Source organism: Mauremys reevesii, linkage group 5 (assembly GCF_016161935.1).
Source record: "Mauremys reevesii isolate NIE-2019 linkage group 5, ASM1616193v1, whole genome shotgun sequence".
Taxonomy (NCBI): Eukaryota; Metazoa; Chordata; order Testudines; family Geoemydidae; genus Mauremys; species Mauremys reevesii.
In genome coordinates, this window is record NC_052627.1 from 88,704,304 (window position 1) to 88,776,392 (window position 72,089).

Sequence of the window (72,089 nt, forward strand, 5' to 3'; positions counted from 1 at the left end):
GAGATTGAACTACAGCACTTGTAACGGGGGAATTTAAAAATACTATTTCTTTTTTTATAGTGCAAATATTTGTAATAAAAAATAAATTGAGCACTGTACATTGTTCTGTGTTGTAATTAAAATCAATAGATTTGAAAATGTAGAAAACATCAAAAAATATTTAAATAAATGGTATTCTATTATTAACAGCATGATTAATTGTGATTAAATTTTTTAATCACTTGACTGCCCTAATAATTACTGAAGGAAAAGTCTATGGTACCTATATGATCAACAATCAAATCATAATGCTTATGAGTGTCTGAAGTTGATTTATGCTGCAAAGTATGGTCTGATTTTAAGCTTTAATTTTATGGGCAAGTGGCAATAGATGTGTGTACTGTGCTTATTAAATCTAGAGCAAATAGTCTTATGCTTATTTCTTTTTGGCAGATGAGATGATTTTACTCTGATTAAGCATCAGTTTATACTAAATAAAAAAATATATAAATAATGATTGGAGATATACCTATCTCCTAGAAGTGGAAGGGACCTTGAAAGGTCATTGAGTCCAGCCCCCTGCCTTCACTAGCAGGACCAAGTACTGATTTTTGCCCCAGATCCCTAAGTGGCCCCATCAAGGATTGAACTCAGAAGCCTGGGTTTAGCAGGCTAATGCTCAAACCACTGAGCTATCCCTCCCCTCATTTTAATTTTAAAGCATAAAATTTATGCTTTAAATTTACTCTTTAAAGCATAAATCCCTACTACAAACCGAGGGCCTGACCGTGCAAAGCTTTACTCAAGTGAGTCATGAAACTCACATAAGAAAGTATTCAGACTATAGTGCAGATCCCTTTCTGCCAACCAACTTACTGTGCAGTTCTAGCCAACTTTTACTGAAGATCATGAGGGAAGAAAATTCTGGTTTTTAATGTGTATTTGCTGAATTTCCAGAAAGGTGAAAATAGAACTGGAAGGGGTAGCAGCAAAGGCATAAATTGCAGGATGAATACATAGTGAACCCATCTTCCTCATAGTTTGGCCCAAGCAGCATTCTGTTTAAGACAAGCCCCCTTGTGGCAAGAGCAAAGTAAGGGAGGCCCATTGCTGCTGCTTGTATCATGAATTTAGGCCCTAGGGGATGCCTGAAACATTTCTGGGGATGTCTATGCGCTGTTTGTAGCTAAATAAAGTGTTCTCTTGCGCTTTGTGACTTTAATTCAATAGACAGTTGATATGGTACTCGGAGTCCATCTAATATGGGCAGAAGCAACAAACAGGAGGTTGCTAGTCTGAATTCCTGTAACTGATATTTTTGCACACCTGGGCCCTAGCTAGCTTCCATTGAAATCTATGGTAAACTGCAACAGACTTCACTGGGAGAAGGAGCGAATCTGACAGCTGTAATGCTGGAGTCTGGGGATTCCTCTCAAGAAGTGCACACAATTATATCAGTTCATCAAAAATAGGGCAGCCAAAGAGCCCTGAGAGCGCTGAGCGCCTTCGCGCCGCCCCCGGGTCCCCGCCGTCCTCGGTTCCGCTCCTCGGTTGATGCCCTGGGCAGGTCCACCGGAGCCCACCCCGGGACCCTGACCAGTCATGCGCGCGGTCCTGCAGGAGCGAGCCCGGGCGTGGGGCGGGACCCCGCGGTCATGCATGCGCGTGCGTCCGCGCCGGTCCGCTCGTGGACCTGCCGCAGGCATGCCGGCGCGAGCGGCTCCACGGGCCATGCCGCGCCGAAACGCGGCCGCCCCAAGCGCCTGCTTGGCGCGCTGGTGCCTAGAGCCGCCCCTGAGTTCATCTTTAGTGACTCTGTTGGCTTGTCACAAATAATCAGATATTACTTTATTGCTGACACGCTTTACAAGTGTGTGAGGTATAATGAAAACTTCTTTCCCTGTTTTCTCTCTCCTCTCACTCTCACCCTCCCATCCCCCGCCCCAGTCAACACAGATGATGCATTTTGAATAGCAATTTTCATGACACCCTCTGGTTTCGTTACCAGCTTGATGGGTAGGCAGTGGAAATAATTTGTGTCATAAATGCCGTTACAACAAGATTTAAGATTGAAAGATCTTGGAGTACAATATGCTTGTCACACAGTGAAAAAGATGGCATTTGCAACATCTTAACTTACTTTTGTGGAGTAGCACATCAATAACTGTGTGAAGAGAAAAAAAATGGCTTTGTGGCACAAATTATCATTTTACTTACCCCACAGTGAGGTGAGCCTCAGGAGGGGAGAGTTGTTAGTAATGTGATTTGTTTAGCATAATGCCACTAACCATATCCATCAAGAGAATAAATAGGTGTGTAGAAGACCTGGCTGTTTGGTTGTAATTAACAAGAATTTCCTCTGCTATGCACAGTGAAAGCCTTCTTGCTGCAACTGCAAATTAGAGCTGCCATGATATGAAGAGAGCTGGTTCCCAGCAGTTTGTGGGATGAGGGTACGACTGATTTTTTAACTAAACAACAATACTAAAAAAACTCACTAGAAATAAGGCAAAATAGCAGGAGCTGAACACATTCCTGACAAAGTCCTGGTTTACCAGATAATGTTTACCAGTTAGTGTTTGTTTGCCAGACCTTTGACAACAGTGTGCCCTTGTTGCCAAGACGGCTAATGGCATTTTGGGTTGTATAAGTAGGGGCATTTCCAGCAGATCAAGAGATGTGATCATTCCCCTCTACTCAGCACTGGTGAGGCCTCATTTGGAGTACTGTGTCCAGTTTTGGGCCCCACACTACAAGAAGGATGTGGATAAATTGGAGAGAGTCCAGGGGAGGGCAACAAAAATGATTAGGGGACTGGAGCACATGACTTATGAGGAGAGGCTGAGGGAACTGGGATTGTTTAGTCTGCAACTAAAGAGAAGAGAAGAATGAGGGGGGATTTGATAGCTGCTTTCAACTACCTGAAAGGGGGTTCCAAAGAGGATGGATCTAGACTGTTCTCAGTGGTAGAAGATGACAGAACAAGGAGTAATGGTCTCAAGTTGCAGAGGGGGAGGTTTAGGTTGGATATTAGGAAAAACTTTTTCACTAGTAGGGTGGTGAAGAACTGGAATGGGTTACCTAGGGAGGCGGTGGAATCTCCTTCCTTAGAGGTTTTTAAGGTCAGGCTGGGATGATTTAGTTGGGTTTGGTCCTGCTTTGAGCAGGGGGTTGGACTAGATGACCTCCTGAGGTCCCTTCCAACCCTGAGATTCTATGATTCTATGATCAGTCGTACTAAGTTACATTGTGTGGGACTATAGGCCCATGCGAGGCATTTGTTTGGTTTTAAATGAAACTGAACTTGGGACAAGCTCAAAAAGTTAGCGGTCATCAGAGAAAGTGCCACTACAGCCTTCTAAACATAGTATCAGCTAAAACCCCATATTCATCAAGAATGCTAGTGGGAAACCTTCACCTTGCAGTTTTCAGGCCTATATTTGGTTTTATATGTTATATGTTGGTTTTTAAACATGAGGTAAAATCTTTTCCTGTGTTGTGCAGCTGCCCTTGTGGAGAGAAGAGGGGAGCACTGGAAGCATCTTACATTCTTCAGCAGCACACTCACAGATGAGCAGCCCAGGATCCCAATCTAGCATTCACTTGGGACCTAAACTGGATGAACAGCTACCATACTGGCAAGTGCTCCAAAGCACCACTTGGTGGAGATGTTCTGCCATCTTGGAAGAACAGCTTGGCCTCCACCTTTTTGTCTGTATTCTGTAGTTGGCAGGCAAGTGCTGGAATAGAGCACCTGGTACATTTTAAAGGGGAAGCACAGCGTACTTCAAATGTCATGTGACACTCAAGTCCCTTGCCCTACACTCACCTGTGGGGCTTAAAATACTTTTTGTCCCTGCTGGTTCATGGCATGCAGAAAACTCAATTAAGGAAATGTCATGGACAAACTCAGCAAGTCTGATTCATTATCAAGTGATCACCTTTAAATAAGTGAGTATAGACCCCTACATAGCCTTAAATTATATATAATTTATTGAAATATAGAGATCTTAATTTACAGGATTTAAGACAAAATATGAACAGGGGCATATGTAATACATGTTGTACCTTCGGTCACGCATATCAGTTAGCCCTTCTTCAAACACTTCACACCACCACCACTTTGGAAACACTTACTTTTTTTTTATTATTCTAAAATATAATTTTTGGACATTCAAAAGTGCAACAGTTAACGTGCCTGTGGATTATATCACAGTTAAAAAAATATAAAGAAAGGCAGTGATACAGCTTATCATAAATGTTTTGGCAGTATCCTAGAAGTCTATATAAAAATACATATATACATACTGATGTATAACATCATATCTTACATCCTTCATCATATAATAGGACCATTTTTTACAAGTTGCAGCCCAAATTTTAAGGATTTGATTGACCATTCAAAATAAGAAGTTGTGTTTCATAGGAATGTTTTGATTGTCATTATACAGAAGGAACTGGGAATTTCTCTTCTGGTGGCTTCTCAAAATTAAGCCATAAAAGAAAAAAAAATCTGCAAACATAAAACAAAACAACTCCCCATTATACTACAATCTAAATAATTTTTTTCCAGGCGAGTATCTCTGGCCCCAATCCTGCAATGAGCTGTGGTTGGACAGACCCCTTCACCGGCACTGAGCTCTGCTTTCTTCAATGGGGTTCTGCACAACAGGCTTCCATCTGCATGCAACTCATTGCAGGACTGAGGGGCTTAGGATTGCAATGGGACTGGATAGCCAGTAAATGTTTTGGTGCCGATCTAAAGCATAGGTCTAGTCCCAAGATGTGGTGTGAGATTCAGCATGAAACCAACAAGAGGAAGGGAGACAATATAAGAATGTTACGTGACCTATCTTTTGATATCACTGAACCTACATGGCCTGATTTTCAAACACGATGAAACACGGATCATATACAAAAATGCTTGCCTAATTTGAACACAAAGTTATGTGACTGTACACACAAATTTGTGGTCTCAGTTGGCCAGTCCTTAATTTGTAATGAAAGAGGTGCTAGGTCTCCAGCAATTAGGTACCAGGGACTCAAGCATTTTTTTTAACTTTCATAACTGACATAGCAAGCACACAAACTAAGTGCAAATGACCCTTCAGCTATCTAATAGGCCATTTGTGTTTCACAGATTCATAGAGTTTAAGGCTAGATGGGAAAATTAGGTCATCTAGTTTGACTTCTGGTATGTCCCAGGCTCTTAAATTTCATCCTGTTACCCCTGTGTTGAGCCCACTCACTTGTGTTTGACTAAAGCATATCTTCCAGAAAGACATCCAGTCTTGATCTGAAGCCATCAAGAGCTTGAGAATCTATCACTTCCCTTCGTAGTTTTTTCCAGTGGTTAATCACCCTCCTTGGTAAAAATTTGTGCCTTACTTCCAATTTGAATTTGTCTGGCTTTTGTTTGCAAATGCCTCATTTGCATCCATAACTGCATGCATGCATACTTTTGCATGTAGCCTTAGCCATGTGACATTCTGAAATTCAAACTTACACTGATTTATCTGTAATAATGGCAGTACTACATTTGGGACCAAATTTTGCTCTCCTCTGCTCACCCACAACTCTCCGTAATAAGTAAAGTCAAGAGGAGGTGCACAGCATTTCTGAGGGCTTAACTGGTCCTTCAAGTTTAGTTTTAATTTGTTGTTCAGAATCCAGTCACTTTGTTCTGTTTAGTCACTCACTGGTGGTCCCATTTCCACATGTAATAGGAAAAAAATTCCCACACAAGCTTGAGTTCGAATCTCATTTGTGTTGATTGTGTCACTTTCTGTGAGGTGCTCAGTGCACTCAACTCCTACTGAGTTTAAAAGCTGAGCACCAAACAAGATTTGGCCCATAACTGGCATGTATCTTATTTTCATCTGTAAGAGTTCCAAAGCATCGTGCATCAATAACACATCATATAGTGACAGCAGCAATCATAGCACATTCTACATACATACGATGTCAACAAACAAGTATTGCAGAACCGAGAGTGGATTAAATTTTGTACTCCCTCTTTTCTAAGTGAAGGAGTCAGACCAAAATAACCAACACACTTGAAAGCAATTACTTGTCTTAGTTAGGGTTGGTAAAGATAACAGAGCCAGCTTCCTCTGCATCTATGGAAACCTGAAAACTAAGATAAGAACATGTGTTACAAAATGATGATTGCACGTTTAATCTGGAGTCTCGAGGCTGTGGCTACACTTAGCACTTCAAAGCGCTGCCGCGGTAGCGCTGCCATGGCAGCGCTTTGAAGCGCTAAGGGCTAGTCTACACTTACCAGCCGGGTCGACGCGGTGAGTTCGACTTCTCGGAGTTCAAACTATCGCGTCTAATCTGGATGCGATAGTTCAAACTCCGGAAGCGCTGCGGTCGACTCTGGTACTCCACCACTGCAAACGGTGGTGGCGGAGTCGACCTTGGAGCCGCGGACTTCGATTCCGCGGCGTCTGGACGGGTGAGTAGTTCGAACTAGGGTACTTCGAATTCAGCTACGCTATTCACGTAGCTGAACTTGCGTACCCTAGTTCGACCCCGCTTCTTAGTGTGGACCAGCCCTAAGTGTAGTCAAAGCGCCAGCGCTGGGAGAGAGCTCTCCCAGCGCTGTCCGTACTCCACCTCCCTGTGGGGAATAACGGACAGCGCTGGGAGCCACGCTCCCAGCGCTGGGGCTTTGACCACACTGGCGCTTTGCAGCGCCGCAATTTGCAGCGCTGGAGAGGGTGTGTTTTCACACCCTGCTGCAGCGCTGCAAATTTGTAAGTGTAGCCAAGCCCTCAGGCTAAGAAACAAGGCTTCCTTGTTTGCTTCCAGAACAGTTCAAATATCAAATCAGTTATTCACATTTGACCCCAAAATAAGCTCTCTTTTGAATAGATGGGCAAAATATTATTATATAATATAACTAACAATGATGTTGCTATTGATTAGTCATACGTCCCTTTCACAGTAACTTGGGAAACATGGTGTAAATTAATGAAACGTTTAAAAATAACTTTAAATTTAAAAAACCTCAGTAAATCAAAGGGTGATTAATTGCTTTTAGATCATCGTATTAGGAAAGCCACTCATCCGATGCTAGAAAACTAACTTGTCATGTTTTAGAAGACACAAAGTTCTTTTCTACATGTGAAACTAGTTTTAGCTCACCAGCACCATTATCATATTGTAAAAGGACAAACGGATATAAATTGTCAGTCAGGAAATTTAGGCTTGAAATTAGACGAGGGTTTCTAACCATCAGAGGAGTGCAATTCTGGAACAGCCTACCGAAGGAAACAGTGGGGGCGAAGGACCTCCATGACTTTAAGATTAAGCTAGATAAGTTTATGGAGGAGATGGTATGATAGGATAACGAGCTTAGTCAATAGGTCAATTAAGTGCCACACTGGTAATTAGTACAATGGGTCAATGATAGGATATTGTTAGCCTTTTTCCAGAGGGTATGGCTGGAGAGTCTTGCCCGCATGCTCGGGGTTCAGCTAACCGCCATATTTGGGGTCGGGAAGGAATTTTCCTCCAGGGTAGATTGGCAGTGGCCCTGGAGGTTTTTCGCCTTCCTCCGAAGCATGGGGCAGGGGTCGCTTGCTTAAGGAGTGGGTGGATCGGCTTATGTGGCCTGCATCTTGCAGGAGGTCAGACTAGATGATCATAATGGTCCCTTCTGATCTTGAATTCTATGATTCTATGTATACAGTCAAATACAACAATTGTTTCATATATACATTTTGAATCTTAAATCTCTTTACCTACTTAAAGTTTTTAAAAACTGTGCTTTTGCTGAAGGACAATGAGTTATAAACTATACAGTTAGTGTTACTGACAGTACTAGTAGTATTATGAAAACAGCTATCTTCTATAGAGACTCACTAGGCTTCTAACACCTATTATAGAAGGCTTTTTAATTAATTATTATTCTTCCCTTTTATTTGCATTACTGTAAAAAGTAAAATGTTATGTAGTTCCAGTACCTTTAAGTTTCAAAAGTGGTTTTTGCATGTACTTCATTCACATGATAGTTCAGCAGCAGCTGATACTGAGATTAAGTGGCAAAGTACACAGAAATCTTGAGTGATTTCTTCTAAGTCCACAGAATATATTCAATGCACACCTCAAAAGATCCTTGAGCACACAGTTATTTACATAATTACAATGATGACGTTTTGCTTCAGTGGAAATTCTATCCATCAGAGTCACGAATGCCCTTGAAACACAAAACTGGTCAGTTTATGGCCTTTGTCCTTCTACCTATTCAAACTGCAAATACCACTGAGATGCTACTGAAGTACTACAAAAAGCAACACTGAAAAGCTGACTTCAGCATGTCTCACTCTTTCATATCCAGGATGACCTCTGTGCACTGGAAACAAATCTCTACTTTCCTTACATCCTTTGCATTGAAATAAAGTGGTTTTCTCTACAGAGTAAAAAGTCCTTAGATCACATGGCGAGCTTCTCTTGTGACATAGCTCAAAGTTGTCCATTAATTCCATGTGAATTACAGGAAGCTGTCTTCAACCAGGTCTGAGGAATCTATTCCAATGTCATCCATCATGTCAATGTCCTCAATGGTCTCATCCTCTCGCTTGATAAAGGTAGAGCTGCTTGAACCAGTCTCAATGGCACTTTCTTCAGATGTCTGGGAACTGTAAGAGGCAGAGAAACTAGGAGCTATAATACATAGTGAAATAAACAAGATACTTAAATTTCTACAGTTGACCTATTGACATGGAAGTGGATCTATGCGCCGACCTTCTGGCACCTTGGGTTATCTTAGGTGATCTGTAACTACCTTTTTCTTAGAGTGATTGACATCTGGTAGGAGGAAGTCACCAGAGGCTAATGAATAATTTTGGAATTCAAGAGAATTCAATTCATGTTGACCACACTTTTCTGGTAATGCCTCCTGCCAACTCATCCTACAGTATTCATGAGTGAAACATTAGACTTGAAGGAAATCCCCACCAACCAATATCAGATACTGCTGTGGCAAATTGCTAATTAGAAAAATCTGAGAAAGAGAGAGAGTGAGATGCTTAAGGAAAAGATGGTACAACAGAGACCATAGGTGCTTAGATCAAGCTTGGAAACTCCTGCCCCGTGGTAATAAATGACCTCATTCTAGTTTCTCTTGATAATAGTCCAAAGATACAAAAACTTGGCTCCTAGCATCTTAACTTTATAATAAACAGAGTATAAAATGAATGTAGCTGAAAATACTGCTAGCCACATTGTGCTAGATTCAGCTACCTTCATTTACATTAGGTATTTTATTTATGTATCTATTTATATTGATGAGAATCCATTGATAAGAATCCCATCCAAAGGTTCTGTCACCAATTTAAAAAAATCACAAAAAACCCTCCGAAATAGCTAACCCCATTACAAGAACCAGCAGTTCTGAAATAAAATAAATCAATCTCTCACATACCTCAAACCCTGTTCCAACTCGCTCATTCTCGGAAAAACAAATGGGGCTTACTATGTGCCCCAAAGGCCAGTCAATTTTGTTACGTTGGACCAAGTTGGAAAGTTAATTCCAAAGGTGAGGGGCCTCATGGGTAACATCCTGCCAGTCCCCGTCTCTATGGCAGTACAGTACAAGAAAAGAGGAGGTCTCTTGAGTAGGTAGGTCCCAGGCCTTAATGAGTACTGGGCTTCATGGACTGCCCCATTGAAATCATTGGGGCTAGTCACAGAGAGCTGCACTCTATACCCTGACTCATAAGGAATAGTACCTAACTCTACAAGTAGCCCCACTGAAGTCAGTGGGCTAGCTTTCTAGTAAGGTGCTACTCAAGAAGAGTAGGAGTATTAGAATCTGGACCAGACTAAGGTGCTATAGAAGGGTAAGTGAGGATGGCAGAATCTGGCCCATAATGTACTGTAAGCAGCAACTACCTATGCCTGTTCCTTTTGCCAAGTTCATCTTCGGAAACGGGATCAATGTCAGGCAGGGGGATGATGTAGCCACTGTCAGCGCTCAACCTTTGCTCATCAAATCCACTCTCCCTGTCCTTTAGCTTGTCTTCATTCTTGTAAGTGACACCGATGTAGGTGTTGTCACAGTCCACTCTCATGCGTGTAACTGCTGGGTGGTCGCTTTTCAGGAAGTCCAGATGAATCCTTTCATAGCTCTGAAAAGATTAATTTTTAAATGGTCTTTGATGCTGTACAAGAAGGCGTCTGCTCCTCAGCAACCTGCTGCAACTAGCTGTGCTGCGTAACTGAACCAAAACAGTAGGCACTCTGCCTTGATGTGAGCAGGTGTGGCTCTATTGCCCTGAGCTGAGCTGTGCAGGCTTATTTGAGGTGTTTTACAAGGCTTCTTTGGACAAGTGCCTCTGGCCTGATAATACACACAGGTACTAATAGTTAAAAGATGGTTGGGTGGGTTTCATTTTAAAATAGTGCTTGTACACCTCTATATGCACACCTTGGTGCACTACCATCTCTGCAGGCAAGTGATGGCATCTTTCAGATGCAACTCTGGATCCAAACAGGGAGTTGTTAGTTTAATTATTCAGTGGTGCATGTATGCCATGAGACTGGTTACCATGTGACTGTTACTCAATATTAGTAGTGCGGATCAGGGAGTACTGACACTGCATGATCTCTCTCCCTTCTATTTTCTGTGTGCAGAGCTCTTCCACTTGCTCTCCTTCCACTAAGCTAATGAGGAGTGACAATGAAGATCCCCATTGGTTCCCTTCCCTCCTCTGGGCAGGGAGCAGAAGTAAATTCCTCTGGCTCCTGGCAGCTACCCTCCCCCTGAGTCTACTGACCAGATCTGGCACCTTCTCCAAGGAAGGAATGAGAGGATATTCCTGAAGGTGAGATGAATTCCTCTCCTCTCTCACTCCATTGGGTGGAGCCCAGGAAGTGTGGTTATATGCAAATGGGGCCAAAGGTGGTGGGCAAGTGAGGAGTGTGTGTGTGTTGAGGAGGGGCAGAAATAATGAAGAGGTCTGTGACGAGGAAGAAGAGGGACTCAGCCATCCGTGAGTTTGCAGGGGCCCAGGAAAGAGGGGCTGGGAGGTATACAGGGAAGCATGGATGATGTATGGGGTGGTAGAGGCCCTGCAATAAGGGATGAATGTTGTGTGGTAAGAGGCCCAGCAATGAAAAATGAATGGGTAGAAGAAGTGAGGAGCAGATTTATGGAGGCACAGGAGTGAGGGTGAACAGCAGAAGCGAATGGAGGGGCAAGAGTGAGTTAGGGCTGGGGGAGAGGAAGCAGGAGTATGTACATGTGGGGGAACCCACTAATAAATGATGGGTGCATGGGAAGCAGGAGTGAGTGATAGGAGTGTGTGTGTGAAGAGGGGTCATTAGTGCCTGGACATCAGGGTTCAAGCTGGGGAGAAGGGGTTGATGGAGGCTGGGGGAGATTATATACACAGGGGGATTGGTGCCTTTTTTAGGATTTTTACATTTTCTGAAAAAAGCCTATGCCAATATGTAGGACCAGCTCTGTGATTAACAGAAGGATTAAGATGATAATGGGCCTACAGGAAATGGAAAGTGCTGTCCCTTATGTAATACTGTAAAATGGTTCCCACCAGCAACCTTAGTTTTATAGCCTTATAGTCTCTTATACACTGCAACAGCATATCTGAAGCATTTCGTTCACATGGCTTAACGACATGCTTACTGCACAGATGAGCTGAGCAGCTGAGTTACAACTCCTCTGGGAACAGATACAAAATGCAATAGACATTCCAGAGAACAAACCTTCTTGTATTCGCCAGGCAACAGATTCTCCACAATTTCACTCAAATGGTAAAAAGAAGGTCTTTTCTCCGGTTCGCTGTTCCAACATTTCACCATAATCTCATACCTGCAAATAAGATGGAGACACAGTTTCATCAGCTGGAAGTTGAAAATCAACAGCCAGAGAGCCAAAACCAAAATCAACTGGAGGTAGATTTTGGCATAGGAGAAATAAAGACGAGCATACATACACTTCGCTGGTGGCATGGTCAGGTTTTGCCATTCGATAGCCACTTTTTATCTTGTTGTAGAAAGAAGAATCAACCATCATGCCAGGGTACGGTGTGCCACCTTAATGGTGAAAGGCAACAAAAGTGGCTCTTTTACATTGTTTGAATACTTCCAATGTTATAATAAGCCACAACTAACTATATGAAAAAACCAAACACCCAGCAGACCCTCATTAAACCACAAATCTCTTCTGCTGGGTATTTCATGAGCTGGAAATGGAGATTGGAGTGGGGGTTTAGGATGATGCTCAATTCACGTGTCTAGTTAATATTTTCTGTATTAGATGCTATCTGAAATTTTTGAAAGCGCTAAGAGTGTGAGCTAGATTTGGGGGATGGGAGTTGAGCTGGCTTTTCTAAGGCTCTTTAATCAATGTACTGGATTTCTGTACTGGATGTTGTTCTTTTTAAATCTTGAGATATGTCAGGAGTTAGGGATTGATGGTCTAAATCTGAAAATTAAATAAAAAATAATCCATAATTGCTGCTGTCTCTCCATCTCTCAACACAGATATAATAGCAGGACACTGTAGTGAGGTTTTATTATTACTATGATTATTGATTGCTTGTAATGCCCCAAGGCCCCAACTGAGATTAGAGTTCCATTTTGCCAGGTGCTGTAAAAACGTATGTTAACGTACTGGGAAGGTTTTGTTATTTATACAGCATATGCTACAGTATACTTACTAGTACAGTATCTATTCTTTTTATTGGCTTTTACTTGTCAGCAGATGTTTTAAGTTTTTTATTCTAAATGTATATGCTGGGCGAAAGCTCTGTCTGTGAAAAAAATTGGATTGGTGTTGTTATGCTAGAAGTTATCAATATCAAGTGGGTGTTGGCCCTGAATATTGGCTAACCGCTCAGGCCCAAAAGGGGTAACACTATATTATGAAGTGTTATCAGAATTAAAGCCAAACTATAGTTGACAAAATGAATGAACAAAGTACGTTTCATGATGCATTATCTTTGATTATTTTTATTGCATTTGTTCACTTTGGGTAATATTCTGCCACTTTTACTGACATTGAACAGCACATTACTCCAGGAGGAGTCCCACTGGAATCGATGGGCCAATCAACAGCTCAGCACGCAATAGAAACCACTCCACATGTGTTAATCTGGCAGAATCTGGCCCTTTACAAAATTCAGTTATTCACAATCTCCCCAGGACTAGCGTGAGCTGTTGAGATTCTAGTGTACATCTTTGGAACCTGTTCTTCCATAGGACCATAGCATGACTTTAATGTGCTGTGTTTGTACAGCACCTAGCACATGACTGAGGTTCCTTGGGGCTTCTGTAATACAAATAAATGAATACACATGCCAGAGCTCACATTACTGTCCTGCAGAAAGCGAGCTTAATATGGTCACCAGTTTTATGTGAAATGTCTTTTAGGAACAATTGTAACAGGCCCTACTTACAGAAAAATCATTCTGCAATATTTGTGAAGTTTATTATGCTAGGAGAGAGAAAAGAAAGACAGTGCAGTGGTCCAGGTACTAGCCTGAGGTTGGGTGGCCCAGGTTCACTTCCCTGTTCTGCCACAGACTTTCTGGGTGACTTTCGGCAAGTCTCTTAGGGCTTCTCTACACTACCCCACAGTTCAGACTATGGGAGTGTGAACAGCATTGCACACCAAAGTGCTGTGCTGTAACTCCCATGTTTGGATGCTGCAGGCGCAAACTAAAAAGTTCCTATTTCATATTAATGATTAATGTAAGCACACATAGTGATGGTGCTCGGATACTATAGACAGGGATGAGTTAGGAGTCGGACTACCTGCGAGAGAGAAATTATACCGCAATGATCTGATTGTGTTTGAACACCACTATCCTCAGAACTGCCCCACTATGTGTCATAGACCCTCCACTGCAGGATTACATTAATGCAATCTAGGAACCTTTTAGTTTGCACCTGCAGCATTCATGTAGGGGGGTTACAGTGCAGCACTTTGGTACATTGCAGGGCAGTGTAGACATAGTATTAGTCTCCCTGGCCCAGATCAAAGGTATTTAGGGGCCTAACTCACATTGGATTTAAAAAAAATGTAGGTACCTAAATACATTTGAGGATCAGGGCCTCAGTTGCCCATCTGCAAACTGGGAGTTATAATACATCCCTACCTCACAGCAGTGCTGGGAAATTTTAAAAGATTGTGAGAAGCTCTGGTACTAAGGTGCTGGGGACCATATAAACACACTTGACAGATGTGCATCTGTTGCTGTTTTAAGAAGTATTTATGTGATAAGCCATTCTAGAGCTTAACAGTCTCTGCTCATTTTAAGGGATATTATCATGTGGTGAGCCTGGGGCTGTTTAATAGGGATTACACAGTTGCAGTCTGCTCTCATCATTGTAATCTCCGGCAGACTCACCTAATCCAGTCTCTTCCTACCAGACCAGAAGCGAGTCACTGGAATGCCTGGGGCAGCTGTGCTTTGTGCTACGCTGCCCCACCCAATGGCTGCTGCTGCTTAGAACTGCCAGTGCAAACAGTCAGCTCCAGTAGCCCTGCTGCCCAGAGCATGTTTGCTTTGAGCCTCCCTCAGCCTAGGAAAGTTTCCCACAGCCCAGCGTGCAATCTGCCCCTCTCCTTTGGCCCAGTCGATGGAAGAGGATGGCTTTCAGCTCACTAGCAGCCAACTCAAAAGTCAGCAGCAATCAACAGCACCAGCCTGCCCACCTTGTCATAAACCAGTATTGTCAGTGCTTTGAGACAGGGACTTTTTTACTTCATGTCTGCATAGCACCTTACACAATGGGACTCTGATCCCAATAATACCCAATAGAAATAATAACGACAATTCACCCCAGTAGTTTGTTGTCACAATAGTATTTACAGTTCTTATTTTAATGTAGCATGAACTCAACCAGCTTGATTACTGCATGTAAAGAAGTGCTCATAGTACATACCAAGAGAAAATATCTCCCACAACAGAATGCCATAAGACCAGACATCACTTAATGTTGTGTACAGATTGTCAAAAATGCTTTCAGGTGCCATCCATTTCACTGGGAGAAAAGTCTGCAACAAAGTAAACATATCAATCATTACAGAAATCCTGCACAGTACGGCAGATATATCATTTGACAGCAGAAAGAAGGTTTGCCTTAATAAATGCACATTTGCTAAAGTAGTTAGTAATATTTTTTATTCAGGGAAATATGAAGAGGTTACAGGATTATGAGCAAAACTTCTACTTACTCCTCAAAATAATGAATCCAGGAATACTTGAATTGCTAAATTATTAGCAAGTGACTCAGTTGATTTGTGGACATGATATGGGAGGTACACTGGTGATTTGCTTATGCAAATGTGTCATTGACTGCTATGCTTTGCTGCATCACAATGACATTCCCTTAGTAATTCATCCAGTCACAAAACTTGCCAGTTAAAATCTCACTCTGCAAAATACTAGTTCTGGCCAAGGACTTTTCATCTTTCAAACAGACTTTGTGAAGTCATGTGAATTAATTGAAAAAAAAATTGTTCCTCTTGTTTTCATCCAACTGTCCATTAGTGTAACCAAACACTGACGGGAGTATTATACTGACACTTATCATCTCAATTAAATACTGAAATAAAAAGATTAAACAAGTACATACGCTGCCTTTGGAGACATAGTTGGAATCATGCATGATGTCCCTAGCCAGACCAAAGTCACAGATCTTCACAATTTTTCCTTGAGCCAGAAGGACATTACGAGCTGCCAAGTCACGGTGCACACACTGCATGGAGAGATCATAAGTCATTTAAAGAGATACCAATTCCCATGAAGGCCCATTTTCTTTGGAATGAACTGTCCCCTCCCTGAAAAAAAAAACAAAATTTGTTGACCTTGCAGGAACAGTTTAAATTGGACCACCTATTGAGCCAGCATTCAAGAAGGGCAGTTATGGGAGGGGGTGGGTCTTGTCAGCTGGGACAGTGTGGTGTGAGAAAGCTCTGCTTTGCAGTTGATGGTCTGACTGGTGGCTGACATGGTGTAGGAGAAGAAAAATGCTGCTGCTTTGGTTTTGTAATCACTTTTGTCTTGTGTTTCTAGTTAATGGAGAGGGTGCTTAGAACCTAAAAGGACATTCTTTCATGTTTTTAAATCCAAAAAAGCCATTTTTGCTTGGTTCCTCATGGCACTCACATTTTTAGAAGCCAAGAACTCCATCCCCCGTGCAACTTGGTACATGAAGCTTAGTAAATCCAGCAAACTGAGGCTGTCAGAATTGTCGTCAGAAAGCAGGTTTTTGACTTCTGGTTCTGTTGAAAAAGGTGGAGGGAAAATATGCTTGTGTCATAAAAGTGTATTCAGGCCATGAAACCAATGCCCAGTTCTTTCTACCTTCTATGCTTCTGAGGTGATGACTTTAGCATAGTATCATGGCCCAAAACCATCTTTTCAGAATAAATAATCCCTTTGCTTGTTTGCATCAGTCACTAACACAGACTGCATTCCTTAAAAAAAGAAAAAATATCCAATACTAAATATAGTTTTTGTCTTCTGTATATAGGTTTGTTTTTTTTTTTTGTTTTTTTTTACAGAGGATTGTGGAAAACAGCAAGTTTGAAAGGGCCACCTACATTACCTGGGTTGTTCTTACTATTCAGCATGGGGTTAGAAACAAGCCATTGATTTGGAGATGGTAATGCCATTAAAACTTCTGTACATTTTTGACCATTTCAGTTTTGCTGAGCACTGTTATGTTTCTCAGCAAGTATGCATTAGGACATGTCCAGTACCGTCACTGGAAGATCAGGAATTCTATGGCAATCATTCTTTTTTTAATAAAAAAATGACAGTAAAGAGCAGACTAGGCTATTCATTTACCCCTGGTGGCCCTGAGCAAAGCAGCAGTGCACTGGTCTGCCAACTAACTCTGGGTCCTGCAATTCAGGACCTCAGGCCTAGAGCCAGAAGTGAGCAAGCCTCTTTTGGAAGCAATGTTTTGAGTTCCTGAGAAAAGGGGAAAGGAATGGGATGTGTTGCCCTTCATCACCCTCGTTACATAATCCAGAAAAGTATCTGGAATTTTTTTTCCTTTTCATAAGTGTCAGTCAATGAAAGTGGAAACAGAGAAAGAAAAATTATTAATTATTATTATTATTAATTATTACTGTCACATTGCTCAGAATCTTGCAAAACATACAAAAGTAATAATACCTTTGCCACTTAAGACTCTGAGGCTACATCTACACTACTGTGGTAAGTCGACCTATGCTACGCAACTCCAGCTCGTCAGTGAGGCCCGGCTTTACAAAGCCCTGGCTGGGATAATTTAGTTGGGGATTGGTCCTGCCTGGAGCAGGGGGTTGGACTAGATGACCTCCTCAGGTCTTTTCCAACCCTAATATTTTATGATTCTATGAATAACGTAGCTGGAATCACCGTACCATAGGTCGAGTTACCATGGGGTCTACACTGCGGGGGGTTGACGGGAGAAACTTTCCCATCGACTTACCTTACTCTTCTTGTTGGGGTAGAATACAGGGGTTGACTGGAGAGTGATCTGCTGTTGATCTGGCGGGTCTTCACTAGAACCGCTCAATCGACCGCCGGTGGATCGATCTCAAAGCATCGACCCTGGCTGTAGTGTAGACCCGCCCTGAGTGTCACCATGCTACACACCATGGCTGCTGAGAACTTCACAGCAGAAGCAGCAAAAATAAAACTCCATTCTTCTTGCCCCACAAGCATAGGCGCCTATCACTTGAGCTGAAGGAGAATCTCTCTCCCTGGTAAGCTGTAGGAGGCTTACCACAGATATTGGAGTAGTTCTAATTCCTTCCATTGGAGGGCAGAGGTAACACATACGTTTCTGAAAGAATGGTTTTTAAAACAATGAATGCAGTTACCTGACACAGATTTTTTCTTATATGAAGCAGGCCGATCATACATTGACCTCTGGATATCTGAATACTTAGAACCCTCCTTCCGTTCCAGCATTGGCACATACTGAGTTGTATCAGCTTGTTTCATGTCCATGTATTCTCCATTGTTTTCAAAGGATAAAATGACATAACTGAAATAATAAACAAAGACAATATTGCCCAGTGATTTGGTTCATATTTCACATGTCATCTTCATGGTTCTGCTTCTGGGTCATAGTTCATTGCGGCATAGTTCATGTCACTCATGTCATATACATGTAGTTCATGTATAGAAGTATAACAAATGACTTCTCATGGTAATAAATAAAAAACATGCCCAACGTTTTCAAAGCTGAGTGCTGAAATTAGGTGTCTGAATATGGATATAGGAGTCTAAATATAAGTTACCTGATTTACACAAATGCTGAGCACTCACACATCCCACTGAACTCAATGGGAGTTGCAGGAACTCAGCTAATATTGCTGCCTGTGCCATTTATTTTAAATATTACAGTTGATCAAAGTATACCATTCATTCAGACAATTTTCATAGGGCCCAGTCCTGCCAAGAAAACCCATATAGCGAAGTCAATAGGGCTATTTGCCTAAATGAAGATTTGCATTGTAACATCATGCCCTTAACTGGCAAACGATAATCCTTTTTGTCCTTTCCCACCTTCTTGTGCTTTCATCAGCTGGGTTCATCCCAAAAATGTCCAAGTCCTTCTTTGGCTTTTCTGGATGTCGGCTCAGGAAATTATCCCTGTTTTTATGCAGGTAGTTTACCAAATCCCCATAAAAGCAGTATTCAGTAATGATGTAAATTGGACCTAATGAAAGAAAGCAAAATAATACCTTGATGATAAAAAAAATATATATCACTGAAAAGATAATGGAAAACCAAGTATACTGGGACAGAGTGTTAAGGATTATGCATGCCAGTTTGTTGAACGGGGAGTATAACTACTAGCATGTATAGGCAGTTTTATCAGGCATCCATTTACTCACATTTATATTAAAAAGCACTTGCTCAACATATAGACTATGTTAAATGCTAAATTTTAGTTGCTTGGCAAATATTGATTTTGCGTTAGACAAACCTACCTGATTTAGTACAAGCTCCTAAGAGATTCACAATGTTCAAATGAGGCCCAAGATGTGTCATTATCTTCAATTCAGACATTAGTGCCTGTTTTTCACTGGATCTAGCTGTGGCTGTCAGAAAAATAAAATATTTCAGTTAACGGTCAATGATCCTTGTTCTTGAAAATGTTAATACTGTTCAGTTAATACAAATATTGAATATGATATATTGCTTGGTTGTTTAAACATTTACACAGTGGCCTCTTGAGGAGGGCTTTGCACTTTATCTGGTGATGGCATTTCTGAAGGTCTAATGAGAATTACGAGTCACTAATAAAGACTCACTTGACTCAGTTCACTAGTGGGCCCAATCTGTTTGCCCTTCTTTGTGGTACAAAGCAATCATAATCCCAGGTTAGCTAACCCCTTGGGGATTCATCCATGGGTGGGAAAACCACCAAGTGGCACAGAGACCAGTGCTTAATTTGTAATGAAAGAGGTTCCAGGCTCAAGCAATTAGGAGCTGGGGCTCAATCTTTTTTTTTTTTACTTTCATAACTGACATTGCAAGCCCAGAGGTGCCAGGGCTATGAACTGCCAAGCCTAGAGGTGCTAGGGCTCAGCTCTGGCAAGCCCTGGCCACAAATTAAGCACTGACAGACCTCTTTGGAAGCTCCCTACTGACAGGGGCGGCTCCAGCTTTTTTGCTGTCCCAAGCACGGCAGTCAGGCTGCCTTTGGCAGCTTGCCTGCGGGAGGTCCCCGGTCCCACGGATTCGGTGGCTTGCCTGCAGGAGGTCCGCCGGTCCCGCGGCTTCAGTGTACCCGACGCCAAATTGCTGCCGAAGCCGTGGGACCGGCGGATCTCCCGCAGGCAAGCCACCGAAGGCTGCCTGACTGCCGCCCTCACAGGAACCGGCAGGGTACCCCCCGCGGCTTGCTGCCCCAGTGTCTGGAGCCGCCACTGCCTACTGAGCATCTCTACTGCCTGACAGCACCCACTGGCTGGAATAGCCTTTGGGGGCATTGGGCAGCTGGAATAAAGTAGGGCAACCCTGCGGCAAGTCTATTTTATGCAGGTTCAGACTGGCAGCCAGACAGCCCTAAGATCAGAGGCCCACAATCCTTTTGTCTAATCCCTCCAATCTTGCACCAACCAATCTGGCTTGTAAGTTTTATATATGCAAGTGCTAACCACCAGACCATTATGCTCATGTCAGAGCACCACTATGAGAAATACTTACAAAAAATAGAGATATTAGATTCCAAAAGTTTATTGCGCTTTTTACCACTAATGTAACTCTTGCCTGTGTGAAGGATGACCATTATCACATTTATGCTGTAGACATTCATTTTAAATTTCTTTTAAAATCATTGGGTCAGCTCCTCAGCTAGCATAAGCTTATTTAGTTTCAGTGGAACTCAGGTGATCTACACTAGCTGGGAACCTGACTGATTCTACTTAGCTGCAACATGGTATCATAAATTAAGACAATGCTAATAATCCTGCATCAGTTTTTACCACCTGGCTTGGATACTGACACAATGAGGATCACTTACGTTTCAGCATTTTCACAGCTACCTTCATCACTGGTTGAGAGCGACTTAATCCATATGCAGTTCCTTCAACTACTTTCCCAAATGCACCTGAACCAAGGATTCGACCTGCAGACAATAGAGTTTGTTATTCAATGAACAGTTGCTGATAGCTTATCTCAGTTTCTGCTGCCACTGCTCTTTATGTAATGCTGCTGGTATGTGTTGCTATTTATGCAGAATGAGAATCCTTGTTCATCCAAAACTATTATTATTATTACTGTCTACTCCTATCACCAATAAAAAAATCAGTTAAGCAGAAAAGGACAAGACATGAAAAAGAATTGCTTGAATTAAATAATATTCCTAAAGAAAGCCAAGTAAACAAGAGGACAAGAGCACATTATTAATCAGCTAGTATGGCAGGAGGTGACAGCACTGAAATTCACTGTTTCGTTCACGGTTGTCCACTACCCTAATCCTTTGGCTGAACATTTTTAACTATAGAACACTTATTTCCTAATGTCTAATCTAAATTTGCTGTTCCAAATTCTGCTGTGGTGTAACTGGCTTCAGTTTAGTTGTGCCTGCTTACCCCAGGGCTGAATTTGACTCTCCATCATCAGTTTGATGCCATTACTGTCATTAGATACCATGTCATACAGAACTACCAATCTAAAGGATAATCCAGCAGAGCGCCTTAGACCCTTATGTTCACACTCTAACAACACGATAGATTTGATGGTGGTACCAGCTCAGTTTAAGATTACAAAACCAGGGACTATCAACAATCTGAGAGAAGTTAAAATACATGTTGATTACACCTGAGGGAAAAGTCCTCTGAAGTTTAATATACAAATGTGTTTCATATGCAGGAATAGATTTTATGGCAGTTTCCAAGTGCTCTATTAACACACCCCATGTTTAACCCACTTTATTCTGCCCACAGATCATTTCAGACAAAAAATAGTTGATTAGTGTATTCAGTCTTCTGTTGTAGATTCACTATGGGGAAGAACTGTGTATGGAACTGATATGAAGGCTTGAGGCAGACTTTTAATGAAATATGCAACATGCAAAAATACACCCAAATTAGTAAATTCCATGGATTTCATAAATTCCAGATGTCAGTATGTGATCACATTCCTGATGCACTTTTTTTTTTTTTTTTTTTTTACTACCAGTACAAATAAAAGGTCATCCGGTTTCCATTCTTATCGGGAAATACAACATTGCAACTTTTAATGTTCATGAGATCTATACATATCTGCCATATATTGCACTTGCCCTATCCTGTGCTCCTGGAGATGATGCTTCTGGAGAAGCTACTGTTTATCTTAACCATAATACACAGTACATGGCCTATCTGGAATTAATAAACCAACTCCTATACGAAAATTCCAGCCAAAAAAATGCATGTTCACCAAGATAGACAGGAAAGATGGGATTTTCAAAACCGGTCAGTGCTGGCCTAACTATAATCCTTCCTAAGGTCTCTCACAACTTGGTTACAAAACAGTATGAGAATTTTTTCTCTCAGCTTCTTGTGCATCAATAGGTTCCCTTACCAGTCAGGATGTGAGAATCTTCCTACAAAATTTCCGCCATTCTGTGTGTGTAATTTAGCCATGGAACATTTTCAGATTGCAGATCTGTGAACCACATGGCAGGATGCAGCCCCTTAAAACATGTTGCTGATGCGGTTTCATCTTGTCATCTGCACTCTCCAATTCCGCCCACAATCGTATCATAAAGTGAGCATGAAGTGCTTCCCCCTCATTGGCATCTCAGCTAAATCTGGGGGCTTGCGGAGAATGGTGGGAGCACTTCCTGAATGTCAGGGACTCATTATTTCTCCTTTTCACCCCCTCTTCACATATTTTTTTAAGTCCTGCTCCCTATGTCTTTTACACTTGCATTTTGATATCAGGTGGGAATTAACTGCTTAGAGCTGGATATTGCATGTGCCACAGAGAAAAGCTCCTTATACTATTGGTACAGACTGGCAGCTGCCCATCAGACTATACATTTTATTTTATTTTTACTATAAAAGGTGCCAGAGGAACAGCCCTGGAGAGTGAATTCTTCTATTTCTTTACATGGACAGACAGCAAGGATAACAAGCTTCTTCATACTGAAAGAGAGGGCCATATCCAGGGATGAGAAAATGCCTCAGTTCAGCCTCCATCTCCATTCACTCCTCCGCTTCTCTGGTGAGATTGCTGAAGAGAGGTGCCATTTTTTGGCAATTCTAGGCCGATTTCTGCTCTCATGGGGCACAAGTATAAATCTGGTAAGTTACTGAACTCAGCAGAGCTGCTCCAGACGTAGACCTGTGAAATGGAAACTATTCACTTCAATCTGGATTGTGACAATTAACTCATTTAAAATCCAGCCTCCAAATGGTAACAGTCATTGGCATGAGATGCTAGTCTGTGATAGTGCCTACTAAGTGATAGACTCTGTAAGCCATATTCATGATTCAACCACCATTCCAGAGGACATGCTTCCATGCTGATAACACTCATTTAAAAAAATAAATAAATCATCCATTAATGAAATTTGTGACTGAACTCCTTGAGGGAGAATCATATGTCTCCTGCTCTGTTTTACCCGCATTCTGCCATATATTTCATGTTTTAGCAGTCTCAGATGATGAACCAGCACATGTTGTTTGTTTCAAGAACACTTTCACTGCAGATTTGACAAAATACAAAGAAGGTACCAATGTGAGATTTCTAAAGAGAGCTACAGCACTTGATCCAGGGTTTAAGAATCTGAAGTGCCTATTGTGGCAAATCAGTGGCCATCTAGGAGATCATGGGTGTCATTATGTCACACACTATGGCCATTCAAAAATCCACAGCAACAGCAGGGATAGAACTCAAATCCCGGTACTCAAAAACACTATTCCCTACCACTTCAGGGAAAGAAGAATGTCAATTAGCTATTAGCAGTGGAAGGCCTATGACACATAGCAGGGCAGTTCTGGTTATATCCAGCAGAGGGAAGTGGTGTTCAAACACATTAATCAGATCATTGCAATATAATTTCTCTCTCTCAGGTAGTCCCAACTCATTATGTTTATAGTATCTAAGCACCATCACTATATGTTATTTTCACAGGACAGGGTTCCCTCCCCTTGGATTTTTATTGCAAACAGTCCTCACACACACCAGTGGCAAATTCAACATGCAGCGTTTTATTTACAATGTGCTCTATAAATGTTTGTTCCCCATAACATAACTTCTCCCAAAGTCTTCATCTACTACCAGGGCACAGGGCGAGGGCGAGCTCTCACCTCTCTGATATCTTGGGCTTCTTTGGCTTGAAGGCACAGCCTTCTACCCTGGGCTCTTCCTGCCTCTCTCTTTTAAGGGTAAATTCCAGCTGACTGAGCTGAATCACCCAGCTAATTAGTTAATCACTGCGAACTTAAATTATTACCTCCTCAATTTACCCCAGGTGGGGATGCTTCCAAAGAGCACCGAGTGGTGAGTCAGCTTGGGCTACTCACACTCTGTCACTGTAATACATTGCGGGAACAAGAAAAAAGCAAAATTGTCAATGTGACCTCAGTTTATTGAATTCCAGTCAACTGAAACTCCAGTAACCCAAAGCTGACTATGGTCACCTAGCATAGTATTGCACTCCAGATACCACAAGCCTATAAAGCAGGTAGAAGGATGCTGGCTGGCTCACACAGCTAGAAGACGAAGTACACACATTAAAGGAACAACACCAGTTAAACCACATCCCCAAATTTTCCTAAAGGCTCTGGGTAACCTTTAAGATCTTCAGTAAGTTACTGCATTGCTATCTAACTGATAGAATAGCAGAAATTCCATTTGGGGGGAAAAAAATCCCATCATACCAGTAAAGTCAATGGGGTTCACTGGCATAAATGAGGGCAGAATATGGCCCATATGATGAAACTGCCTCATAAGAAAGATATATCTGATGAATGTATGTTCAGCATGTCAAGAAAAATACTTGTGCTACCCAGATTGCTGTAAGAACATGCAGTGCCATTTTCTAAGGTTAACCTTCCTGAATTTACTCATAAACAAGAATGCATTGAAGTAAACTGATGCTGATGAGTCAAAGAGAGACAAAAATTACTGTGGTGGACTGTTAACAACCCAATTCCGATAATTGTTTTATACACATAATTAAAGCCAGGGATGTAGTCAAATAATTCCCATAAGTATCCTCCATGGTTTGATCTGCAGTTAGCAGAGCAAATTTAATTAAGTGAATTTATTTCTGAATCTGAAATTCCTTGTGATACATTCACTTGAGAATCAACAGAATCCTCTCTCTGGCAAGAACTGCTTTTGATTATATTGACTCACACAACAGGAAACAGAAATAGAACATGTTTTGTAAAGTGTATAAAAATATCTTTCATAGTTTTCTTCACTTGTGTTTGTGTATTATTTGGTGCATAGATATCTCCATAATTGGGATGTTAGAAATGCTTAAGATGCTATAGATAGGAGAGAGAGAGAGAGAGAGAAAGAGGCAGGCAGGCAGACAGAAAGACAATTATTTATTATATTACGCTACCCAGAATTGTGCTGGGTATTTACAGGTCATCTATAATGGTATGAGAGCCTTGCCCTGAAGAGCTTCTAATTGAATTCCACATGAGACATGACAAAGAGACAACAAAACAGTAAAGCAGAGGTGGAAAGAAAAAAAGCAGTGTTCACAGAAATAAGTTTATGTGACTATGGCATTTGACATCATGGATTTATAATTTTAAAATATTTTAATAAAACTGCATAACTACTTCCAGATTGCATTGGGTCTCTACACATAGAACTATAAATGTCTAATAAAATAAAAAGGCCATTGCTGACTCACTTCTTGTGGGCATCTCAGCAGAAGTGAATCGTAAGGCAGGAATTTCGGGAGGGAAGGAGAGGCTAATGGCCTGACAAACCTTTTGGGGAAGGCATTATGTGTGAAACAGTGTGGAAGCAGGGTGGAAGAGGTATACAGGAGACATTAAAGTATGGGGCTCAAGGCAGACATCTCTGATAGAGAAGAGTGGTCAATGGGTAGGATGAGGAGAGAGACAGGCAGATAAGTAGGGAGGCACAGTTCCACAGACCTTGAAGGCAAGGACCTTGAAGGCAAGGAGCTTGAATTTTAGGCATTGAAGCAGGGATAGCCAAAGGAAAGACTGAAAGAGACAGTGACAGTTTTGTAGGGTCTTGAGGGGAGCCATGTGAAGAGAAGAAAGGCCAGAGACAAAGAGGTTACAGTAATCAAGATAGGAGAGAGCTTTGCTGTCTGGAAAGAGAAAAATTTGGATCTCAGAAATATTATGGAATAAGCTTGGATGTGAGACATGAAGGAACGGTAGAAGTCAAAAATGGCCCCAGGTTTCAAGTCTGGGTGTCAGGGAGGATGGTGATGTGACAGAAAAAGGAGAGAGAAGAGGATTTCAGAGGAAAGTCAAGGAGCTAAGATAGGTAGGTAGATAGATGTATTTTTGAAGTATTTAGAATAATTTTCCATGAAAAATCTGTTTGTTTGATTGATTGATTGATTGATTGATTGATTGTTCGTTTGTTAATAATTTTGCAACAATTCTGCAGCAGCACAGAACATAATGGTTATCAGCTGTATTGCCAACCATGGCCACAGAGATTCACAGTTGTCCTTGGACTTTCTGTTCCCAAATCCAAAGCTCCTACCAATGCCACTAAAGGAGAATTTTCCATGAACTTTAATAGTATTAGGGTTTATATGGTCTATGGTCCAGACACTATAGGGTGACATAATCAAGCACACTTGGGCATGTCTGAGCTTCTGTCCAGTACAGGGCAGTGGTACTTATATAGTTGCCAGGGCATTCTGATTTCTAGATGTTTTGCAAGACCTTTCTGGTTTTGTTTATATACCAGGTTAAGAATTCTATTAATACTGGATAGCATAGAATTGCTGTGGTCTGATCATTCCATTTAGCAACATAGAAAGTTCTTTCTATATAAACAGACTTTATCTACCACAGTTTGGCTCTTCACAGAGCTCACCCAATGAGTGCAGGTCAAGAGCTCTGATTCCCCATATGCATTAAATCAACATCTTATCTCTACAAAAGAAGAGGATCTCAACGTTCTTACCAAGTACTAATCCATCTCTAGGAAACTCCCATCTTGAGTCATAGGGCAGTTGCATTGGATCCACATAAATGTACTCATGGCCATCAGGGCTGATAGACTCAATGACTCTCCATCTTATCTCATACCTTGGTTTCTGCCGTGCACAATAAATGAAACATAAATTGTCAGGCTCATGCCTGATTTAAGAATGGGTCAGATCACTAATTCAATTCAGTATAGAAATCACTTATTTTAAGTTACCTGTTTCCATATGATGACCAGGACAATCAGTGAAATAATCACAATCACTATTAACACTAGGACTGCTGCAGCCACAGTTAATTCTGATTGCAATGCTGTAGTAAAAGAAAAGGCCTCAGTTTAGATTTGCCTTCTGAATGCAGAGGGATGTGACAGAGGCCCAAGTTTGTAGGTGACAGTAAGACTCCCACCTCCTTTGCCATCAAAGTTCTTGTGCACTGCAGATGTGAAAAATGCAGTCTCCAGAGGCAGGGGGCATTAAGTCATTCACTGCCTATAATAACCCTGCCTTCCTATTTCAGAAACAACAATAGTGGTTGCCTGGAAGATACTTCCATGGCCATTAGTAACTAAAATGAAAAGATGGATCATGGAACCACATAATATGGGAAAGATGGATTCAGAATTAAGACCTGGAGAATGGCTCTTGCTCAAATATCTGGGGAAGAGCTGCCAAATCTGTTTTCATCATTATTTACTTTCAAAGAGCTGATGTTTTACCTATTAGACATTCACACTGCATAATTATTTCCAGATTTGATTGGGTTTATTTGAGGGGGAATTTGAAATGGCTATTTAAATCTCTCAGGAGTGACAAAGTTAACTCACCAGGAGCCACAAGCTTCAGTTCCCGAGTAACGGCACCAAGAGTGTTCCTCGCCATGCACCGTACTACCAGGGTTTCTTCTACCTTTTGGAAGGTCACCTGGCTTTCCACCTGGTCCTTATCAACCCGATGAGCCTCCATGTGTATATCTGAGATGTTGTTAGTCAGAAGCATCCATGAGGTATCATTACTGCATCTGCAGAAATAGAATATCCATGAATATAGACATCAGATTTATGTATGGATGAGCAAGTGTAAACAAAATGAGGATCACCCTAAGCACCCTTTCCCTACTCCCTTTCTCTGGCAAGAATTATTTTAAGGACCAAAGATGTTTAAGTATGTACTCACTTCCTAACAACCCTCTGGCTCCCCTACTCCTAGAACCAATGAATTTCTGGTCCCTACCAGCACTACCACCTTTGAAGCACCAGTAATGGAGCCCAGCAGGCCTGGCAGCCCACTGTTGCTTAGTCCAAACTTCGCATTGCTCCAGGGCTTTCTCATTACACCCCAGAATTCATGGCTGGCCTCTGAAGCCCCAGTGCTCCACAAATCTCTTTGGGATAGAAGAGAGGGGGAAATCCCATACAGTAGTGTGAAATGTGGGTATAACGACAACAGAAAGTATCTGAGGTTACCAGGGCTGCTGGGCCCCACTAGGTTTGTTGTCTCCTTGTGCGATTGTCTCCAGAGGAGGGGGAGAAGGGGTGACCCCGGAACTAGATCAACAAATGTGAGGGGATTAATTAGTTAACATTTCTAAAGCACTTTGAATGTAAAAAATATTATTATCTACAGTGGGCTCAGTTGCAGGAAGAAGGGTGGATGTGGGAGTGTGAAAGGGTAATGGGATAGGTGAGTCTGTTCAGGAGATGGCAGGAAAGTCTCAAAAGATATGTGGATAAGCATCTGACTTGCTCATCTGAACTTCCCTGAGGCTCACTCATCACTAATTAGGTACCACGTCTTAGAGAAACCTGTTAAACAGATACAGTGTATGTGTTCTACAGGACAAAATCAGTAGGAATGATATTAATCCCCACCCCATCCATATGCTGATGAAGCATAAACAACTTGTCACTTTGGCAAGACAAAGCAGAATCATAGTTTCCAGAGGGCTGATAAGGAATGTGTGTCATGAGCTTAAATTATGTTGGTCAAGGAAAAACGTTCACATTTGGAGATAAAGGCACATCTGTTTTTCTTACTTTTTAATGTCCTTGCAAATCAGCCATTCCACGTCAGGGAAAGGTGTCCCTTTTGCCAAGCATTGGACCGTCTGTCCCCCTCCAGAGCCGTGGTGATCATCCACCAGCTCTAGAATTGAAGCTGAAACTAGAAGTGAATTAAAAAGAGCATGTTAGAATTTTCCCCACTTGAGTCGGGGTAGAATTACAAATGGAACAAGACAGACGTTTAAAATTGCTGTCATTTGCCTGGCCAGCAGCCTCAGGGAATCCAAGTCTGGGTCCTAAGCTTTTTGCTTGCTCTCCAGAGCCTGATTTTCCCCTGAAGGATATGACTAACTCAGACTGACTTTGATGAAAGTTACTTATATCCTGTGGGGGAGAACAGGGCCCAGGCTACTGCACAGTCAGAGAAGGGGGTGCTGTGGAAGGGGTGTGCTTGGTCCTGGAGCATAGAGAGAGCATGAGAGCCTCACACTGCTCCTGAGAGACACCAGCTGGGTGGCAATTTAGATGTCCCTGACTGGATGCAGTGGGAGCCTTATCCTTCACTACTCAGACTCATTTGCGAGCACAGGGAGAGTAAAGATGAAAAATACAGAGAAAACCAGAGGACTCCCCCTCCCACCCACCTTCCAGAACTCAGCCATTTAGCAATATCCCTATTACTATTACTTATTTGTAACATGGGAGCGCCTGCAGGAAGCAGCCAGAGCTTTGCCCCTCAGAAGCCAAGAGGACTTTTCATGTAAGGGAGGGAAGAGAGGGAGCAGCTGATACCATTTTCACAGGAGGAGGGAGAGAAAGCACCTAGCACCTCAGGGTGGCTCTGCTCCTTTCTCCCTTCCCTCCTTGTGAAAATTGGGTCAGGTTACTCTCTGCTCCTTCCCCCTTCCCCTCGACATCCATGCAACACCCAGCCTGGACAGAGGCAGAGGGTGGAGGGTGGGGTAAAAAACCTCTGGAGCTGTAAAAGGAAAAGAGGTGAGGCTTGGGGAACAGCAAGTGTTGGGTTGGGGGAGACAGAATTGATGTGGGAGCTGGATAAGGGGCAGAACTGATGTGGTGGCTGGGAGGTAATTAATTGCTGGGCTGACAGATGGGCAGATTTGGGACTGATGTAATTAGTTAGAATGTTGGGGTCTGGGGAGAAGCTGGAAGCTCCACACCATCAGGCAGCCAGTGAGAATTCCTGCGGAGGGGACCAAAGTCACCTCACTTTATGAATTTGGGAGAGTTGGCGACACTGTAACTGTCACACACACACTGGCATGGAAGGGCGAGTTCAAAAATCAAAAGATAGACAAAAAAAGCCACAAGTAAACTCAAGATTTTGGCAGATCTGACTCATTATTTTGAACTTTTGGGACTGGCAATAATGGAAATAGTGTTTCCACAATGTGCTTCTTCTGCACAGGATGATAAACTGTGTAAGTGTGGAGTGGCAAAAGGTGACCTGTTGTTCCTAAAGGACTTACCTGAGTGACCAGTCAGTACAATTGACATACCCGGTAGGAACTACTCTTGGAAAACACCAATCCAGCTCCAGCCAATCAGCTAGTATTGTGCTAGTAAGCGACATGGCGGGGAAGCAGCCAAACTAATTTGCTGCTGAAATCATAACACTTAGCACTCTTCGTCTTCAAAGCAATCCCTTGTGAAGTAGCTTAATAAATGTCCTCCCCATTTTGCAGATGGAGTAACTCAGGCTAGGCAGGGAGATAAAACTACTCGCACAAGGCCACTGAAGAAGTCAAAGTCAGGATTAGAACACAACCATTCCTGGTTTCCAGGCCTTTCATTCTAGTATATCTGTAGGTTAGCAGGACACCTGGTGTTTAAACGGACTTAAGTCTTTGCTGTCTACAGCTACCTCTGCCCAGTCCAATAGGGTTCTTGATATGCTTACCTTGTATTAGCAATGAGAAAGTATAGCTTTTAGTCTCTTCTCCATTTTCGGCAACCAAAGTATAATCTCCACTGTCTTCTTCCTTGGCCCGAATCAGTTTTAATATACTTTGGACCCTATAGAAACAAGAGATTTTGTACACATTATTTTACAAAACATAAAAATAAATTAATCCAAATCATTAAAAAAAACAAGCAATTTTTAGTAGAAAATTTATATATTTAATGTAGGTATATGGTGGCTATAATGTACTGATACTTTGCATTTCTATAGTGCTCTTCCTGTCAGAGTGCTGTTGAAATGTTAATTAATTCTCTCATATGAGAAGCAAGCAAGCATTATTTTACTTGGCAGGGATTTGGAAAGGGCATTGATGTGATCAAAATGATGACCAAGAGATTATTTTGGGAGCAGCATTTTGGAAAGACTGGAGAGGGGCCAGGATAGTATCCAGAAGACAGGACTGTAGTAAGATTGGAGAAGGTTGCAGTAGTCAAGGGGGCAGATGATCACAAGTTGGACAAGTGAATTAGCTGATAGGATGGAAAATGAGGGAGTTTTTTTTATAAATTTGGCTGCTGCTGGAATAAAGTGTCTAGTTCTGGTACAAACAATTCAAGAGGGACATTGATCAATTGCAGAGGGTTCAGAGAAAAGCTTCAAGAATGATTAAAAGATTAGAAAACACATCTTATAGTGATAGACTCAAAGAGTTCAATCTATTGAGCTTAACAAAGAGAAAGTTAAGGGGTGACTTTATGATAGTCCATAAATATCTACATGTGGAACAAATATTTAATAGCGGGCTCTTTAATCTAGCAGAGAAACGTATAACATGATCCAATGGTTGGAAGTTAAAGCTAGACAAATTCAGACAGGAAACAAGGTGTAAATGTTCAACAATGAGAGTAATTAGCCACTGGGACAATTTACCAAGGGTCATGGTGGATTCGCCATTATTGACAATTTTTAAATTAAGATTGGATGTTTTTCTAAAAGAGCTGCTCTAGGAATTATTTTGGGGAAGTTCTATGGCTTGTGTTATACAGGAGGTCAGATGAGATGAACACAATGGTCCTTTCTGGCTTTTGAATCTATGAATGTTGTGTAGGAAGCAGCAGTAGAATGCGGAGGGCAAGAGGAAGAATGAATCAAAGATGCTGCCCAGGTTATGTTTCTAGGTGGCAGAAAAATGATAACATTGTCAACTGCAATGGAAAATGAAATAAGGGCACAATGTGTGAAGGAAAAATTATGAGCTTGGTTTGGTTTGATAAGCTTGAGTTGACTGCAAGCCATCTAAGCTGAGCTATCAGACACACAGTGAGAGATATGAGAATGAACCATATAGGAGAAGTATATCTGAGAATTGACACCAGAGAGATGATAGTTAAAATTATGTAAGAGAGTGAGGCTACCCAAGTATAGGGTATAAAGGAGAAGAGGATGGGTGAAAAGAAAGAGCCTTGACAGACTCCAATAAAGAGGAGGAGTGGGAATGCAATGCCCCCAAAGGAGACATTTAAAGAACAATAGGTAAGGCAGGTAGAGAATCAAGAGGGGACAGTGACATGGAAGTCCACGGAGGACAGGATGTCAAAGAGGAGGGAATGATGAAAGGCTATAGCAAGGCAAGGAAGATGAGGTTGTATATAATGTCTTGGTTTTTCTCACCAAATTCTAGGCATAGATTTGATAAAATGAAATCACAAGGTTTCTGGAAGAGAAATTCAGATTGTCACCTTGGCAAAACCTTTCTTTACCTTGTCTCATTGATCTTGTTTGAACTGGTAACAATTTCTGTAAGATTCTCAGTCAGAGTCACATTGTCCTTCAGCCAGAACATTTTTGGAGCTGGGTATGCCTGCACATCCACTACAAAATTTTTGACCTCATGTAAATTGACAGCTTCCAAAGGGCTAAATTGGGGGTCCAGATGAATGAATCCTTTATCTGTAAATAATACAGATTCACATAAATAATGCTACTCACTTTATTTCAAACATGGTATTTGCCAGCATGCTAACAATTTTTGGACACTAGAATTGGACTGTACCATGAACTGTAATGACTACTCTCTTATTTTCTTTAACCTCCTTGGTTGCATGTCGGGCCGTACATTCATAATCCCCAGAATCTTTCACTGAAGCCTCAGGAATGGTCAAAGTGTAAACCAGCTTCTGGGATGGAACTTTAATGTCATCAACTTTTATCACACCTTTTTCTTTCTGTGTTTTGGAGAGAGAAAAAAGTCTTATTTAAACAACCCAGCTGCAGGAAATAAATACAGTATAAAAGAATTAAGATTCCATTTGAAGGAGAGCAATGAAAGAGTTACTGCTATGTGGTCCAAATTCCATATTAAAAAGGAATGGCTCAATCAGTTAGGGACAAATTTTCAGACATGGATGCAGCAGGTGTGCCCATAAGAATACACAATTTTGGAGCCAACTACCAAAGGGTGAGTAGGTTAAAAACTGCATATGTTGTGCATTTGGAGTAACGTACCATCTAAAAATTAGGTGGAGAGCCTAAAAGAGCATTTTAGTGCTAAAGCAAGCTAAGGGACTGTATCCTTTGACTCTGGTGATGATGCTGTTGATGTTGGTTCTGAATATTTTTTGATCAGTTCCCACAAGGTGAGGTGAATTCTTAATACCTTTTTCCTGCCAGATCATGCCCATTTCCCAGTTCCTACATTTGGTGTGTGCTAATTCTGAGAATAATTCATTGTCAAGGGCAGGGGGCGAGGGCAGTGTTCAGTTGAGAATAAAAATGTTCCAAAGGGAAGACAGCACCTGCATATTGAGGGATGGGAACCAAAAATATGTTGGGGATTGTGCGAAACTAGAATGATTGGCAGGAGACTGAGGTTATGAATTTGTAAAACTGAAAATAAAATGAAACCTTCCTATATGAAGTAAGTTTTTTTCAGGCTCTTAAATTTTTTTAAATTAAAGCTGCATTTCTAGGTCACAATTATTCTGCAACTTTACAATACCCCACAATTATCAGACCTTTTTCACAGCAGCACAATTGCACTATACGTGGAGCACTGACTATAAATGGGATTTCACTGAAGAGAAACCGTCACTCTTCAGAACACACGTTATGAGAATTTGGGACTGATTCTCCTCTCACAACAAGTTTTCATTAGTGTAACTCCACTGACTTTAACTGAGTTACTCCTCATTTACACCAGTTTAACTGAGAAAAATCAGCCCGTCTGAGACTATGACTTGAAGAGAGTCATTTTTAGAGTCAGATTCACTTCACCACCAGTGTTATATGCAGATATCTGGACACATTTCTAGAACATTCCATTTTTGTTCCACCAGGCTTTCTAGAGCACAAATTCACAGAGATTTTATTCCTTCAACACTACAGTCCCACTCCCTGATAACTTCTTATGCTCCCAGTCACCCCTCATCTCCCTTGAATGCTTTGCATACTTACTAATAATGAATTCTAACACTTGATACTGATTTTCTGTAGTGATAACCTCAAAATAAAAGAAATAGTTCCGTTTTCTCTCTTCCTCTGTCCTCGTTCTAACAGTGAAGAGCTGACCCCTTCACACCCCCATATTCCTCACCAACTGATAACTACAATTATGCAGAAACAAAACGAGATATTTACCACTTTCCCTGGATAATTCCACTGTAAATTAACCACCTCGTTGTCAAAGACCACACAAGTTACAACAATCGTTTCGCCTGTTTTATATACAGTTTTAAGGGCCTCAATCTCAACTGGCAGCTCTGAAGTAGCTGAGGGAAAAAGAAAGAGAGTGCACCAAGTTTAAAAACCATGTGCAGTATATGAATGGTGGACTTCAAGGACTAGATTCCAATTTCATTTACGCAATTATGGCGTAAGCAAGAAGAGAATAAGGCTCAATATTTTTACTCTCCTTTAAAAACTGAAAAAGAGTACCTTTCAAAATGTAGATGAAAAACTGATCTGACTTGAACTCCACTTCTTTAACAGTTGTTTGGCACGTGTATGAGCCTGCAGGAAAATTTCCCAGAAAGCCTTGTTTGCTGTCATAATAGGCATATACGACCTTGGCTTCACTGTTAACTAAAGCTACTTGAGCATTAGGGTCACTTGTACGACAAGGGATAATGGTGGAATCACCATCTTCTACTAGGATGAATTGATCCTCTGGTAGTAGAGGAACGAAGGGCATATCTGGATCTGTAAAAAAGATAATTATTTTTATATTATATCATTTTAAGGTGATATACATACATCCTTATGTAACGGTCATAAAGCATCCTGGTTTTAAGAAAGAAATTCGCTTTCCCCCTAGTACAAGAATGGAGACATCGGCAGATAATTATGCACCTTGATAGAAATGAATATATTTTGTTTCTTTACTTTTCCAGCAATTTCCTTTATCATATGTAAAACCACAACTATGTTAAAGTCGACACACTCTCACCATAATGACATTTGCCATCTGATGAGACATGTAAGAAGACATCCCACTAGTCCAACTAGTAGCCAGGATCCTATGTAACAGAAATGTACCAAACTGGGAAGTTTAAGACCTCCAGGAAAAAGAGAAGTGTTATTATTTCCTTTAGATGTGGATCTAGTGGAGTTTTCCTACAATGCTATTCACAGGCAAAAGGCAAAAAGCCAGAAAACCACTAATGTTTAGGTGTGAAAATTGTTGCCCATTCCTGCAGGATAAAATAAAATTGAAGGGCTAAACTCTGCCTTATGTTATGCAACCCCACTGACAACAATTTCCAGCAAAACCTTCAGGGTAGAATTTGGACCTAAAAGTCCCATTTTCCAGCTCAGGGGCCTTGATTTGTATTCTGGATCTACATTAACTGACACACAAAAAAAGGAGATTAGGCTGCTTAGAATAAATGTCCTGGCTTTCACTGGTGTAAACCACTGTGATAGAGCATGAATAGCCCAAGGACCTATCTACACTACCACTTTTGTTGGTATAACTTAATTTGCACAGGAGTGTGAAAAAATTCCCCCTCCTCCCCACCGCCCATGGAAGCACGGGTGTGGACAAGCTCTCCTGTCTGCAGAGAGTGGCTACACGAGAGATCTTACAGCAGCGCAGCTGCAATTGGTACAGCTGTGCCGCTGTACACTGGCTAGTGTCACCGTGGCCTAAGGCTGACTCACCACTCTATGCACTGTGTAAGAGTCCCCACATGGGGCAAATTGATGAGACAATAGATTAAGTGCCAGGTGATTAACCAGTTAACAAGGTGTTTCAGCTTATCAACAGAGGACAGTGAAGAGAGAGACAGGAAGAGGATGGAAGGGCTAGAGAAGTCCATGATATCAGGGAGGTGAGAGCTCTCCTCCCTCAGATCCTGTGTCTGGAGAGAAGGTAAAAGCCTTAAGCTATGGGGAACAAGCATTTGTATAGCACACTGTAAATAAAGCACATGATGTTGAACTTGCCACAAGTGTGTGTGATTGTAGAGATGAATCCAAGGTGAGGGAACCCCAGTCTCCCCATTATAGTCACCCATCACTTCCTTCTTTTATTCTAATTCCTTTTCAGCTGTAATCTCAGAGCCCCTTTAATCAACGGTAAGAGTTCCTGATTCATTCATTTTATAAAAACTACTTTTTAATGTTCCTCTCCCTCCCTCGCTTCTGCCCTCCCCCAAATAAAAAGTATTAGAAACCAAAGACATTGATTGGATTGGTTTTCAGCTAAATTAGTTAGATTGTTATTTTAAAATATTTCTAGCTACATATCTGATTCTATGTATTTCTATGTGTCCATCACCATGGTACCTAGGTGTCATTAACTATAGTTGTTCAACATGGTTTCTCAAATTATCAGGCACAACCATAAAAAAGCAAACAAATCCCCAATATTTTTTAAAATCAGCACAATGTACCCCAGTTCCAATAGCCATCCGATCCAAATTTGGTTTAAAATCTAATTGCAAAACATACCCAACCTTAAAACAGCGGCTCTGAAAATGATCATAATCTGCCACTTCTAAACACACAAATAACTGCTGCAAACCTAAGAGCTTGTGAGACAAGGTTCATCATCAATTTTAATAATGGGAGTATGAACCCCTCCAACAATGGGATTTATAACACACTGGCAGGCTCCTTGTAACAACAATCCAAACACAGCACTATAGAACTCATATCCACCCAACTCAGTACATTTGCTTTCCAAATGTAATGAAAAACAGAAAGAGGCTTCACCTAGTTTTTTTTTTTTTCCTGCTTGTATGGCTATTACATCCTTATGTAACGGTCATAAAGCATCCTGGTTTTAAGAAAGAAATTCGCTTTCCCCCACAGCCCTCATAATTTATTGTAGGGAAAGGAATTGCTTTGCACAAAACAAAAGATAAAAAAAAGTTCATGGTGGAAACAAATTTTCCTGACCATTCTAAAATTAGGTGAAAAAAGATTAACTTTTGCAACAGTGTCAGCTGGCTCTTTAGTGAGGGGAAAAAGCTACAAGATGCCTATGCCTTGCAGATCTGGTAGGCTCAGGTCTAGGGGACTCTGACAGAATGTATGCCTGTGTCCACACCCTACCCACTGTTGTAATAATCTTTGTACAAAGTATGCCTTGCTAGGTATCAACTGAAAAGTCCTTTGCTAGTCAATATTCTCCTGATAAAATATGTGTGACAACACTGTAGGTGAAGTTATAAGATTCCACTGTATGGTGATCTTAACACATGTTCCAAACTGAGGTCGGCAAACTTGTCTGTCTCAAACAAAGGAATGTGCGCTCTGCTTACTTTGCATTTAAGCAATAAAGAAGTCGTCAAGCAGGAAGGGTAGACAAAGAAACCTCAAACAGGTAAGAAAAAGCAGCAGGGAACATCCTTCTCCATAGATTTTTTGTCTCCAGAATCTCAGCTGGAAAGGCTTTCCAGGAGGGGGACTAACACTATAAAAAGAGACAAACACCCCAAAAGAATCCCGGCTCTTTCTTTCTGTTCATTGCTTAACTACACCAGAAGGGACACAGGAAGCAGCCATTGAACTGGTGAAGGGGTTCAGGGCTAAGAAGTTGGGTCAGTAAGACTTCTGAGAGCATGTGGTGAGAAAAACTTTGCTTTGAATTTAACATAGTTTAAGTTAGGCACCAGTTGCATCCAGGGCCGGCTCCAGACCCCAGCGCGCAAAGCGCACGCTTGGGGCGGCCTTTTGCTGGCAGGACGGCAGGCGGCTCCGGCGGACCTTCCGCAGTCATGCCTGCGGGAGGTCCACCGGAGCCGCGGGACAGGTGGACCTGCCGCAGGCATGATTGCAGAGGGTCCCGCTGGTACCGCGGCTTGGGTGGACCTCCCGCAGACGTGCCTGCGGATGCTCCACCGGAGCCGCGGAACCAGCAGAACCTCCGCAGGCACATCTGCAGGAGGTCCCGCGAGCCGCGGGACCGGCGACCACCAGAGCGCGCCCCGCGGCGCGCCGCCCTGCTTGGGATGGCGGGATTGCTAGAGCCGCCCCTGGTTGCATCTTATATGTCCTTATAACCATTTCTGACTTGCATTCACTTAAAATCTATCTCTTTGTAGTTAATAAACTTGTTTTATCTAACCCAGTGTGTTTAAATTGATGTGTCTGTGAAATTCCATTTGAGGTCACAAGGTAAGACGAGACTTGGAGGGGAGGAATCGGGGGGTGATGAGGCTGGGGGGGAGGAATCTGGGGGTGACAAGGCTCGGGTGGGGAGAAATTGGGGGTGATGAGGCTCAGGGGGAGGAATCTGGGGGCTGCGTGGCAAACCGGGGGAAGGTAGCGCTCAGGCAAAGGATGCTCGGCTCTTCAGCTGCACAGAGCCGAGGTGTCTCCCAGCAGCAGCCGCCGCCGCTGCAGGGGAATCAGACTGCAGCTTGGGGAGGGGAGGAATCAGGGGGTGACGAGGCTCGCAGGGGGTGGGAGGCATGGGATCCCACGGGGCAGTGAGTGGCCTGTCTGTATGTTCTAAATAATAGCTGTTGTTCCCCTAGCAAAATCCTCTGCTCTAAATTTCCTTTCTATTTTTGCCTCATTTTCTCCAGTTTATAGTTCTGTTTTTAAAGCCTATATTATCTATTCAGGTTAATCTGTCTCTCTGTTTCAGATAGGATTAAATATGTAACTTATTTTACTTAGAAAAATAGCTGGAGAGATAATGGTAAGACTATATCACCCAACATTCTAAAGAGGATCTGTCCGTTACACTTTGTGAATAGGAAAAACAAAACTTGTCTTTGAATTTTATTAACCAATGTAAGTGCTTTTAACACATCAGGAAGAAAGGCAATGACTTTAAGACCTGTTTGCATAATAATGGAAATACTATGGTTTCTCACTGGCTAACTGTTAAAACATTAATTCTTTAGTTTACAGCCACTGGCAGTAGCTATATAATCCCCTACTCCACGATGGTGTTCTGTAACATTTGCCATGGCTATTGTCTAAATTCTTGCCAAGCTTTTCATCATATCCACAGAACAGAGATTAAATTAATGTAACTGCTAGCTTCAATTAATACTAGTGCTTGTAAAAACTGCTTCATCAAAACACTTGGTTCAATTTTTCAGTAAATATCAGAATCCAATAAAGGCTATTAAATCTGACTTATTGCCTACATACGTATTATATTTGGAGACGCAGTCAGCTATTATTCAACAGTGAGGTTCTGGGGGCGCTTGTACTTACCGGGCAGCGCTCTAAGTCTTTGGCAGCACTTCGGCAGCGGGTCCTTCACTCGCTCCGGGTCTTCACTGAAGGACCCACCGCCAAAGTGCTGCTGAAGACCCAGAGAGAATGAATGACCCGCCGCCGAAGTGCCACCGAAGACCCGGTAGGGAACCAGTTGTTAAGATTTTGGCAGCTCATCACTGAGCAAAGCAGTGTAAAGGTCACCACAGGTTAGAGGACAGGGGTGACACACCTACTCATCAGTTTGGATTGTACCCTGGTACATCACAGGAACATAAAAAAAAAACCTTCTTGAAGGAGTCTGCTGATATCTGTCATCAGCTTCCTTGTCCTTGAGCTACTAGTGAACTATTGCACTATCCGGCAGCATCATTTTTGTAGTGGGCTGCTTAAAGCTGACTTGATACTAGGGTATAAAGGCCACAGGCTCTGCCCAAGCTTCAATAGCTGTCTGAGGGACAAGTGTTGGTGCTGCAAGTTTTTCATGGTAAATATAGAGGGAAATCATGGAAGAGTCATGCTAACCTTGCACGTTATGGTCTATAGAAAACCCAAATGCCATTGCAAAAGAGACTTCAAAGTTTTAGGGCACTTCACAAAATCTCTGATACTGCCTCTTTCCCCTTACATAATCTTTTTGTAGTCCAGTCACCTTTTTTTTTTCCTTCACAAACATGTTAAAGTTTTACAGGGTGACTTGCAACTTCTTTTCTTTCCCCTTGTTTTCCTGTACTGCTATTGTAGGCTAACCCTCAGAATGCTCACTGCCAGTCTACCAGTCTGGTACTTTGTGTCCCTGCAGTGCTGTCTCTAATCCCCTGTTTCCCAGTAGAGCCCCAGGCAGTCATGTATAATGCGTTACAAAGGCTCTCAATAAAGTTTGTAAAGCCATTTATCTTCACATCTACCCACTTGCTCCCCCATCCACCCACACCAAAATGCCCAGATGTCAAATGTTATAGTCTCTTCCTTTTTAAAGACGTTGGCGCTCATGGATTCATGTGACAGTCAGTCATGACTCAGCCAGTGACTCCTATTAAAGCCATGACAAATGGGTTTAATAGACTTTTGACTCCAACCTCAGAGAATTGGCAGACAGAAGGACATTCTGTGACATCCCTACCCCCACCCCTAGAGTGTGTGGGGGAGGAGGGGGGCAAGGTGAGCACTTCTAAAAGGGAATGGGAAGATTACCAGGTGGGGTGATGTTTCCTGAGATCCCTGTTGGGTGGTGTTCTTATTATTAATAATATAATACCTAACTCGATAGATTCAAAGTGCTTTATGATGGAGGTCAGTATCATTATCCCATTTTACAGATGGGGGAAACTGAGACACTGGAGGGACGTGGCTTGCCCAGGGTCACCCAGAGGGCAAGAGGCAGAGCTGGGAACAAAACCCAGATCTCCTGGGTCACAGTCGTGTGCTCTATCCACTAGACTACACTGCCTCATTGGTTTTTCCATTGTCATTTCTTTGGGTCCAATAGATTTTTCCACTGTGCATGAGAGGAAGTTTAGGGGCAGGAAAGGCAGGTCTTGCTGTGAAAATTGTGGCAAATGATGCATGAAAACACCACATTATTTGCCAGACTGGCCCTCACTGCCATTTCTTGTTTCCACCTCTCTCGTGACAGGCGTTCCAATACAGCTACATCTTACTAATCACCTTTGATTCCTACACCCTGTAAATATGTGAGCATCCTCCTGCACTGCAGTTCAAGTTTTCTATCAACTAATACATTTCCACACTTCAGATATTTGAAAGTAGCAATATATAGCCTCTGAGCTATCAGGTCAAATCCAATTTAGGTCAATAGAGACCAAAAGCCATTACCATCCATTGACTATATAGTGGTATTCATGAAGTTAGTTGGTCTCAGTACAGGTCCCAAAGAACACATTACACAAGCCACCACCATATAGTTGGCATTAGTGTTCCCCTGGTTGGAAGCCTTATCAAAGAAGCCAATGGGCATGGAGACAACTATGTGCAGTGTGCACCCACAGAGCTGGTCTCCATGTCTGAGTCGAGGTATCCACTGGGAGAGCACTGCCTTTTTCCTGCGCTTTGTGGAGAGAAAGCTTCAGCCTCCAAGGCTGTCAGTTCACTACCTTTCATGAGAACTAATTCATACCAAACAAAATTAATGTGAAGAGGAGCATGCCCAGCTCAGATCAAGAGGTTGCTCTCCATTTAAATGCTTAATAGGGTCCTTGATATTCCTACACAGCAACCCAGGTAAACCTTTCCACTGTAACACAGCATAACCCACTCACCAGGCACATAGATGTAGATATCCTTCCCCTCCACCTCCCCATCTTCCTCTTGAGTATGATTGTAGTAACAAGTGTATAATCCGGTATGAGCCGCTGAGGCATTCCCCACTTCCAGCAAAGTCACAAAGAGACCGCTGTTGTTCTCTTCATTTCTAATGTCTATTCTGGGGCTTCCTTCAGCCATTGGGTATTGCCAGGTCACTTCGCTGTCTCCAGAGCATTTCAGAGTAAATGAGGCATTCAGCTGCACGACCATTTCATCTCTATTTGGAAGAACAGTCGGCAATGGAAGCTGGCAAAAAGTTAGCCATGGTCCTGTCAAAGGAAATGAATAAGTAACCAGTTACTAAGCAGAACATGCTCACCACATAGATGTGAGAAAGGATGAGTGATTTATCTATAAAACAGCCATGTTTATGGACAAACCAGACACTCTAATCTCCCTGTAAATGTGCCCTTTTGAAAGCAGCCACCGCATTTCCCTATGGAGGGCAAAATAATTCCTCTTTGAACCTCTCAGACAAAATGCTGTTCATTTCAGTTCAGCCCGACTTGCATTGAAAAATGAAAGAGAAAGAGTTGAAATTAGCGATGGCTCTCAACCAAAACCCCAGATCCAAACAGCCCCAGACTCTGGGAGCATTTCGTGCTAGATCAACACCTGTATCTGAACATTACAGCTGACCTCTATTTCTGCAATGGGCTACAGAAGTAGCCTGGATCCAAACTTTGGTTATGTCTCCACTGCAAAAAAAACCTGCAGCAGCAAGTCTCAGAGCTTGGCTCTACAAATTTGGACTGCACTATGGTGCTAAAAATAGCCATGCAGACATTCCAGCTCGGGTTTTTAAGCCCACCTCGAAGCCCAAGCTCCAGCTCAAGCAAGAATGTCTATGTGGCTATATTTAGTGCCATACTGTCAGTCTTGCAAGCCCAAGTCTGTAGATCCAGGGGCGGCTCTAGGCATTTTGCCGCCCCAAGCACGGCAGGCAGGTTGCCTTCGGCAGCTTGCCTGCGGAGAGTCTGCTGGTCCCGCGGCTTCGGAGGACCCTCCACAGGCAAGCCGCCGAAGGCAGCCTGCCTGCTGCCCTCGCGGCAACCGGCAGAGCGCCCCCCGTGGCTTGCCGCCCCACGCATGCGCTTGGTGTGCTGGAGCCTGGAGCCGCCCCTGTGTAGACCCAAGCTCTGAGACTCACTGCTGCGAGTTTGGAGCTTGAGGGGGGAGCGGTTGCAGTGTAGACATACCCTAAGTGGCTCAGGCCCACCTCTAGTTGAAATGTAAGGAAGACCAATGATCAAATAGAACCATAACTCATTGAACAGGATATTGTAATGGAGTGCTTTTAATGTGCAATCTGGATTTACAAGGCCAGGTTCTCTAGTTTGGGCAAGTTGTACTTCGGCTGGCCAAGGGCTGGCTCAGTCCCCACCCTAAGTGAGAATCCCACCCAGCACCACAGCCCCCGAGACCCCAGAGAAATCATCTGGGAGGTAGATAAACGGTTTGTATGCCAGGGGACCAGCACAAAGCGGGTTTAGTGGAGCCAAGGATTGGGCCCATCATGGTCTCTGTTCTGCTTCTCAAGCCATTGCAAGTATTTTACCTGTATTAGCTAGTAATGCTGGCCTTTTCTATATTTGGCACTTTGAGGCAAAGCCTGCCCTGCCCCCCCATTTCCTTCTCCTGATACGGAAGGCCTGCTCGCCAAAGCAGTTATGTGCCACAGAGTAGGAGGATGCCGGGATCCCACCCAGGCAGCCTGCACTCTGCTGCACATCATGGAGCTCTGCTCCCATGTGCTGCTGAAGAAACTCTGGCGGGAGAGATGTGGCATGGCTGGTGCATTAGCAGTGACACAGATCCACTGGCCAAACTTCTTCCCTCCGGAGAGGGAGAAGCAGCTGCACAGGTTACTATAGCCCTGAGGCTGCAATAGTAGCTGCACAGTGGATTCCATTCCCCTCCACCAGGGAATTCCCTTGTATCATATCCATTTCATTGGGCTGCTCACGGGCACCAAGCTGGGATCCTTAATCAGTAACAAAAGACGGACTGTCCATAAAAGTATGAATATTTTCAGTAGATTTAATCACAGGCTTGGGACTGTCTTCCTGGCAACTTTTATTATAATTAATGTCAGAAAAAAAGAATTTACAGCCACTTGACTGATCATCTGTGCTGTGATTCATGATCACTGATCACACTGAAAACAGATCTATCTGAAACATTGACTGTAGAGCATTGATTTAAGCCCAGACTTACAAAGGAGAACGAATGAAGTAACACGGGGTATTTAGGAATGTTACCTGTCAGGAGACATCCCAGGAGCAGGACTGTCCTTGGGGAAGTACCCATCACTGTGGACAACTGAAACAGAAAAATAGAAAAGCAGGAAAAAGTAAAGTTAGTGAACAGATTGATAAAGGCAATGAGCTATTTGCAGGGCTTCTGACTCCATTGCCAGCTTAGGAGTACATACTGCATACTGCATACAGAGCTCTCTCTGGGAAAGGTTAAGGACACTTTGGGCCAAATTCTGCACCTTCTGCCCACAATCCCTACAGCAGCTTGCAGAACTGGGCCCATAATTGCATTGCTCTATGCATGGAGAAACTCCACAGAAGTGAGTGAGGTTGCAATGGAATTACATCAGTGTAACTGATGGCAAGATCTGGCCTTTGGACTGCTTATAAAATGGGATGGTAGCAATTCTGAGAGAAGTGGGTATTCACCCACGAAAGCTCATGCTCCAATACGTCTGTTAGTCTACAAGGTGCCACAGGACTCTTTGCTGCTTTTACAGATCCAGACTAACACGGCTACCCCTCTGATACCTGAGAGAAAGTATATTTAAAACCACTTTCTATACTACAAAGTACCATCATCTGCTAAAGTTCTATTTTACCACTGTATCTACCTTTTAATTTGTTCAAGAAATGCATTTGTTTAATTTAATACAAATTCCCTTGATCAAGAGACCTTCTATTTAAAACACATGCTGAAGTTCTCTAGTAAAACACAAGAGGGAGCACAAGACTGCAGTTGTGTTTCTACAGTAACTCTTTTCCCAAGCAGCATGAAGAATAATGGATTATTTGGAGTTTTCTGGCCTTCTAAGCTATACAGAGCAAATTGCCATAAGACAGCAGGCAGTGTCCAAGGGGTAATTGCAACAAATAACTGTATATCTACATGCCATGTAATATAATTTCAATTTATGGTAATCAAACTATCCAAATTTCCCAAGACAAATCCTGCAGTCCCTACTCAGTTTTGCTGTTGATTTCAATAGGGACAGTAACATCAGTATATACTGAGCAAGGACAATACAAATGGGCTACTAAAGTGGAACACAGGCCTCTCAGATATGAATTAAATGTTGACAGCAAGCCATGCTAGCCACCAGTTCTTCAAGGTGCTGGACAGCCTCTACTCCCACCACAAGGACACAATAGGACTTGAGCAGTGTGGTGGCAACAAACTATCAGCTAAAGGAACATATGCAACAGCTTCAGAAATTCAACAGACAGCATTCCATCAAAGACAAGCCATTCAGCCTGATTTTGCAATTAACAATAATGGCCATGTGTTTATGTATCTGCCTCCCACTGATAACAGACTCTGGGACATCAAAGAAGTCCTCTAGTTTCAGCCTCTTTTCTCACTTTTATCACATTTATATCCTGTATTTCTTTAGATAAGTAACCCACTGTACATCTTTAAAGAATTCCCATACTCTGCCTTATTGATTTGACTGCTAATAGCTCACGTTCCCCAAGACAGTGTTACCCACACTGTCTGCCAGGTTTCCTTTTGCCTTTACAGATAGAAGGATCTCTTACCACAATATATTGCTTTTATGGACTATTCATTGAAAACAATGCAGTCTATACAGAAATAATCTGGATCTGATTCTCCTCTTACCCTGATGCAAATCTGGAGTAACTTCACTTGAAGTCAATGAAGTGATGCTGGTATAAAATCAGTATAAGTACACGGAGAATCAGGCCTATAATACCCAGTGTAACTGTGGGTGATGACACTGTGCTGTGACATAGTCAAACAGCTTAGCTATCATGCAAGCCAATGGGAGCTAAGGGGCCTGAATCCAATGCAGCAATGTAGGGATTTACTAAATGTTCGTTGACAGACTGGTTGTTCTTTGAGATCTGACATATTAACCTATGGGGCAAGGTCCAGAGCAACCTACAGCAACTGAGAAAGAGAGAATAGGGATACACATATAATTCTTCATCATGATTCCAGTTTGAATGGAATTGCACATTGTGATGCATCTAAAGAACAATGCTATGCCAATGGGTTCTTGCATATGCTTCTTTTGCCTGTTTGCCTAACTCGGTGCCAATACTTTAGGCAAACTATTGGTGGGAGTAAGTATATTTAGCTCCAGCCGCTAAGTGGGCAAAAAAAATTGTCCCATCCCAGGCAAGAGAAAGAGTTAGTCCATCCCAGCCCTTCATGCTCTTTATTTTAACAATTTTTGTTTAGTCAGCTTCAGTAAACACCCCAGGTTCAGTTCAGAACACCCCACGAACCTAATCCTTATCTGATGTAAATTGAGTCAATAGAGCTACACTAGCTAAGGATCTGGGCCAAGGTCATAAGCACATGTGCAGTGTATGCATACTTATGGTGTGATTCTTCATTCCTTGTACACCCTAGGACACCCACTGATTATAATGGGAATAAGGAGGCATGCAAAGAATGTTAGTTTGGGCTCAAATTTCCAAATTAGTCTGCCAATATATATAAAGCAGAGTGTATAGAGTAAATCAGTAATTGTGTTTATTTAGATTTTTTAAGTGATCTAGATTAAATGTTAGTATTTCAGTTTCTTATTTAGACGACACTAAATCATGAAAGGAATATAATCAAAATCTTTGTTTATAAGAACCTGCTCTGGCAAATGGTTGCTATCAAGTACAATGCTTACCACCATGAGTAGTTCCATTGACTGTGGTGTGTAATTAAAAACAAAATTTGGAAAAACCAGAATGTTGTGAACCTTGATGAAAAAATCCATATAGAAAATAATGTGAGACCCAGTCAGTCATTCTGCACATGCTAGAGGGAAAGCACCATCACTATATGGAGGAAAGATATTAATCTTTCATACTGTCATAAATTAGGCAAAGACCTTCACCGGGAAAGTAGAATTGTATATCCATTGTTAAATTTCAGAAAATAGCCTCAATTCCCATTGGGTACCAGTCACCTGCATTTAATCCAATTGGCCACATGATGGCAGTGTTGATCCACACTAATGCAGCCAACCGCATTTCTTTGGCAGAAAGGAGCGTCAGTCTCAAAAGTGGTACATGGAATTTGAACGGCTCCAAGTCTCCATGGATCAACTTGAAACTGTCATTTTATACAGAAATTATTTTAACTTCATATGAGCAATAGTCTTCCTGCAACATTTACTCACACCTGCAGTACTAGTGGAGACTGTTGCAGAAGCAGGTCGAAAAACTTCAGGTTTTGGAAACATAATGATGAGATTATCTTAATTTGGGAATGAGCTTGATGCTTTTAGTGCAGGTTCTCCCTAAAACTGGCTTCTATGGGGAAGCTCTGAGCTTTTCCAGGAAAGGTTGGATCAAGGTAAGAAAAAGGAACACATTGGATGAAAATGGTGTGCTTTACTAGGTTGATGTAAATATGTGGACACTGCCCCCTGTAAATTTTCTTGGTTATTGGCTCCTTTACTTATAAGACTCCCCAAAAGCAAGACCCTCTGTACAGTGAACAATAGCAAGTTCTGAAGATTTCCGTGCATGCTAAGAGAAAAGGACCACACAAACCAAAACCAAAAACGCTTCTGTGACTGTCCACTTAAAATACATTAGCAAAGTGCAATTTAAAATTAAATATTTTTTCATAAAGAGAGGGTTGCTCAACTGCCCTTTTCAAAATATTTACATCCAGGGTGGCCTGAATATCTCTCCTGTACCATAGCAAAGTAACAGTTATTTAAATATCAATTCTAATTCTGTATTAAGTTCTAACAGTGTGTCCAGCACTGTACAGTACACACAGGAAGCAATATCTGTCCCAAAGATCTTACAATCTAAGGCCCTAATCCCGCAGTCTGATCAATGGGGTAAACCCCATGCTTATCCCCTTTGACTTCATAGAAAGAATACAGGAATAAAGCTTTCCCCTTGCAGATCAAATGGCAGGATCAGGATCTAACATTTAAAAAAGAGAAGACAGTCTAAAGTGGGAAAACCAAAGGAAAGTTTAACTTGAAAGCCTGGGGGTGGGGGCAGGAGGTTCTGTCTGTTTGCATTTTAAGCTATTAGCACTTTTTGGGGGGTGCAGTGAGGCAGTCTTCAGAAAATCCTGCTCTTTGAAACAGCTGGCCATCAGAGTATGATATGCATCCAAACCCTAGTTTTGACCCAGAGTACAATACAAAGAAAATGAGGTTGAAAATGCACCTTACTACATTCTGCTTTCCTTAGTACCAAAATCTGTATAAATCACCCTGCTCTATGAAGATCTCTTTGTAGCCTACACATCTGGTGACAAATAATAGCAAATATGGCCCCAATCCTACAGTCAGAGCCATGCTGGCAGACTCTTGTGCATCCCCTCCCCACTAACACTGATGTAATTGCAGAAACAGAGCCATCATTTAAAAGTAAGATGACCTCTGACTAGGGATAGGGGAACCTGGTGTTTGGGGATTCTGAAATTCCCTTGAACTTTTTACATATACTTTCATGCTTCTTGAAGCTTTATCAAGTTTCTTGACATATTTCTTTTCATTCAAATCATTGCTTAGCCAGGGACATTTCTTAAAAAAAAAAAGAATAGAATCTAAGAATGAAGATGCTTGTTTGAAGATCATTCTTCCCTAATTCTAGGGCATTTTTTTTAAAATGCCAGATCTCCATAGTTCAAATTTTGCTTGAACCAAATGGAAGGTGAACCTCAAAATCTTCAGTTTCTGTCCCATTTTTTTTTTGTCTGATCCTGTCTCTGAATCCACTGACACAGCCCCTGAGTCTGGCTGGAATGACATTGACTTCAAGAAGATTCTGCATTGGTGTAGGGAACTGCACTAGTAGAGCCTATGCCAGGATAGGCCCCTGAGATTGGAAATTCTTGCAGTCAAGAATCATAGGCCTGATTCCTCAATGTGTTGCTCCCGCTTTACAGCAGTGTAACCCCACTGAAATCAAGCAGTGGGACTAACCTAAGGGGATGGTACTACTCAGACACAGACTAGAACAGAGGTCAGCAACCTTTCAGAAGTGCTGTGCCGAGTCTTCATTTATTCACTCTGATTTTTAACGTTTTTAGAAGGTCTCTTTCTCCAAGGCTATAATATATAACTAAACTATTGTTGTATGTAAAGTAAATACGGTTTTTAAAATGTTTAAGAAGCCTCATTTAAAATTAAATTAAAATGCAGAGCCCCTCAGACCAGTGGCCAGGACCCAGGCAGTGTGAGTGCCATTGAAAATCAGCTCACGTGCCACCTACAGCATGCGTGCCATAGGTTGCCTACCCCCGGTCTATTACAAAGGTCGGCAACCTTTCAGAAGTGGTATGCCAAGTCTTCATTTATTGGCTTTAATTTAAGTAATACATTTTAACATTTTTAGAAGGTCTGTTTCTATAAGTCTAATATATAACAAAACTATTGTTATATGTAAAGTAAATAAGGTTTTTTAAATGTTTAAGAAGCTTCATTTAAAACTAAATTAAAATGCAGAGCCCCCCGGGACCAGTGGCCAGAACCTGGGCAGTGAGAGTGCCATTGAAAATCAGCTCAGGTGCCGCCTTCGGCACCCGTGTCATAGGTTGTCTACCCCGGTCTAGAATCTGGACAATATGCCATAAAAGTTGTAGGGGTCAGGCGGTAACCATAAGAATGACGGCTAGGGGGCAGTACAACACCGCAAACGGCTTTTGCAGAGCTCAGCCTGCTCCAGATTGAATAATCTACTCCTGCCTCTTCCCATGGGAAAACATTGTCTGGCACCATCCAGCCTATCCACCACGTCACACCACACAGGCACCAGCCCTGCTCTCCGGCGCTAGCCGTTTAGCTAACGCCTCGTCCCCCACTCCCTCCCCACAGCGCTGATTTGGGGCTGCGAAAGCAACCTCAGCACTTCTGTTAAACCAAACAGGCTTTGTTTGCGGGGGAAAGTTTCTCTGGCTGCCTTTTTTAACTGTCGATGCTAACAACTGGTGAACGGTTAGGTATGTTCTCGCCACCTACATCCCGCCCCCAGCTTTATGGGAGGAGGCTGAGATGTTTCCCTTATGCACACACGGAAACGTATGGCACTAATTGCTGGCAGGGAAAAACTGCAGAATCAACATTCCTATAGAATATATATTATATATATACACACACACACACACTGCTGAAGGACGGAGCTCTGTAATTCCTCCCTCCCTCCCAGACCTGACTCAGATGAAGAGGCCACTAATTTCCTTCTCTCCCTATAGGGCGCAACCAATTCTCCTCTGCGAGAAACCAAGGTTTGAGATTTCAGCCTGGAGGAAACTGTGTCAGATCCATCAAACCATTCTTCTCCCCAACTCCACTCTCACTAGGTCAGGTTAACATTTCAGCCTGGGTTCAAAAACCCAATTACACACACTCACACATATGGAAAATTCCTAGAGAACTTAATAGAGATGAAACCAGTAAAGTCCATGGAAATTGAATAGGGTGCTATGAAAACTACTCTAAAACCCCTATACATTTCAATAAAAAAATGATGTCCTTTATTTGAACCAAAATCCTATGGCGGGGAATATAATTCTCGATTACATTCAAAAAACCAACCGTGTGACCCCTTTCTGTTAAAGTCTACAGGACTTTGGCATTACGGGTTGCATGCACGCACACATACACACACAGGGCTCAACCGGGAAGCCCAGTCAGTCTCCACTGCCAGGGAACAACTGGACATTGTAAAGACTGCCTTGATGTTATCAGTTTGTTTAGTTTGGGGGGCGGGGAATGTTTACATTCACACTTTCAAATCCCCTGTTCTGTTTTTTAAACGTCACTCTGGCCAACGCTTGCCACTCATTGACTGACTCCGAGAGAGTGAAGGCCAAATGATCCTAGGGTACCCCGAAGCGAAGAAAGTCAACACATTTTAGGGAATACTTATCTATAATGTTTACCAGATTGGAAAAGCCGAGAGAGCTGAGAGCTAGCGAGAAAGGATTAACCTAAAGAGCCCAAGAACAATGAGAGAACCCAGCAGTGACGTCAAATTTCAGCCACTTCGCTATTTTCATAGGAAACAATAGCAAGACCTTTGCCAAGCTGAAGCAACAACCCTTAGGCGAGCCAGACAGAAACGAAACAAGAGGTGGGGAGGAGCCCCACAAATTCGGTCTTTACTGGGGTGATTCAATGTTTTCCAAGCGCCACATTTCCATGATCTGTCGCGCTTGTTCAGAACTTCTTTTTCAATCCCCTCTCCAAGCCTTAGGGGCCACTTCAGACAGGAATCCTAGGCCACACTATTCCACGTGCCAGCAGATCTCCACAGCGGCTGTGAGGAGTCTGCAGGGTCCCCCAAACCCGCTTTTCCTGGGGACTCCAAGAGGTTAGGGATTCACCCTGTCTATGCAGGATGCCCGGTCTCTAGGGGATCCGAGGCTGAGGACTCCCCTGCGCAGATCAAGGCGTCCACTTAGGGATAGGGGGGAAGAGTTTCTCTCTCTCTGCCTGACCTCAAACCTTCTCAACCCGGGAACGCTCCACGGCTGACACACGACGCAGTCACAGCTGGACGCGCTCGGTGGGGCGAGCGCAATCCGCATTCCGGGGACCACCCGTTTGAGGAGTGGGCACGGAGAGAGATGTGTGCACGCCAGACGTGTCACTCCCAAATCTCCTCCCGGGGATGCAGTTGATTCCTGTGTTTGCAAGGCGCTCTTCGCAGGGATTATTACACATCTGGGTGGGACGTCGCCAAAGCAATTGGCGAATTTGCATGCGGTGGGGTTGAAAACACCAGACAGAAAATAACCCTGTAATCCAGGCAGGAGCGCAGTTAAAGCGATGTTTGTCATTGTAGTTACCTCACAGGAACTAAAGGCAGCGCGCTCTCTCCTGGGATTTACCCGTCTCTGTTCCCAGACGTGTTGCTGAGTCTTGAAGGCTGGTGCTGCCTCCCTAGATCCATCCATCTTGCTCCAAAACACGGTCCAGCCCTGTTCTTAGGAGTGTCTACTCACTGCTGGGTCCCAGTCCAAAAATGTTGAGCAATGCAGAAAAGAGCCAAGAAGCCATTTCCTAGTCCTCTCGGGACTTTTCCAGGGGACTCCAGCCCGGCAGGGTCAGCAAGTTTCAACCTCAGCGCCCGACAAAATCCAACCAAACACCTCACAAGCCGCCAAGGGCTGATGGTCCCTTACACTCCCTGGGCACAACTCAGAGGGCTCGTCCGCCCGGGCTGCAGCGGCTGCCAGGGAGGCAGCAGACAGCTAGGGGATGCTGGCAGCTCTGTGGCTCTGGCATGTCCATCGCACGAGGAGAGCAGCTGGGTGTGTGTGAACTGGGACACCGCCAGGTAACAGCCCAGAGCGCAGAGTTCAGCTTCCCTGCTTGCAGGGAGAACTGAGAGCCAGGTGTAAAACCTCCGGGCGCAGGGATCGGGGTGGGGGATGATTTGCCCCTGCAGACAGACAGTCCCCGCCAGGGAAGGGGGCTCGGGAGGGGCAGGAAAAGACGAGGGAGGGACAATGGAGGAGAGGGACGGCAGGTCGGACCTGGTGGAGGGAAGGAGGGCTAGATAAAAGCCCAAGGGGGGATTGGGACCACAGCGGCCAAAGGAGGGTCCGAGAAAGACCCTCCTCTTACCTTCGCCAAACCCTCTCAGCTCCCCGCGTACGCTGCCCCCAGAGCTGATCCGAGCTCCTCGCCAAACTCCCCGCTTTCCTTCCCGTTACGAGATTCCTCCGCCGATCCCGGTCTTCACACAAAGGGCTTCACTCCAGATTGGGGATAGAGGGGCGCGGAGCCCGCTCCCAGCTCCGTCCCCGGAATCGCTCCCAGCCCGGCGGCAGGAATGCGGCGCGGTGGCCCCTCCGCCCCAGCCCAAATGTGTTTGTCATTAGCGCAGCCTTTCCGCCAGCGGGGCAGCCTCCTCCAGACAGGGGCCCCCCGCGTCCCCAGAAGGGTGGGCCCCGGCTGCCGCCCCCCAGTCCGGACTGTCGGGGGGCCCTGGCCCCGCCACTGCCGGGCGATCGCTGCTCTCTCCCCTGCCCCCAGGCCACTAGAGCTCCTGCTCCATCCATCTCCGGAGTCGAAGGGGATCGGTGATACGTGCCCATCCTTCGCTTCTCGGCCAGTGCCCTCGCTTCCCTTCTCGGGGTCTAGCGAGTGCCCCGACCTCGCCCGCCCCCCGTCTCCATCCAACCCCCCCATCGCCCCTCTCCCCAACCCTCTCCAACAAAGCGCGCTACCTCCATTCAGAGCGTTCTCACTGGAGGGGGAACGCGTCACCTTCCCGGGACAAACCACCTTCCCAGCCCTAGCGACTCCCCGTGCGAGCCCCCCAAGGAGGGAGCTGCCCGCCGAGGAGCGAGTCTCCAGCGCCCTTTGAGTCTCAGGCGCAAACTTCCAGAGTTAGGGCTTCCAGCGAGGATCCCCTGAGGTGAGCCGCCCCCGTGCCCTGGCTCTCCAGTCCACACAGGGGCTGATCCCCAGCAACCTTCCATTCCTTGGATCCGGATCGGTAACGTCCCCTGGAACGAGCATAAAAGTGGAACTCCCCCCCCCTCCCCCTTACCTTCCCGTTCACACGTTAATCCGCAATGAAAAGTCTAGAGAAAGAGTCAAAAATATGTCCACGTCCTCTGACTTTTCCTCCTCCTCCTCCTCCTCCTCCCTCGCTCCCTCCAGTTCAGACTGCAGTGCTCTCAGAGACCGCGTCTTGTAATTGATTCGATGTTAGAGTCCATCCTTCCAAAACTAATCATTTGCTTTAAGTAAATAGCTGTCAGGAAATGAGCCCCCCTCCCCCGCCCCTTCAGAATAAGAGCCGCTCTGGTCCGGTCCGCGCCTGAAGCCCAGCCTCCAGCGGCTCTTACGCAGGCAGGGGGGGCAGTCAATCTCCAGCCGCGGAGAGGAGGGGCGGCAAGTGGAGCCATATGGCCGGGGAATGGGGGGCGAATTTGAGAGTTTTGCACTGCAGGGGGAAAAAGTTTCCTGAAAACCCACCGTGTTCCCAATGGCACGAATGAGCTTCCCTCCACACACGCTCTGTGCAGGTGGGGCGGCCGCTTAGGCTGAGCTCCCTCTCCCCGTGTCAGGGCATGGACGAAGAAGCTGAGATGGAAATGAACTGGTAGTTTAGTGATGTCTTTGATGCCCGACTGAGCTGGGGCTTGGTGTAGAAAGGTGGATGGCTGGATGGCTGTGAAGCGCCTAGCACTCGCAGACAGAGGCGAGCTCCTAGTATTTATGAATGAAAGGAACAACGAAAGAGAACGCTGTCCGAACCCTGCTGTTTCACATGGGAGGACCATGTGCTCTATCCCTCTCTTCCTAGGCTCGCTCAACTTCCAAAGCCACCGCAGAGCATTAAGGAACTTGGGACAGACATTGCAGTCGAAGCCTTGCGGGTTTGAATGACTCGGTTTAGAATAGTCTCCGGCCAGGGCTTTGATCCCCAGTCGGGAGATACACGTATCTCGTCGGGCTCGATTGTTGCTATTTGCTGGAGATAAGTGTGTGAGAGACTGAGATGTAATCGTGGGAGTCAGATGGGGCTGCTCTTCGCTTTCTGGCTAGCTCCTGCCAAACGAGGCACAGAGAGCACAGCTTCGTGCAACTGGAGTTATTCAGCTGCTGGGTGCGAGGGGGCACTGCAGCCCCAGGAATGGGAGCTGAGGTGCGTTTTACATCCCCTTCTCCAGGCCAGAACTTGGGGTGGGTGCGTGCAGGGTGCGTGCTGCCGGGGAGGGTGTCCTAGAGGAATTTATGTTAAAATTGCGTCCTCGTTTTTTCCTGCACAGCTTTCCCGTTCTCCCGCCTTGCCTTTATAGGCGCTGGTCCTTCGGTGGTTACTAAACAAAATAAGTTTGTCCTCAAAGTCAAGCAATAGACTCTGGTGGTTTTCTCCCTCCCAAACGAAGGAGAATTGGTCTCTGAAGCGCAAATCCCCCGAAGGCCAAGGACTGGGCAGCGAGAGCTGTGAAAGGCAGGGGGTGTAATAATCCTGTTCAAGCTGAGAGCCCTCTGGCTGCGTTTGCGGGGTCCCCCCTCCCTGGGTTGTTTGGTGCTCCCAGTGCCTGCAGCCTTTTGCGTGATCTCCACCAAGGCATCTTCGGCTTGGGTGAGTGCACAACCTCACTATTGCTTCCACATGTTCCTTCAGGAAATCATTGGAGGCAGATATATGAACAGCCTCTTGTTCGGAATGCTAACAGGATACCGTAATGCCTGTAAATAAATACCAGGCTCCAATCGATCAGCAAGCAAGGAAAAATATATGCAGCTTGGAATTATTTTAGCTACAAGGTTACAAATGGCCTTGCTCTTTTAGCTGGTGATGGAGAGAGGAAAAACAAAGCCTCTTACAAAAATGATCAACCCTGCATGGTTACAAGGGTTTAAATAAAAGTGAGATTCGGAATTTTAAAACAAGGCTCACATCAATCACAACGGGCTCCAGGATCGCAAAGAGGTCTTTAGTAGCTTTGCAAAGTAGGTTTGTTTCGGTTGGGATTTATTTGCGTGAATATCGCCTGGGTATTAAATCCCTAAAACGATAAAGGGGACATATGATGTTGTAGTGTCCGGACCAGATGTGAAGGGAGAGCCACTCTTGCAAAGAGAGAAAGAAAAGAAAGGAATGTTCCTGCTGGTTGTAATTACCTGTCTAATTTGAATAATGCCTTTGTTATGATCATTAACAAACATTCGCTAACTGCTTCCATTGAGATCCCACAGCGTTTAGAGAAAAAGTAAAGGCACCTTAGCAGTACAGTTCTTTGGAGGATAATCTGGTATTTCGGGACCTAGCGTCTTAATTACTGGCTCTATCACAGCCATCTATAACATGAAATATGTATCTAGCGCCTCTCCTCCCTCAGGGTAAATACAACGTGGCTAGTTACAAGCCATAGGCCCTGTCCTGCTCTCACGGAAATCAGTGGCCAAACTCCCTTTGCCTTCAGCTGAGGATAGGATCGGACTCAACGTGTACAAGCCTCCGTAGCAGGAAATACCGCTAATAATCCATCTTGTATTGACTCTGTTTCTGGCCTGTTGCAGGGAAGGGATCGGTGCCTGAAGTTCGAAATTTTCAGCCGTTTATCTCAGTCCCTGACTCCAGCCCCCTCTGTGTCACTCGCCCTGCATGGTTTACACAGGGAAGAGCGAGACGCCCTTTCCATTCTGTTGTTCTAAGATCCTACAAGATTGTTGTACAGAGCAAAGCAGGGGGCCATGTGTGGTCCCCATCTTGGGAACAGGGCGAGAAACCTTCCCATTTACAAGGCTGGGTGTTTATTTTTTTTCTTATCTAGGTATCTGGCTGATAGAAAGCAGTGGAGATGCACACCATATGTGTGCCCTTGGCTGGAGGGCTCCGCTCTGCCCCTGTTCCTATCCCGGCTGCCTCCGGGCCATTTGCTGGGAGAGAGAGACCCCACTGTGCTCCTGTCCCACCCCCCTCCGCTCCTCCACTTATTGTGCTGAGAAACAGGCTTGGGAAATGCAGGGATCCTGCCCTGATCACTGAGCCGTGCGGGGCGTGCAAAAACAGTGATGAGGTGGCACTCCATTGTCACATGTAGCCCACTTGTGCAAGCAACGGTGAGGAATGGACGTGAAGCACTGGCTTGGGGGGAGGGGTTGAGGTTGGTGGAGGGAGAGGAGGAACCTGGACGGTTAAGAAACCAGTTTCAAATATAATTCAACATCTGGATATTTTCAAACACCCTCCCCCACCCCCACCCCCAGCCCCCAAGCACTGTGGCTCCCCATGGCTTTGCCAGAATCAGCCTGTTGAAGGGTGATGTATTTAAACAAACCGTCGGTCCTCCTAAACAAGCCCTCTCCCCCCAAACACGGCTTAAGCCGTTCACATGCGTTCCCCATTCGGCTTCTGTGACAAATTTTCTTATGCTTCGAATTCCATCCAAGCGCAGCTGGATTCGGATGCATTTCGCAGGGCAACCAGAAAGCGTTCGGCTGCTTTCCTTCGCTGCGCATCGAGCAAATAGGTGTTAACCCCTCCTGAAAGAGGTGGCATGGGGGGGGGGCTTTTGGCCCTACCCCACGTGGTTCATATGCCCCCTTTTCTGTTACAAACGCTTCCAACGGCTTAATGGCAGGGGCAGTTCAGGCTGAAACCGACGGCATTGTGCTCTCGGGGGGGGACTTTCCTTCCCAGACTGTTTATGTGGCAGACAGATGGGAGCTTCGCGTCTTAAACAAAACATTGGGAGCCCAGCTGACAGGGCTGTTGCCTCAAAGTACATGTTTACACTTCAAACCTATACTTCAGCGTGTGTATACACTGCGGCGCTGGCCCAGCCAGCAAGGCAACCCTAGCTCTTACCCCCAGATCAGCTCGCCAGTGCTTCAGAGCCCAGATCTCTTGGCGGGCCCAAGAGCGGAGGGGAGGAATCCACACGGAGAAGGGGGTAGCTGGGGAGTGAGGTTGAAACGAGCAGCGGTTCCCTGTCCAGAGCTGCTCATGCGGTCTGTTCATTGCGCTGGGAGCCCTCAAGCTGCCTCTCTGGCCCCAGCAGCGCTATTGGTCCCCAGGAGAAGAAACAATTTGCTGTAAATAATGACCCTTTCCTGCGCGTCCCTCCGGCCCAGGGGCGAGACGGGTTGAGTTTAACTAGCTGAGCTATTAGGCAGGCTAATGGTTTGTTAATTTGGATCCCTGTTCTCTGTTGTAGCGGGACAGAGCTCGCTGGGCTCCTTGGCTGTCGTGTGTGCCTTCATGCCGCCCGCCAAACCTGGAAGCATCGGATCGGGCACTGTTTTTAACGGGCTTCATTTGTACATGGGGTGGGATCAGATGGAGCGGGGATGGAGTCCTTTGTCTCAGCTCGAGGAGGTCTGGTTTTAATTATTCTTACCCATGTTTAAGCATTTGCAGCATGGGCTTTGAAGTAGTGTGCTGGCCGATTTCATCTAAACCCCTCCTCTTGCCCGCCTCACCTTTGTGGCTATCTCCTTGAAGCTGACACTCTTTAAGGTCAGGGACACGCATCTCTTGTACTTTTCCAGCTAACTTTGCTTATTTCCCGACACGCTCCAAGGTGGCGAGCTACAAGGAATGAACTAATCAATCCCTTGTTTTGACCTGGCTCCTAAATAAACGGCCGCTATATCTGGATCCATTAAACTGAATCTCCCAAATCGGATCTGTGACTTTTCTGCACAGAGCCCGGCCAAACCTTGCTAAGCACGACACTCAGGTTGGCACGTCTTGTGCACTCCCAGCTGTAACCACAGTTACCTGCGGCCGAGTAGCATTCAGAAAGGTGAGAACTTCTTCCCTACTGTAGAAAACATCAAAGAAATGACTTCCCAGCCCGATCCTTAAATCCGAATGCGCCTGAGCAGCATGTGCATGAGCGGCCACAGGAAATAGCTTTCGGGAAATCATTTTTGATCCCCGGCCAAATGAGCCCTACAAGCGAGAAACACTGAAACCAAATTCCCTCGCGTCTTGGCACGTTTTCATAAGCAGCCTGATTTCCACGCGTCTCCAGCTTTTTCTCTGGAATCGTTAAACCACTTAGCATCAGAGGTTATTCGAGTCACTTCAGGGCGATTTCTTAAAGGGCTGCTTGAAAGGCTAGGAGCAACAACCGCGTTTGGGTTGGGTTGGTGTAGTGTCTCTCTCCCCCCTCCCCCATATCACCTTTAGTTTCAAAGCACAAATCTTGTTTCAAGCGTTGAACTAGGAGAAGCGACCCACCAAACCCCCGAGAAGGGGGCTTCTCAGCGCCTCCGCTTGTTGCCACATTTGGGGGTGGGGACAGCAAGAGGGTTGTTATCCCTGCCAGACTAAACAACTAGCCGTGCAAGTAAATCAAGCTTCCCAGAGCCACTACACTGGCCGTTGTGAAGACAAAAGCAGAGAGGAGAAAAAGAAATCCAGTCGTCACCTCGATTGAGTCTGACAAGGCTAGCCAGGCCCTCTGCTGACGTGCACACATTTACAGTCTCCCTGTGATTTTGTTCTTCTTCCCCAACACCAGTTCCACTCAGTGTGTTTGTTCAACATAATTTGGCTTTGAATAGCAGGGATCCAGTGACACTGCAGGGGAGCTGAGCCAGACAAAAGAAGTTAACGGTTAGTTTCCCCCCCCCTTCCCCTTTCCTCCTACCTTTATTTTTATTCATAACATTGTTGGCTAAGGTAGTTGTGCCCAAAGTTTTTCTACTGAGGAACGTGGAGATGTTTTACTCTCATTGTTGCAATTGGCTTTTGACATTAAAGGATGTCCCCCACCCCACCCCCAAAAGGCTGAAGGCTTTATTCTCTGGAAACAAGCTTTGTTTTCCTTCGGCTCCTGCCCTGGGTGTTGACTGTGGCAGAATAAACAGGCTGCTCTGGGCCTGAAGCAGCCCTAACCCAGTTTAGGGGTGAGGTCATCCAGCCCAGAGAGGCAAGGAAAAACTTACTCTTTGATATGCTCGCTGGGGCAGTAGGGGGATCAATCAGCATTTCCCTAGTTCCCCCGTGCCACTTTTCACCACTTTCTGCCATTAGTTCCTAAGTGCAATTGCTTTCCTGAGCCTTCTTTAGAGACAGACAAACGCATATCCTCATATTAGTATTTATATTACAATACTTAGAAGCCCCACCCAGGACTGGTGCACCAACTGTGGTAGGCTTTATGTATCTACACCCACACAGCAAGAGACAGTCCCTGCCTGGGAAAACAACAATCTAAATGCAGCAAAGAGTTCTGTGGCACCTTATAGACTAACAGGCGATTGGAGCATGAGCTTTCGTGGGTGAATATCCACTTCGTCGGATGCATGTCCGAAGTGGGTATTCACCCAGGAAAGCTCATGCTCCAATACGTCTGTTAGTCTATAAGGTGCCACAGGACTCTTCGCTGCTTTTACAGATCCAGACTAACACGGCTACCCCTCTGATACTTAACAATCTAATTAGCCCAGGCAGGCAAAGGATGGGAGGAAAGAAGCATATTATTCCCATTTTATACCGGGGGGACTGAGGTACAGAGAGATTTGCCCAGGAAGGCTGTGGCAGAGCTAGAAATTGGTACAGAGTGAAATGTACCGTTAGTAGATCAGATAGATGGATAGGGTAGGACACAAGTATGAAAAAGTCAACGAATGTCCTCGAAACCAGGGGAGGGGGGCATTGAACATAAAAGCCTCCAGATGGCATGGGGATGAGCATTAAATCCTAACGATCTGGGGTGTGTTGTTAGTCAACGAAAGGATTATTAATCTGCGTGCTATGCGACTTTCAAAATATCACGGTATGAACATCTGTTAGATGGTTGGGGAAAAAACGTCTGCAGACTGCTGCGGCAGTAGTATTGCACAATGTGGGTTGGGGCTTGTTGTTGCAAGAGTTTAGTTGATAAGGGACGCTGTCAAGCAATTTGGAGGAGGTGTCTGCACTATTCTTAAAATCATAGTAACTCCCTCGAGCCTTCATAGGGCGGGACAGTTAGAGAAGAGTAAATCTTGGAAGACGTGTAATTGTGAAACACTGAAACATTTCCCGGTGGCTACGGTTAAAACCACTAGAGGGCACTCCAGTCCAACAGAGAACTCAACCCCTTTCAAGGACGTCTGGCAACAGACCAAAGTGACATTGGTCAAATTCTGCATCGACAATTCAAATGTTACCTCTGTACATAGCATTGCCCCCGTCTCGCTGAAACCAACTGCTGCCTCTATTAACTACAACAAAGACAAATACGACTCCTGCTTAGGAATCTCCATCATGAATTCTTCTCATTTGCAGCCAATTTTATTTTATGAAGATTTTCTGTTTACTGTTGCAAAGGATGCTGGTGGTTTCAAACAGCCTATATAATGTAGGTGTGAATGTGAGAGCTTTGCTGGAAGATGACCCAATGCAAAGCCCTTGTCTGAAGGTATTCACATCTCCTGCTACACTTTAGAACTGTGGTTTTTTGCCTCTAAAAATATCCTGTCAAATATTCATAATGCCCCAAGACAGTTTATTCCTAAATGATTGATTAACAGAATCAGATCCATTTGGTCTATCAGTCCTTTCTGCATATGATCATGAAAGAAACCTACCTTTGTTCTTAGGATTGTATACATACTCCACAGGGCTAATCTGAGGCTAGTCAGATTCACTGCATGTACGACTCTCCGCTGATAGCTCCCCCAGGGAAGTGGCAGCAGGGATGAAGGTGGCCCAATGAAGCAGAGGTTAAGGCCCAGATCCTCCACTGGGGTAGATCAGCACTGATCCACCCCAGCTGACAATCCCCCCTTAGTTGCCATATTTAATTATGGACAGAATTCTCTTAGGCTTTGTTCTTATAAAAGTCTCCAACCTGTTCTATTTGAAATGTTTTCAGTCTACAACAATTAACGGATTACAACAGCAAATCAATGTTGCCAAGTTCAGACAATGTTGTTTATGCAGTTATTGACTATCAGTACCATTCCCCTTTACAGCCTTTGATACTGTGAGATCTGACAACGCCTTGCCAGCTCAGCTCCTAGATAGGAAACCTGAAAGAAACATCCAGCTGCTGCAGGAAATGTTTTTAACCCAAATTATATTTTGAAAACTAAGCACTATATGAATTGGGCCAGATTCTGTTCCCTTGTTTAAATCTGGTGTAACTTCATTTAGCTCCATGGAAATATTCCAGATTTAAACTGGTATAACAGATAAGAATGTGGCTGCTCTTCATGTCTTTTCTTTGGCAATAAAACCAGAGATGTACTGCAAAGACAAATAATTCAAACCAGAACATCATTTGGGAGCCCTTTCATTTAACATATGCTATAAGGGCTTTAAAGACATTTATTCTCCATGGTAGCAGCATTTTAAAATGTTCAGTTTGGTTCCAGTAACCAAGTTAACCCTTGAGAGCAGAGTATGTTTCAAGTAACTGTGTGCACATAAATATATCATTCTGCAGGAAGATCAAATAATGTAGAAGTAATTATTTAACTAAATTCATTAAAAAGAACACCAAGGCTGCAATTGTTATTTTAGTACAATAACATGTGACATGATTGGCTGGGGGTTGTCATGTGATAAAGCAGCACATTTCCTTCTTCTAGCTATGAGTTACATGCAGGTCACAATAGTCCAGAATATTTGGCCTACATTATCAGAAGTGGCTAGTAATTTTGGGTGCCCAGCTTGACACATTTGGAAAGAGCCTGATTTTCAGAGGGCATTTGCTCAGTAACGCTGAAAAGCAAGCACCTCTACGGTGTCTCAAGTCGGAGACTCAGAAACTGCAGCACCCTAAATCACTCGTAGCTTTTGCAAATGTAGGCCTGCCTACATAACTCCCCATGTGTCAAGATGGCACTATATCTTTTAATGGCCACCCTGTCTGATATCAGTGTTTTTGTTTAGCTAATATCACTGATATAAAATCAGCTTATCATAAATTTTTGCAACCCCAAGATGTCTCTGGGCTTGATTTATGTAGCTGAGTGATGTGTTCCAGGCAGGATTTAAATTCTCAGAGATTATTTTCCAGAGCTCCCCATGTCCCACCCCCATTTGGGCCCCCAGGCATCAGCTGGGGGGGTTGTCTCGGGGCTTGAAGATTGCCAGGACTGGGGGCTTTAGCCCCACAGGGGGAGGGAGGAGAGCAGGGACATCCGCAGGTTTGAAAATATTTATTGGAGCAACGCATCAGATAGCTCCATCTGAATTTAAGCCCTGGTTCCAGGGCTAAAGTGTTGGCCTCGCTGAAGTTAATAGGATATTTGCCGTTGACAAGAATGGGGCCAGGATTTCACCCCAGGTTAACAGAAGAGTCTTAAAGGTGGGCTGCAGCAGGAAAGGGGAGGATTAGGGTTGTGCCCTTAGTTGTTCTTTATGATCTATCAAGGAGGCCTGAAAGATTTGTTTTAGGGGGGTTTTAAGTGACAGGAGGAGAAGAGACATTTTGTTTGGTTTTTTTAGCAGAAACTTCAGGACTATTAAGTCTCTTCATTCCTCTTTTTGCTGGAGGACTCCTTGTGGCCCCAGAGAACTCAAATGGTGTATTCTCAGTGATCAGTTAAAGTTGAACTTTTCACAAAGTAATCATTTACCCCAGATGTTTGCTGTACCTTTGAGTTATAATGCTTAACCAAACAAACTGCCAAGGGATTTCTTATAGTCTGAGAGAGGAAGGGATTTCTCAATTGCTCAGGCTTCCTTCTTGTTATTGTGATATCAAAATCCCACTAGTTCAACTCATCCATAGTCTTCTACGAAAAACAGAGTAGACAAGACCTGGATGTCTAATGTAAAAAACAAACCTAAAGAAAGGTAGTGTCTTGGTTCCCTTTGAGGGGAGATTACCAGTCTGAGTGAGAAGCTGCAACAGAATACAGCACCTGTCAATTTTTCAGAATTAAAACAGGCATGATGTACTATACAGCATCCAACTGGAATGAGGTCAGACAAATGGAGGCAGAATGGCTCAAAGGACCAGAGAGAAAAGTGTTCTGCAGTGCTTCGGTACCAAAAAGGAAAAGTGTTGGCAACTTTCAAAAAGCAGGTTCTAGGGGGTACCCCATAGTGTATGATCATAGCCCTTGGCAGCTGTGGGGCACAGGCCCCAGACCTACTGCTGTAGTTAGCAGCCCAAATCTATATATTGGTCCCTCCTCCTGTTTTCCTGTGTGGCTGTCTTGGGAGGGAGAAAAAAGACTCCAGGCCCCCTCTTAGTCTGCTAGCATATTCATGCAAAAAAAGTAATACATTTAGCTCTATAGGTATCAATGAAAATGAAAGACACTGGAAACTGGGTCCATTATGTATTCAAGAGGCATTTCCAGTGTCTTTCAGTCAAGACAAATACAGGGCTTTCTTGCTGCTATTCATTTTTACTGAAAGAAACTGGAAATAGGTATAAAAACACGACGAGCTGCATATAGAGCCATTCTGATTTTACACACTTGCACTGGGGTAGAAGACTGTGCGTGGTGCTAAGTGTTCTGTTCCAAGTTTGTACTACCTCAAATACCAAAAAAAGGATGTTACTAAAGCTCATAATATAGATGTGAAAAATTGTTAGAAGCTGCACATAGACATATTTGATAGCAGATGTTATAGTAAAATCATAATTCGCCTGCATGGGGCTGGTGCCCCAAATGAGTTTATGATGCCCACTATCACATGAGTTTCAAAATGAGGGTAGCATTCAGTCAGCCTAACAAACGGAAAGATTTAGGGAATTGCTTTACTCCAAAGAAAATATGTCAGTAGCTGTACATATAGGATTGGTTGGCAGTTTGATCCTAGAGTTCCAACTTCAGGATCAGACTTGCATTTGTTATTAATGTCACCAGTGTAAACACTGAAAGTCAGAGCCATGGAATTTGCTTGTGTGTGGTTAAACTATATAGGTAGTTACACAGTTTCAGTGGACAAACGCCATTGTAAATATGTAAGAAACAGAGTGACTTCTTTTTCTGGGAGACAAATGGTCCCACAGCACACTTGCACCTGTCAGTGTCCCTTAATTGCCCTTTGCCCTGTGCAGTCGCTTGTTCAGAGTGCTTCTAAAGAACGCCCTGGTTCTAACTTCTTTTCCGTATGTTGGTGGTTTTTTTCATTGCAGCCTATCCCAATATTGACTTAGGAAAGAGGAAAATTAAAAGTAACTTGCTCTGTTGTGGTCTACAGCCCACTGCACAGCTTTGCTTTAGGATCTTGAATGGCAAACATTAGCTTAAACCATTATTAGCATCTGAATAGAGATAAAGGTCACAGGAGGAAAACTGGGTGAGGCAGTCACCTTGTGTACATACCACTCCATCAATTATTTTGAAACAGAGAGTAGAAGCTGGATGACGCTGGATGCCTTTTAAGTCTCTCTCAGCAACGTAGGTTATTCTGCATGAGGGATGCGGCAAACTCACTTTTCGCAAACGTGTCAGGTCTCAGGGGTATTGTAGCTATAATCACTGGATACCTAATATCAGAGGGGTAGCCGTGTTAGTCTGTATCCACAAAAACAAGGAGTCCAGTGGCACCTTAAAGGCTAACAGATTTATTTGGGCATAAGCTTTTGTGAGTAAAACCCACTTCTTCAGACCCATGAAAGCTTATGCCCAAATAAATCTGTTAGTCTTTAAGGTGCCACCAGACTCCTTGTTGGATACCAAATAGGGATGCTGATGCTAGGGCTAGTCCAGCTCTTTTCAGAGCTCTCTTCCCTTCCTCTGACACCCATTATGCCATCCTCACCCCCAACAGCTGCCCACCATGGTCCACAAGTCCCTGAGCAAGAGGTAGCATATGGGGAATATCAGGGCGTTGGAGACAGTAGTGGGAAGGAGCCAATATGTAAACGGGAGGGAAAGGGACTAGCTGCGGTGGGTGGCACAGTTCTGAAGGTCAGTAAACTTGGGCTTTGTCAGACCACCAGAGAGAGAGCGTTTCACAGCTGGAAGCACTCAAACAAGGAGCCCTCCACTAAGAATATCCTATCTCTAACCTCCAAGAGTGCACATCTGGAACTGTCAGCAACGGCATCTCAGACTAGCTTGTTATTACAAAGTTGCATAAGGCCAGAGCCAGATGGGAAGAGTTGTTCCAAGCCATGCTGGCATACAGAAATTAAACCAACTGCTTGATTTGGACCCAGAAGCAGCTGGGAAACCAGTCAAGCACATGGAGCATAGCTATAATGTGCTCGTGGTAACCCACTCTACTGAGCAGGTGGTTCACCAGTTTGTACTTTCTGGATCTTCTGAGTTGTCTTCAAGGGTAGCACCAAGATATACTGCAGTAGTCAGGCCCAGATGTGGTGAACATGAATGATTATGGAAAGGTCTCCTGTCAGCAAGGAAAAGAACAAATCAAACCCCTGAGCAGCCCGTAGAGGTGAAAAGATGGCAAGAGCCAGTGCTTCAACCTAGGATTCCAAGCCCTTAGTGGGTGTAAAAATACCCTGAGACTCTGGGCTTTTTTGGCAGGGAGTATATTATGTCAACACAAAACAGGACCATAACAGGGCTCTTCAGCTGTGTTAGCCTGAACCCTGCCTAGAGATACAGAGGTAGCTTTGTTAAGTTTCTGCGAGGCTAGATAAGCACCAGTCCTGGAGTTGGAGTGTCATTCTGGGGGCAGACAGAGGTATTATATGGAAGGACTAGAACCAGCCAAGGAAGCACTAGAACCAGCCAAGGAGAAAGCGTAGGTTTATATTTATTTCTTTTTGCCTTTACTGTTAACTCAGATAATGACAGCCTAGGAAGGGGGTAAGTCTGGACTACATCCCATATGTCTATTCCCTTTGCATCAGAGTGGGAATGCCATTGGTTTACATGTGATGTCAGGAGCCGGATCAGTTTGCCTCTGCACAACTGAGGAAAATGAGAGTGATCGGGCACTGGAGGACAGAACGGCAGAAACAGCAGCTGGGGCAGGAGCACCAGCAAGCCCAGGCTGCAGCCCAACAGCAACAGCAGGAAGAGTTCCAGGAAAGGCAGCAGCTCCAGGCCGGAGCACAATAGCAGCAGCAGCATTCCTAGAAGCAGCTGCTTTCAAGACTATTTAATCCAAGTGCACCATTCCTATCCAAGAACAGACTGGAAGATGACCCAGCAACTTATTTGATGGTTTTCAAATGGGTAGGTACTGCTGCTCAGTGGGAGAAATTCTTGGACTACATGGTTGGCCCTTATTCTGATGGAAGTGGCAAGAGTGGCCTATTAGGGCCTGGATGAGGATGCAGCTACAGATTATAAGCCATGAAAACTGCTGTTTTGGAGCAGTTGAGAGTCTCTGTGGGGCAGTACTGACTCTTTCCAGGTAAGCCCTATTTTTGTGTATGCTTGACATGTGATGGAGTGGCCAGCTGCTTGACTCAAGCCCAAGATCCAGGTAGTGGGGAAACTAATAGATATGATGGAGCAGTATGCCTGGGAAGGTGCAGACTTCATGAAGTAGCAACAGCCATCTACACAGGCAGCAGCTATGCAACAAACTAAACTGAGGCTGACTCTCCAAAGAGACCATCATTAGCTACCGTTTAGAATGGAAGAACAATCAAATAGACAGATGGATGAAGCATTGTGCAGAAGTATGAAGTGACTGGGGAGTGGGACCCCAAGAAAGTTCACAGAGACTTTAGGGGAGAGCCACTAGCAGCCCCATAGGTTTTGCTTGTGGTAAACAGGGCCACATGCAAAGATTCTGCCTCTTGATGGAGCATGGGTTATAGGGAGATGTAACGTCTTGCTTAGGACATGGGATACAGGGAACTCAAGGGATGTTCTGTGCTTGTGTATCTGAGAAGGTGGAATGGATCTGGCCATTGGAGTATGTCCAGAGGTGATTAAAAAATAGAGATGGAAAAACAATTTCACAAACAATTTTGAAATTTCAAAGTTGTTTCTGGTTCACAGGGTTCAATATTCTGTCTCGTTTGTTTTAAATTTGCTGTTTGTTTAAAACAAACATTTTAATTTCTATTGCATTCAGTGGTGAAAAGGAATAATGTGGAAAGTAAGAGAGAGGGAGAAAGGGGGAGGGAAATCAAAAAACCTGAAGAGGGGGAATTGTTTGAAAAATGATTTTTTTGCTTTTGATGAAAAAGTAGAAAAATATGAAGAAAAAAATGCTTTTTATGTAAACTTGTTGTTTCAAAGAGAGGCCAATTTTAATAAAAAAAAAGTTTCATGTGAAAATTTTTGACCGGATCTTGTGCCTAAGCATTGGTGTATGAGGGCTTGCTCAGAATGAAGCGACTGCAGAAAGCATAACAGGGACTCCTGGACGTATTCCTTGGGTGTAATCCTATATGAGTCATGGTCTTACGGTCCCTCTCCACAGGGGATAACCATTCATTACCCTGGATAATTCTGTTGGGGAGGGAGTGGGAGAACTTTTGTACCCTTCTGAGCTCCAGAAGTTACTTAGGGGGTCATGGAATCTATTCGTGACCACAAAAGGAAATGCCACACAAAACAACAACAGATTTTCCGGTAGCAACATGGAATTTTTGGTACTGGATCCCCTAGTGTTATGCAGAAGAGAAACAAGGATGGCATCCATGGATGTTACTCCGGGAGGAAGGTATTTAATAGGGTGGCAGATTCTAGGACTTTGCATAGGTTGAAAGGATATTCTGTTGAGCTGCCATAATGTCAGGGCCTTGAACCCTGCATACAGATAAAGAGGTGTTTTTGCTGAGTCACTCCAAGGTTAGATCAGGTGAGTCCAGTTAGAGGCAATCCAAGAGCATGAGATGGGTTTGAGACTCTCTCAAGCAGAGGGAACTAGGGCCAGGTGGAATAGCCAAGCACAGGGAGAAAGCATAGGCATATATTCAAGTTTTCTTTTTGTTATTTAAACTAATAAAGGCAAAGGTATAAATTTAGACTATATTCAGTATATTTTCTGTGCACAGCATGAGTGGAACCCAGGGTCCCAGCCATATCATACACAGACACAACTGAAAGATGCTCTCATTAGAAACAGAGCAGGATTTTACTTAGAAAGTGAAATGCATCAATTAATGTTTGTAGCCAACTGTGTGTAGAAAAATATGTCAAGGGCCTGAGTCTTCTCTCATTTACATTGGTATAAATAAGGGATAATTCTGTCGAAATCCAAGGAATTACGTCAGGAAGAGTTAGTTAAGTGAGAAGAGAATCAGATCTTAAATGTCAGAGCATTTTCTCCCAGGCTACAGTAATCACATATGGTATCTTTTTATATTTGATTATTAAAATTTGCCAGGACATTTCAGCAATAAAATAGGGACTGAAAAATCTGCAAGGACAACATGAGATATAACACACACTATGCACCAAGAGCTGTCAAAGGTCTGAGCACATAATATGTCCAAAAGGTCAGGTTTGGGGAATAGTTAGTAATGTTCTCATCCCACTTTTCCAGGCTCATGTGTTAGGAGTATAATTGGAAAGGAAACAGCTGTTTTGGGGAAAAAGGGAGAATTTTGTTTGGGAAAGGTACAAAAAAAAAGAGAGCTAATTTCATTTGAAGTATGACCCATTCAGCCAGATTGTGTAGGACCCTTTGATTTAAGAATGTATATGTTATATATATTTCATGATGGGGAAAAGGAGACAGGGAAAGCATAAACAGGACAGCCCAAAATTCTGGGAAGTGAAACACAACAACCTCATCTCATAGTAAAAACAAAGGGATGCTCTTTGAGATATATCTTAAATCTCAGACTGTTTCCTATGTCTCAGAACTAGGACCATTAGCTCAGATTCTTCAGATCCCGTGACATACGTTTATCACCATGTTTTAAACAGATATTTACAATGATCTTATGCATTCAGTCCAAAATTAGGAGCAGCCTCCACAGGTTCAGAAGCTCCTCAGCAAGGAAAACCTGGGTGGTTCCATTGCATGGGTTTGGTAGGACAATGGCTCTACATGGTCTCCACATGGTCCCCCTACATGGGAATGCACAGGGAGCAGGGCTGGAGATCCTTTTCTGCTTGCATCTTCCCTTCTTGCCCCACAAGGGCCTTGTGAGCCTACTCCAGACACTGCACACATGTAGGCTCCATGAAGTAGCTCCACACCCTGGAGTGAAGGTGGGGTGGGGGAGGTTCTTTATGTAACAGATTTGTGAATTCTTCTGAGTGCGCACAGCTATAGTATTTATAGGGCAGGACTGAAGGAAATCCTGGCCTGTACCGCTATCAAATATATATCACATGCTATAGAAATACTCATCAATAAATATAAAACATTGTGGCCTGGAGTAGACATGCCATGCATGGACTGTCATTCTTCTCATGTGTATGTGGGGGTTCAGCTACCTCTGTGACTACCGGTTCCCTTTCTCTAGACCTTACAGAAGATGCTTCATGGCCCAAGGTCCATACAGGGGAGAAAACAGGGACTGGGGGTAGGAGAGTTAGAGGAAGTAGTGGACTGTGTGGTCCTTCTGGCAGAGCACACTCATTAGCATGCCAGAGGCAGCCATGGCCAGGAGAGTCTCCAATAGCACAGCTGCCATTGAACCATACTGCTAAGGAACCAGGGAAGAAGGGCTGCTGAGAATCAGAGCTGGTGCAGAAGGACATGGTCAACACACAGATGGCCCTGAGGCTCCCCTGAGACTTGCCAGTTTGGGGGTGAGACCTACAGCCTTCTTTTTTGAAGAGAGGTACAAACCTCACCCATCACCCCCTCCAGTCCCCAACAAAGTAGTGCGTGGAACTTTCCATGAGGTGATCCTCCCACTGAGCCATCTGCCTAGGATTTAAAACTGGTCTGACATTATCTAGCTATTTCCTATCTTTTAGTAAAGTGACTGCTGCAAATATGCTGTATTCTATGGAATGCATCATGCTAGCAACATCTGAAGCTCCTCACACAGCATTCTCATAAAAGGATTATACACAAGATCTGGTGGAAAGGCTGGGTTAGTTGTTATCATGGAGAGGAACAAGGCAGATAAAAAAAGTTACGCAAGTTCCAGGCCACTGTTAAATCTAGAAGGTCTGATCCTGATGCCCATGGAAGATGATAAAAAGACTCCAGAGGGTCTTCAGAGAGTTTTGGATCCTTAGCCCTTACACCATTTTTATGCTGATGTAACTGCTTTGGGCCTGACTCTCCACTCCCTTACACCATTTTGACTTCAGTGGAATCACACCAGCTTAAAACTGGTGTAGCTGAATGGAGAACCTGTTGTATTGTCTTCAGTGGAGTTACTCCTGATTTACATTGATTGAGAATCAGGCCCAATGTGATTGCGCCTGCAAAGGTTGCACAAGAAATGTAATAAAGGGGGAAAGATGGCATGCTCAGAGCTAATGGCATTTACAGTATCCATTTCTTGAAAAAGAGTTGATGTTGAGCAGCAGTAGCATGTGCAACTACTCTTCTTAACAAAAACATTATTAAAATGGAACTAACCGCATAAGTACCAACCAGGGACCCTAAGAAGCATTTAGATAGAAACTTACCACTGTATATTAAACAGATATTCTTTCCACTAAACAAGATGTAGAAATATGTCATGCTACCTGGAGCATGGATTAATAATGTATCAGTCTTTCTAGCACACATGTTCACACACACACACACACACACACACACACACACTTAAAATGGGCACTTTTTCCACATTCTGCACTGTGGACGTTGGCCACAGTGAATGAAGGTTGGGGAGAAGGTGCAATAACTGATAATGGCAAATTCACTAACTGCTGAGAAAGATGCACAGCTCACAAAAACGTTAGTTTTCCTCATTTACTTGCCTCACAAATTCAGATCTATAAACATTGCATAGAACAGTTTGTTACTCTTTAAGGGCTTAATTCTGCTCCTACCTCAAGTCAATGGACAAACTGCCATTGACCTGAATAGTGTAAGACCAAATCCTAAAATGCCTTCATAATTGGCGTTAACATAAACGTAAGAACTGGTCAGAAAGTGGTAACTGTTTTTCCATTTGTTTTGGATTTGTTTAAAAAAATGTGTTTTGACAAAAAAAAAGCCCAACCCATAACAACGAAAGCCCCTTTTCCTCCAATTTTTGGTTTTACCTTCTCCTCCTTCCCCCATCTCCCCTCACTTTCTTCTCTCTCCACACCTTTTATAGCTATATACCTAGGTTGTGTTTATTACTTAGTGCTACTCTGCTTTTAAGCTGTGGCTACAAATGGCTACATCCTGAGCTCTGTTGTACTAATTTACATGGAGTAATGGGCCCAAAGAATAAAGGGTGTTAACATGACCCTGTCACCATCCAACAGGAAACAGTTTTAAACAAGGTTGGGGGTTTGCTATATAGAGATCTCAGCCTGGACAGTCCCGTGGAAACACACCATTAACAATCCTTTTAACCTTTTACTAAAAGACACAGAAAAGAAAAAACAGTTAAAGCATTTGAAATGTAAAGTATTAAATAAGGCTTTCAGTTTAACAACAACATAAAAATGGTCATACTAGATCAGAGCAAAGGTCCATCTAGCCCAGTATCTGGTCTTGTTCCCTTTAGCTGGAGAATGTCTTTAGAAGGAAGATGCCCTTCATTTGACAATCTCTGATGATAATAACTGTCCTTTGTGGGGAAAAGAGAAGAAGTTAGTTGAGATGGGCTGGTGCTGTTGTTAAAGTCTGATCCCATTTCCTAGAAGACAAAACAAGACAAACACACACCAGAGAGAAGCGAAAAGCACAGTGAAGAGAAAAACTGCAGCTTCTATCTCTGGTGTTGACTTTCACTTGCAACTTCACTAGAGGTCTTGCTCAGGTCTAAGTTTTAGGCCCAACCCAGATCTGACCTGAGCAGGTGGAGTCATTTTCCATCCTAACCCCAAACCTGAGTCAGCAGCTACCCAGACTCCTAGCCGTGAGGTCAGCTCACCTCGC

The 72,089-nt window shown here is 43.7% G+C and overlaps 1 protein-coding gene across 5 annotated transcripts; it reads right to left on the bottom strand.

Annotated features, from left to right (window-relative positions):
- Positions 1-7,556: 7,556 nt before the first annotated feature.
- Positions 7,557-53,469, bottom strand: PDGFRA (platelet derived growth factor receptor alpha). 5 transcript variants are annotated; one of them, XM_039542572.1, is made up of 23 exons: positions 53,319-53,469; positions 43,821-43,881; positions 41,514-41,828; positions 34,489-34,752; positions 34,192-34,322; positions 32,609-32,780; positions 32,316-32,505; positions 30,553-30,668; positions 28,665-28,791; positions 27,456-27,649; positions 26,847-26,941; positions 26,607-26,739; positions 20,494-20,598; positions 18,956-19,066; positions 18,528-18,681; positions 17,837-18,003; positions 16,128-16,243; positions 15,595-15,717; positions 14,902-15,013; positions 11,946-12,045; positions 11,716-11,821; positions 9,883-10,118; positions 7,557-8,627 (listed from the first exon to the last, which is right to left on the bottom strand). In XM_039542572.1, the coding sequence occupies exons 2-23, from the start codon at positions 43,867-43,869 to the stop codon at positions 8,480-8,482; spliced, it is 3,264 nt and encodes a 1,087-aa protein (XP_039398506.1). In that variant the 5' UTR covers positions 43,870-43,881; positions 53,319-53,469; the 3' UTR covers positions 7,557-8,479. The 5 variants fall into 5 exon arrangements, with proteins under 5 accessions (XP_039398506.1, XP_039398505.1, XP_039398507.1 ...); XM_039542571.1 differs by lacking the exon at positions 53,319-53,469 and adding an exon at positions 52,993-53,065; XM_039542573.1 differs by lacking the exon at positions 53,319-53,469 and adding an exon at positions 51,607-51,677.
- Between the last annotated feature and the right edge of the window lie 18,620 nt (positions 53,470-72,089).

Coding starts and splice junctions, on each gene's coding strand:
- PDGFRA (XM_039542570.1), bottom strand. CDS start 51,345: ATGCGGATTGCGCTCGCCCCACCGAGCGCGTCCAGCTGTGACTGCGTC. Junction 32,781..34,191: donor GGAATTATCCAGGGAAAGTG/GTAAATATCTCG, acceptor TCCAAAACACAG/AAAGAAAAAGGTGTGATAAA. Junction 15,014..15,594: donor ACTATGTCTCCAAAGGCAGC/GTATGTACTTGT, acceptor ACTTTGTTGCAG/ACTTTTCTCCCAGTGAAATG.